A 72,089-nucleotide genomic window follows, 5' to 3' on the forward strand; every position below is an offset into this window, starting at 1 on the left:
TGTATATATGTGTACAACACATATGTATATTGTGTTTATGGCTTAACTTGGCTAAATATCATAGAAAATAATTTTGCTAGTTGTGTCAAAATCTACTTATTGAATATTGTGGGGCTTGTTTGTTTATTTCGTTCTTGGTTAAAAGATGTTCTTTCTTAAACTATGAAACTTTTGTTTTCTATTGTTTTTCTGGAATACATAATCTATTATCCAGGATTTATCTTTTGAACTCTCTCCATTAAAGATTATTAGGGCTTTCCAAGAGGATGTATAATTTCTCCATGAGTTCTTATAATGTCAATTTGTATCCCTTGATAAAATCCAACCAACCTTTTTTATCATGCTTTAAAAATGTAAGTTTATTTTGAGGTATTATTATTATTGGTAATTAAAACTGCAATTTTGTAAGGGTGCAGGCCACTGAATTCACATAGTTGAGCTGTAACGACTTTCTGGTAACCTTGTTTTTGTTCTTAGTCTTTGCAGATTGCTCACAGGTAAGCCACATACTTGGCTCACAGGAATGTCACTGTGGTCATGAGTTCATCCTCCTGGGTCTGTCTGATGACCCAGAACTGAATATTGTGCTCTCCACGGTTTTTCTCTTCATCTATGTCATTGCTGTGCTGGGCAACTTTTGGATTATTGCAATAATTTTGGTCAGCTCCCAGCTCCATTCTCCCAAGTACTTTTTCCTTTGCCAGTTGGCTTTCTCGGATGTCTGCTATTCCTCCATCTTGATCCCTAAAATGCTGAAGAACTACATGGCAGGACAGAGGGCCATCTTCTACCAGGTTGTCTCCTGCAGTATTCCTTTGTCAGCATGTTGCTGACCAAGGAATGCTTCCTCCTGGCCGCAGTGGTATTCGATCAATACCTGGCCATCTGCCACCCTCTTCACTATGAAGGTCTCATGACCCCCGCCTGCTGTGTCCACCTGGTAACTGCCTCTTACCTGCTGCATTTTGCCAACTTGCTCACCCATCTGAGCAGCTTGCTCAGCATGTCTTTCTGTGGGCCCGACATCATCAATCATTATTTCTGTGATATCCCATTGCTCTTTAAACTCTCCTATTCTTACACCCACCATGGTGAGGCTTTATTCATTGTCCTTTCTGGAGCGACATTAGGTGACTACATTTTTGATAGTGATCAGCTCCTATTTGGGAATTCTTATCACTGTCTTGAAAATGCAGTCTACCAGTGGCAGACATAAAGCCTTATCCGAGTGTGCTCCGCACCTAACCATACAAACTCTCTTCTACAGGACAATGATATTCACTTACCTGGGAAACAGCACTGGCTACCCACAGGATACAGCCAAAATAATTTCTGTGTTTTATACTCTTTTGCCCCCAACACTAAACTTTCTGATATACATTGTAAGAAACGGAGACACCAACAAAGCCATGAAATGAATAATTAGGAGGGAAATAGTTACTCAAGGAATATAAATTTTCAGGCAGAAACATTTAAAGCATATTTATTAATACCAGAAGACAGTACATTGCTAAATGCCTAAGGATCTGTGGAAGACAAAATTAATTGAAGGTAGATTATGTTTCAAGATGCCTGGTTGCTGGCTTTTGTAACACTCATTCCCACACACATATGCATGGAGGCACACATGTACATTTACATGGAAAAGCTTTCTTTTATCTTCTTGGGTTCATGATTTGGGGAACTGTGAACTATACTGGCAAAAGAAAAAATATCATTTACTCTTATGCACAAACTATCCACATGGCTCAGTAATTAGAGTTTTTTGTACCCAATTTTATAGGGAAAGGAAATACATGGGGAAAAGCTTTCATGGGATGAAAAACTGGGCTTTTCATGGAACACGTGGGAGACAGAAGGAGAATGTGGTGATTGCTTTATGCTAGGGCAAGTGGACATCTCAGTCTTCTTCCAGGCAGGAAATCTCCCCCAGAGGTGATTTATAGCAGCATTTCTCTTCTCTCCTCCCTGGAGTGAAGCCACTGCCATCCTGGAAAGAGGATTTGTGGCACCAGCTCTTAGAAATTCCTGTCTTTGTTCAGATAAGAAAGCTTCTAAAATTGCTCATTGTTGCATCTACTGAGTCTCAACTATCTTCAATTAAAAATAATTTTATGTCATTATGGTATAATTTGATTCCTTTAATGCTCAAAATATGACTTTGAAAATCTAACTTCCCATATAATAAGTTTTCATTTTCTATGGATTGGGTAACTATAAAATATGATCTAAAGTATTCATGCAGAAGGTAGAAGAACTAGTAAATGTGTAATCGCACAGATACACAATATGCATACACAGACACACACACACACACAGATTGATTGGTTACAGGGTGAGCAGAATCTGCCTTCTTTGCAACTCTCACCTGAGCCATTTTCATATAAGGAAACCAGGGGTCGGGGACTGGGAAGCTCACCAGGGATGAGACTACATCAGAGATGAGAGTCAGAATTAAAATACACAATTCTCATGCACTCAGGTGTAGGCCTCCTTGCCATCTCATGCCTCTCAGTTTGTGTGCCATCTTTCACTAAGAATATGAATAATGTTATTTTAGAATAAATAATTTCATAGGAACAGAAGTTCTTCTCTTTATATGTCAGCCTTATAGAATTGCTAAAATAACAATGCAAATGTACTCAACTATGTCTGAGTAGATTGGAATTTGCCAAAAATCAAGATTGAAGAAACTTCCATAAAACTTGAAAATACTGAAAGTACAGAAAGTTTTTAGACATAATTTAGAATCCTATATTTCAAATAGCATTCATGCATTATTTCAAACACCTTCTGTTGTTCAACTCAGTTGAAAATTAAAACTCGATCCAGCACCATTCTTATTCCCAGAATGATAAAAGAATAAAGCTTAACCTTTATCAAATGACAATTTGAAATTCTTTATTGAATTTTGTTTGTGAAGAATGGTTATACCTATAATATTATAATAGTTAAATGGTTAGAAATTATACTTTATGGTAATAAATCTTTACTTATAAAGTAAAATGTTTTATCATTTTTTCTTATTGAGTGATATAAAGTGATGTAAATATGCTATAAAATGTGTTGAATCTATTTTATATGCTTTAGCTTATTTTATAGCATTGTTTTGAAACTCCCATAGTTTCTTCTAGAATAAACCTATTGCAATTATTTTGACTACATATCACCATGACATCACATTGATTGGTTATGACCTAACTTTCAAAATAAAGACAATTTTATAATAAGGGGATGCTTAGATTGTCACAAGAAAATCTCTCAATGACATAACCACAAACTTAAATTAAAATCTTTAAGACCTATTTTTTGACAGGAGATATTTAGAATATTTACATTTGACAAAGTAATTATGATGTCACAGTGGTAGAATTTGTACAGTATTCTCCCTTTTATTGTCAATTCCCCGTCTGTGATTTCAGTTACAAGGGGTCATCAAGGAAATATAAACACAATGCAATAATACATATCACATGAGTGAAAGTGAGAAACTGTTTTTATTATTATTTATTGTTGTTAATCATGGTTCCTAGTTCACAAAATACATTTTGCCATATATATATATATAATATATATATTATATATATTATATATATATATATGAAGAAGACAGCGCAGTCATCCTTTTGTAAACTGGTTCTAAACCAATGGAGTGAATCAGATACAGGTTGAAAATATAAGAGAAAAAGAAAAAACAATTAAAAAGTAATATAATAATAAATGTAACACAAAAACTATAGGGTAAGAACAATTTACATAAGCTTTACATCCTATTAGGTATTATAAATAATTAGGAATGATATTTTAGGTAATGATTTAAAGTATTTGAGACGATATGTATAGATTGTATACAAATACTACACCACATCTATAAGAGACTGAACATCTGCAGATTTTGTATCTGCAGCAGGTCTTGGAATAAGTCCCCTGTGAAAAACACAGGAAGTTCTATTAAAAGAATGCATGTATTTATGTTAGATCTCATTACTTATCAAAATTTTTCAATTCTATTCCAGCTTATCTTTATAGAACACAGTGTGAAATATAAAATTTTCCTCAAGCTAACCAAGATAACTAAGAAAGCCTGAGTAGAAATATTCGTTCTGTCAAAGGACATTTGTGCCTTTTACATCTCTGTCCCTCGAATAGTTTTTTTTTTTTCACTCAGTTATCCTTCAAGTTTCTCAAACCCAGATTTCCACAACTCATATCACCACTATCTTTGCAGCTACTTCCCATCATGTTATTTTTTTCCTGGATACAAGTTCTCTATAAACTGTCATACAAGCCTGATACCTACCAAGTTGGCCTGGATTCACCGTTCTTCACTTCACCAAATATGGACTGGATGAGACCATGTTTTGGAGTCTGATGTTTTCACTTGCCTAGGCTGAAATGAGTGATGAGAAATACTCTTGGGCCACATATAAGATGTACAATAGATAATGTATACAAGCAACAAACCTTGCTCTACAAAATCGAATACCTTGCTCCATTGCTCTATCATTACACACTGCATGTAAAAATGAGTTGCAAAATTTTACTTTCATTTCTATCTCCTCTTCTGGACATCATCTTGTGAGGAAATCACTGCATCTTACTTACTTCATTGACAAGAAAGCCACTATCACATTGAATGTGCTCACTGTTTACTGGTTGAAGAAGTTGGTGAGTTTATTTTATATGATTGTCTCACATACTATGTTCTGATAGTTAAGAGGGAATGAATAAATAAAGATAATAAAAATTTCTCTATTTCTTTACATACTTTAAAAATAACCACTCTAGAATAAGGTTTTCAATTATTATTAGAGATTGGCATATCAATATTAAATAAAGGCATGAGGAAGTATTCCTCATGGATCATAACAAAATAAATATCAACTAAGATTATGTTTGGATTATTTAGCTCTATGAGATATTTCACTGTACAGATGTAAATGGTCAAAGTGGGGGGATATGATAAAACTGATATTTTGGCAAGAGGCCCATAAAAATTTACTCAACCACATTGGAATGTCTCATACTTTAAAAGGTGTAGTCAAAGTATATGGTAAAATTTTAAAGTAAAAATATTTATAAATATTTTGATTATAAATAAAAGATTCGTGAGTTTATAGTGAAGATGTATCACACCCATTAATTTAAATGTTTTAATTTAACGCAATGTCGTATGTCCTGATATAAGGTGAAAAAAAAATACATGCATCACCTCTCTGGGAACTCTTTCAAATAATAAATAACTTCAATTTAATTGTTACAAAATATCCAACAAGCTGCAATTGAAAGGCATTCTAAAAAGTATTTGACCAATACCTTAAACAGCTATCATATCTAGGAAAGGAAAGGAAAGCATATTTAAGAGTTAAGGTTGTAGGTGACTAAGGAGACAGGAAATTAATTGCAAAGTGGCATGTGGGATTGAATCCTGAAAAGGAATAAAAGAACTGTAATGGAAAATGGGCAGTTTGTACTTTATTTAATAATATTATTATATCAATGTAAATTTCTTTATGTTAATAATTCTAGTATGATTATCTAAGATGCTAGAATTAGAGAAGTTGATTCAAGCAAATCAAGAAATTGGATAAGGCTAAAAATATATATATTAAAAGTCAAAATGCTTGATGGAAATTTAATTGTATTTTGGGGAATCTACACATGCAACTGAGCTAGCAGTTATATAATGCACATTTATCCTATGGGGAGGCCAACCAGAGTCCTTTGACAATTAAACATCAGTGTTCACACATTTCACCAAATGCAGAGTATTAGGTAGCTCAGGAAAATTTTGAAGTTTGAAACAGTTTTAGGGAGTTTGACAGTAGAAATTGTCTCATTGTCATCTTTGTAGTCTCTCACAAGACAGTGTTGCCTTTCAGTGGCTGTTTAATTAATGTGTGTTGAATGTATAAAAAAAGAATGAATAAAAAAATTTGAGATTTTGAGACTCCAACCCAATCCTTCCAAAGTTTTATTTTGTCAAGATGCACAATTATACAACACAGAAGAAAAAATATAATATACTTTATATTTGTCTTAATAAGTGATATATGACACATCTGTAACAGAATTTACTCATTTTTAAAATTCTCTAACTTGACAAGTAGAATTAGAGATAATAGTCCCCTGGGAATAAAAAATCTGCCTTGTTCCAGTATTGCAATTTTAATTTTTTTTAAAGAAACTCAGCTACTTGGAAATAGGGAGATTGATACTTTGCAAAAGGGAAGGGGACCAAGAGATGGAGAAAATGTTTTTAATTAAGATTTATTTTGTACATGGACCAACTCCCCATGGGGAATATGATTGTCATGCACAGCAAACATGTACCAAAATTTAAAAAAAAAAGGCAAGCATTACAAAGAATATAAAAACCTCAGGAGAAGAAACAAGTAGACACATCTTATGAAATCTTGTAACTTAGTAGTATTGAAAGCATAGTCCCTACTCTGGGGTATTTTGAAAATTTCACTCTTATGAGCCAATCTTAAGTCCTAACAAACTTAAATCAGAATAGTAGTTTGACTCAGGGAGCTGTTTTAAAATAAATAAGCCAACAAACAAAATAGAACAATTTGAGGAGTATTGAGTATACCATGAGCATTATCCAAGCCCGTCACTTTGATTATTATTTTGCATTTCTAAATGCTTTTTCTAGGTCACATTCATATTTTCAGCAAAAGATTTTGTGTATATGCTATTGGGTGCAATCAGAAATTAATTAGGCCTAATTTGTCAGCCTAGGTATGAAGGTAATCTTGAAATATGCTGAGAATATTAAATCAGTGCATAGAAAGCTCATTTCTTTCTGTGAGTGTGCTTGGGAAGACCTGGATGAGGTAGAATCTATCTATAGATTCTCTATAATGTTGCAGTGTTTTAGGAAACATCGTGTGTATATCTACAAATAAACACAAGACAAACATGTTTTTAAAACTCTATTCATTAAATTTTTTCCATATGTCTCTGGCCATGTAAAATGAAATAAAATCAAGGACCACACACCTGAAAGTTTACTTTGGAGATATTTTGAATGCAATATACAAATAGACCTTGGGGTGCAATTAAAATACAAACCTCAAGAGATGGAAGATGCTAATTGATTACTCTCATTATGAAGACAGTAAAAGTGTTTGAGGAAGAGATGAGTATAAGAGGTCTGCATAATACACTAGATTGCAGAGAAAATTGTTTATCTTGAGGTAGCTTTAGAGATATAAAGAACTAAACCAATCCGGACTATGATGCCAGGTTCCAGCTAATAAAAAAGATTTTAATCACTGAGGAGGTATAACAATAATCTGATTTAATTTAGCCCTAATTTCCATCCCATCAAGGAAGGTAATTTATACAATACCCACAACTGTCTTCAAAACCACAAGTAATTTTATTAGCATCATAATACAGCTGGGTGTTCATGATAGCTGTAACAGCCCTATGCCAAGTAATAGCAGATGCAGCACTAGCAATAACAGATCAAAGCCACTGTATTGGAAATTTGTGAGATCCAAAATTACAGATGAGGAGAGAATAGTAGACCAAAAATAGATGGAAGAGAACTGCAAGAGAAGTGGATTTGCTTTGAAAATCTGAATCCCAGGTAAACCTAATTAGGCATCCTTTTATTTTCATAAATTATGTGTGGGTTTGTGTGTCTTTATGCTGCTCCATTGAATTTTTTTCTTTTTTTACCTGGCTACATCTTTCAGCAGGTCTTAAAAATATAGTGTCATGCAAGACAATGTGCTTACATTGAATAAATCCTTGTTAAATGAATGAATAGGACCACTTGGGAGCATGGGACACTTTAAATAATTAATTGCAGTTAATATAACTCAAGTCCCTTTTGGTTACTATAATAAATGCCTAAAATAAATATGATTTAACTACATATACCCTTTCAGGTTTCTATATTTATCACATATTTTTATCTCTTCTTTTCTTGTATTAGTACATTTTTGCAGTACATGATGTTTACATTTATTTTGGGAGTCAATTACAAAATTATTTTCTCTAATAGCAATGAAATCCATACAACTGAATTTTGTTTTAATTTTTTAGCAAATTTTTAGTAATTATTGACTTGGAAACTAATGTTCCACAACAAAGCAATTATCATATGATTCTATATGTAATTTATATTGGAAAAAAATCAAGTTTCAAAAAAACACTCAGGAATCAGTTTGAACTATGTTATCAGCTAAGGTCTTCAACAGATAACCAAGAGAGAGAAAGAAAGGGTAAGTGAATGAAAAAAGTTAAGTATAAGTATGCTTGCATTAATATATAATACGAGGTTTACCTTTCTACTTTTCTTTTTAGAAATTTTTTAAGCTTTATTGATTGTGCCCATCTAAATTTCTAATGAGCTGCTAAAATACATCTGTAGACTACGTTACATATTTAGAAAATAGGTCTGTGAAACAAAAAACAATATTAAATTCACAAATCCTAGTTTTTGCTTCTAGACAATCCTTACAATTTTGTAGAATATGATATAAAAAATTATACTAAATAATTTACTAATTCTATGACTTGGGGCCAATGATAGACTAAAATATCCTGTGATTACAAATCCCTGTAGGAATCTCTTCATATCCTCCAGACAGCAATATTTGTAGTGTACCACTTCTATGCAAATGTGGATCTCAATTATTATTAGTGCCTACCAGGCCTGTAAAAACTAAAAATAAGTATAAATTCTCAACTAACTTATTTGCTCTCCATCAATTATACTGTTGTCCCACGAGTCTAAGATAGCTGTGATAATTCCATCTTGGGACTTGAATCTTTCTCTAACTTTCTTTGGTCCTTCAGCATTTTAGCACAAAGCATGAGTTGTCAGAAGGCTGGGGGCAATTTCACTGAGATGACCCCTTTCAACCCCTCTGGATTTGCAAGTCACCCTGAAGGAGGTGCTTTGAGCACAATCTGTTATTCAGACATGGCAGACACAGGGTAGTAAAAGATGCATCTGCACTTCCGTGTCTGAGCATGGACATCACCACCTTTAAAAATTGTTAAGGGCCCCTTGATCTGGCCTGACACTGTGTTTTCTCAGCTATCAGAAGATTGAGTAAAGAAATAAATGACTAAGGAAAAAGCACACTTGACTTTTATTAACAATACAAAATGGTAGCTGAGGGTAAAAAAGTACTTAACTATAAACATACATGTGATTTCAGTACAAGCAGAGATAACAGACAAGAGATATAAATCTGTATACTGTGGAATCATTTGGTCAGAGCTTAAATATTTTACCACGTGATTATTGATGGCAGCTTTATACTTGCTGTAGTTTGGCACATAGGTTTTTCTTTTACTGTCTCACTGCATAAAAACAAAGCACATTCATTAGAAATCCTACAGCAGAGTTTGAATTTTGACCTCTCCTCATGCTGGGCATGCAACCCTGCAACTCTCATGTGGGGAGAAGGGAAGAGTGGCTTCCAGCCAGCTATGTACAAATCATGAGGGGGAATAAATGGCAAACCCAGTGCCCTGTGCTGCCCAAACTTTGGGATGTAGATGCTCAATACAATACAAAATATATTTGTGTTAGGTGAATCCCCATGCTCATTTGGGTGTCCTGAACAAATTTGAGGAAGGTAAAGCTAAGCAATGATGATTGGTAAGTCCAGGGTATTAAGTACACTTTCCATTTACAATGTATTTATTTTACACTGAGTTTAGTGGACATAACCCATTATAAGTCAAGGAATATATGTACACAGAAATGTAATCTGTTTATCAAGAAGGCTCTCTACCAAAACAGTAGGCCACAATTTACACACAAGTAGAATATGTCTCTCTAAATCCAAATAATTGATAAAATTTAGGAATATGTGTGAATGTGTGCACCAATGTATTTGTGTGTTTGAAATGTTATAGGTAGAGAAATCAAAAGTAAGGTGTAAGGAATTTTTATATGTGTAGATGATCTATACAGATTCTCTCATTTTCTAATCAGAAAGTCACTGGAAAATGCTTAGTATGAAAGGAAGGAATTCAGTGTGTGTGAATTATTTTCCTGTAAAGAGTGTCTGATACTTAATAAAATTTCCTGAGTATTTTTGAAAAATGACCATTGAAAAAAATATATCACTGAATACTGCATTAACTGTTAAATTAAATCACTGAGTAGTAACTAGAGTCTGGCTATGATATGTAGAATATATATTGAAAGAAACCACAAAGATTATGTTGATGTGACATAATCTTCTACAAAGAAAAATAACTTTTACAATGAAAATGACTATTTATAAAATTTCTCTCCAAAAATATTGCAAGTTCTTTTGCTTTTTAATATTTGTAGTCTTAAAAATATCTACAAATACGTCAATATGATTTGAAGCTAAGTCCTTTCTCTGTGTTATCATTGGCTTTTCAAAGTACAATAATGTATTCTTTAGGGTAATGGATTCTGTCTTTGTATATTTCTTCAATGTTCACACATTTGTGCATAGATAGTGTTTTATAAAACCATTTTGCTAAAATTTGTGTTTCTAAAATGATTTCTCAAAATACATATATAGTAATATGGCATAGTAATTTACAGAGGGATTCTTCTGAATGGTTATAGTATTAAATATATGGAAGTTATATGCTGTATATACACGTATGATTTTAATGTCTGGAGTCACTGGTTAGGAGATCTCATCCTCTCATGTCACCATGTTCCTCTCGTAAAGAGAATATGTGGATCAAGGTAGTTCATGCTGGTTCACATGGTATTTTTTTTTATTCTTATTACATCTTACAGTCTAACATGCTGTAGCAATTATTTTTGGACCTTTTTTCTATGTGCTTAGCATTTATTATCTCTACATACTGTATAGTTGATTTAAGACTAGATACCCATATCAGCATTTGAGTATTTCTTTGTCAGAATATTTGAGTTATTTATACTATTTGATCAAATAATTCATAAATTTTCAAAGCTTAACTTGAGTCTTATTTCCTGATCAAAATACAGTATAATTTAGGATGATTATTTAAAAATAACAAAATATTCCACCTCCAATTTTTAAAGTTAAAATGGTAGTGTTACATTATTCTTAGTGAAATAATTGAATCTCTAACTTCAGGCTATATACACAAGGTAGTAGAATAGGTTAATCAAAAATCAAGACTATCAAAAGCTCTAAACCTGATCCAAATAGGTTTCAGTGTTCAGAATCCCTTGCACAACAAAACCTTGCTTGTGAGATTTTAATATAATTTTTGTACTTTATGAAAAACTAGAAAATTACATAACACATGTTGTCTATTGACATGGCATTGACAGAAAATGTCATCTAAGCCTTTTGTTTAGCTCAAACCTCAAGGTTAACCAGTTGTCTTATAGTTTGGTGATGGCTTTCAAACCTCCAAATGAGCCTGTCTCAGTGTAAACTAATATACTGTTGAACAAAAGTGCCCTTCTACAAGTTAATCAAAGAAAATACAGAAGTAGATTCTTTGTCTACTGCAAGAAATTACCTGCTAAAATTCTCGGGGATGTGGACATTTTCCTGAAATACCTACTTTAATATTACATACACATAATATGGGTCAAAAATTTCAGTTCTAAAAAGAAGATACTAATTATATAATAATTTGAAAATATATAATTACATATCGATATAATTATTATGGAATATAAAGAAATGATTAGGAGAAATTATAATTATGTCAAAAAATTTAAAAGTTTTAAATTACTTTCAATGATTTCTTTGAATTTTTTTGTATTTTTTAAATATTCATGTTTTATTTCTATGGTAGAATCATGCTCTTAAGCATAAAGTGTTTCATAACAATAAATTTGCCATTTTAATCTTAGTAATGTTATTGACAATGTAACTAGGGATTTCTCTGGAAATTTCTGATTTTCCTACTTGGTCAAAGTTGTCCCGAGATGGTGACTATAAAATGGAAACATTTATAATTTACAATTTATGTATTATTGATCAGTTCAAAACATAAATATTTTTTATTAAAAATCAAAGCATCACAAGGAATACCAAGTAATTATATTCTTCATTGTGGAACCTGTGTGCAGTAATAAACAATCCCTTCTTTCATTTATTCTTGAACTTTAAACTTTGGAAGCATACCAAATAAACTTCCTTAGCATCTGCTCCCTGAGGGTGATCAAAGGTTGTCTTATGGTTCAATGCCCATTACATGAGGTTCCCCGGAATTAGCAGGTGAGAAGCAAGGCATATACCACTCTGTTTATATTCAGAGTTCCTCCCTCAGATTCTTTGGAGATTACCTGGGAAGTAACAATTGGACCAAGTCAGGCACGACCTTTCAGGATTAATTTATCTAATGAATGCATAAAAATGTAGTCAACTATCATAAGGAAAACAAATGCTATATTACAGAAATTTTCAGATTTTTAAATGCATTTCATATATTATTTCTGAAAAGAATTTGAGAGCTGATTAATTTCCAGAAAGACACTATTGGAAGTCATATTTATCAGCTTTGGGTCACAGTAAGTATTATTCTTAAAACTAGATGATTTTGGAGCTGATAAACCAAAATTACAGCTTTTGCAGAGGAATATGTATACTCATAGCATGTGGACCTTATATTAAAAAATGCCAGGATGTGTAGAAACAGAAATATGGAGTGGATGCAATCAGGATATTACAAGTAATGAGCAAATTTTGAAATTAAAATTTTTGGGAAAATGGTTTGATATGGTCAAGTTAGGTAAATATCACATGTTGTGAAAGTTAATAATTTAATTTGGTCTATAATACTAATGCACCTCCTTAACTCTGCAAAAGAAACCTTATCATTTTAATGGGCACAAAATGGTATTGGGTTCAAAGGACAGTAAATTATATATTAAAATTGCTTCCTATCATTTCTCACTACATGACATTTCTCAGGTTTGCTGAAACAATTATACACAGGAATGGAGTCAGAGAGTGTCATATTGTAATTGCTCTGACTTCAGATTCCCAACTAGAGAATGTGGGTAATAGTAGCAATGAATAATATTTATCTGGGGATTAAATGTGTTAATAAAGGAAAGCCTGAGAAATAGTATCAGGCTCATCCTAATGCTATAGAACGTTATCTTGCACCATTTGTTTGTGTTAGTTTATAAGCATTTCTATACGTGGCAAGTGAATATTTTCACTCCCATTTGAGAAATTGTTAGAAATACTAAGCTAATTATAAAAATACTTGGTTATGGGGCCGGGGATTTAGCTCAGTGGTTCCGGCGCCTGCCTCACAAGTGCAAGGTCCCCAGTTGGATCCCCGGTACAAAAAAAACTTGGTTATTCATACCATGACTGTGAATTCATTCGGCTAAGTATCAACTTTGATTCCTCACTAGTTTAAAACATGAGTAGCTGGAACTCCACCAGTGTGCCTGGCTTCATCCTCATTGGGCTGATGGACTCTGCAGAGACACAGCTGGTCCTCTCCATGCCCTTCCTTCTGATTTACCTGATCACAGTGTTGGGGAACATGGGGATGATACTAATCATTTGGCTGGATCGCCAGCTTCACACCCCCATGTACTTTTTTCTCACTCACCTGTCATTTCTTGACCTCAGCTATTCAAGTGTCATCACCCCTAAAACCTTACAGAACTTATTGACTTCCACCAAGAGCATCTCCTTCCTGGGCTGCTTCACTCAGCTTTACCTTTATGTTCTCTTTGCTGCTGCTGAATGTTTCCTTCTCTCCTCGATGGCCTATGATCGCTATGTAGCTATCTGCAGCCCCCTGCACTATCCAGTCATTATGTCCACAAGACTGTGCCGTGCCCTGCTCACTGGCTCCTATGTAATTGGATTTATGGATTCCTCTATCAATATACTTTGCCTGAGAAGACTGAATTTCTGCAACTCTAATGTCATCCAGCACTTTTACTGTGACACTGCAGCACTTTTTGTGCTGTCCTGCAGTGACACTCAGGACTTTGAGATCATGTTATTCATTGTTGCTGGCTCCACCCTGGTGCTGTCCCTCAGCATCATATCAGGATCCTATGTGTCCATCCTCTCCACTATCCTGAAAATTAATTCCACTGCTGGAAAAAAGAAAGCCTTCTCCACTTGTGCCTCCCATCTCCTGGGAGTCACCATCTTCTACAGCACTATGATCTTTACTTATCTAAAACCGAAGACTTCTTACTCCTTGGGAAGGGATCAGGTGGCTTCTGTGTTTTACACGATTGTGATCCCCATGCTGAACCCTCTCATTTACAGTCTCAGAAACAAAGAGGTGAAGAATGCTGCCCTGAGAGTCCTGCAAAAGAGAGAGGGCTGCAGGCAGTTAATATCACAGTGATGTTAAGTACTGAACTCCTCTCCTTTCCTAGTGAATCTCAGTTCTGCCTGTAAAACAACTGCTTCCTTTGTTTGTATTTCTGTGGTGCTGCTGTTTACTTAATGAAAACTGATCCCAGAAATATTGAAGAATTTTTTAGGAATTCATACTGTATTTTACAACCATGAAACATGTTAAATCTATGATCCAAATACATGTGTCTTTAAGGACAACAGTTATTCAAAATAAGAAAATACTTTATCATAAATAATTCCATTCATGCTCCAATTGTATGGTGTTTTACTATGAAAAAGATATATTTTGGACAGTGGTTACAGTTTCAAAAATCATTCCATTTACAGTATAATGAGCCCATATAGCAACATAGTTCAGGGCACTCATTTTGGAATCAGATATTCTAGAATTTAGAGTTTAGATCTGCTATGCTTTTAAATGTACAGCTCTTGGTAAGTCACTAAAATTTTAAGATTCTGTTTCCCTAACTGAACAAGGTAAATAATTATTCCTGGTCAATTCCAACAGAAGATAGCTGTCATGCATGAGTGGTGGCCATTTTCATTAGAAATATAATTGTTTTCATGTGAACTACAGGTGTTTTATTAATTCCTATGATGAATTAAATTGAGGATCTTCCCAGGGATAAAAAGGAATAAAATACTTGAGTTTTCAATTTTAGATTGAGAATAAAATAACATTTTGAAGTAGATTTAAGTTATAAGAAAAACTGTACATTAATATTTCAGAAAAATTGGAAAATATTGCCAACTATTATGGAAAAGAGAAAAATTCTACCAATGACAGTTTTGTGCATGTTCTTCTAGATGAACAGTTGTAAATACACATGTGTATATTACATATTTAGCCTAATATCTGTTTTTCCCTCTGTATTCTTTCACAGGTTTCTATATTCAATAAAAGTTTAACATGGGATAACTGTCACTGAAACCTGTATAACAAATGTGTTCTCTGAATGTGAACGGAAACTAAAATATTGTGAATGGTTAAAAACCTGCATGCAGCAACATTTCTTAGATGTGTACTTCCTAGACAGTTTGCAATTATGTCATTCTGTAGCATGCCACAACTCTTCAGTAAACTAATTAGGGCCTTTCTTCTAATTTCCTTAGGTTGAAGATACTTGTTAAAAACAAGTTCATTTGAATGTAATAATGTTTCGTTACCTTTACATTTTCATACAGTCATAAAGAAAAAATTACTACAGATATTTGTGTCATCCAATAAATTTAGGTCAGGTTGAGAATGATATTTTCCTTATTTTTAAAATTTTCCCTACATATTCTATAATTACCATTTTAATTTTCTGTCTGCAATTTATTTAATTTATAATCAGTAGTTCTAATTATTTTCTAATTGTTTAATGTTGTTTAAAATTGTACAACAATCAGTAAATCAATTAGTAAATCAATTTGTATCAATGTGATTATATAAATTAATTTTTGAAATTTAGGTTTTTAAATAAAATTGTATTTAATTATTTCTCTTAAATGCTATTTTAATAAAGTCAAGTCAATTTTTAGGAATTAATTTTATAATTTATAATTAATTCAAATGTTCAATTACTTTATTGAAATCTTAAAGTGTTTTATTTTCCTCTATTTTCTTAATAACATCAAAATTTTGCCTCATATCAATGCCATATATAATTAATTTAATTTCACATTTCTATATGTATCTGGAATCTATATTTGCATAGATAACTATTTGTTTTTTAAATTATAAATTAGTAATAAATAAACCTTTATTATTTGATAATTGCTTTTTTCTCTCATTTCTCACTTTGTTAATGTCTTATTCTATTTCTTATATTTATGGATTGTTTTTACTTTTCTAGTCATTTTCATTAGATATGATTTTGCCTTGCTTTAATTTATACGTGTTTCTACATTTTAGAGAATTTGTATATAGTGGAAATGTATATGTAGTTTGTATTGGAAAGGTGGTCAAGAGAATGTAAAACTTGTAAAAAATATTTAAATTGAATAAACTTTAAATTTTTAATTAAATTAAAACTACCCTATCTTTCTTGTCATATGGTTCAAGAAGAATTTATATTGTAATTATACATACATTGTACTTGTGCTGAGGGAAGGAGGGAGAGAGTATAATTATATTGTATAAGCAATGTGACTGATTTAGATAATTGCATTTGTCTTTTAGTTTCCATGCTATATTAGTGCATATCATATTTTATAACAGATTCAGGAAGTAATTTAAAATATAGTTCTCTCATCCATGATGTCATGCCAAAAAACATGTAATACAATTAAGAATTTTTTAAAAATCTAATGTGTGATGGAAAAATAGCAACAGTTATCTTTGATACTAAATAATTGATGGATAGATAATAACAGTAGCATTATAATGAGGCCTTACAGTGTTCTAGACAGGATTTGAGGTGTTTCATATGCAATTATTTAAATTTAGTTTTACAAGATAAATCTTTTTTAGGTACTAGTAACATAAATTTTAGTTTCACATAGTTACTTGTCATGCTTTGACGTTCAAGGAAAGTCTAAATAATTTTTTATTTTCTTACAATTTGTATAGTATATATTCACAGTACATATGATAACATTTATCACGAGGACTTGGTACATGTACACAGCACATCGTTATTCTTTTAATGTCTCCTTCCCTTTTGCTCCCTCCCATCTGGCTCCATCTCTTGATTCCCTTTCCATTTGCAAAAGATCTGTCTCGCCATTTCCTATTAGCATTTATTGTTCTCTTTAAATGATTTATACTTTGGTTTCGCATATAAAAGAAACTACTTAAGCTTGTATGTGATTACTCAACATTACTATTTCAAAGTGCATCTGACATTTTATACCCATTCCACAAGCATAAGATGCTTTTAAATGTGGAATAGATTGAGTGAAATTCAAACATTTTGCTACCATTCTGGCTTAAGGAAATATCACTTCAATCGTACAATTATTGATGTACCTTCCTGGAGTCAAGGAAATATAGATGAATCATAGATTTAATAGTAGGCACTAATGTGCAGTGTTTAGCAGAGCAAAACCATTAACCAACAGACTGCATATTTTTTTCATGAGTTCTACTCATCACTCAAACAACAGAAACCAAAATTTTGCTGAGGTTATGCTGATTGACAATAATGCCTCCTTTCATCTGCGCATGCATCTCTTCTTATTCTACCTTCCATGATGACTTTGTCTTCTAATTTGTATTTTTATCCATACCCAGTTGAAGTACATAATGATTACATTCACTATGGAGTGTTGTTACATGTACATAACACATATTTTTTTCATTTTGCATCCCCTACACACCTCCCCTCCATCTCTGAGTCACCTTCCCAGTTACAAAATATTTTTCTCCCAGGACCATTTGCAGAATTTCAGCAGAACTCAAAATCAACTTTGAATGTATTATTTTATATTATATACTTTAGCCATTTAACATATGGTATAAAACCCTTTAGTCCTTGCATACTATATAAGTGAATTTACAAAAGATTTAACTCTTTACTTTTATCCATCTTTTACTTTGCTTTTTAATTGATTTATACTTTGGTTACGCATAAAAGAAAAACTATGTAATATTTAAACTTTGTATCTTGTTTATTGTACTTAATGTCATTGTCAGTGAAGGACCCTTGTTAGCAAGACAGACTCCATATTGCTACTTGATCCACCTGCCTGCCCTTTAGATGAACTCTAAAGGAGGAAGCTTAGAAACCTCCTCCCCTTAGAGAGTCTCTTAGAAACAACAATTAATCAACTATTGTTTTACAAATGTTCTAACAGAAGGATGTTCCACTTCTGTACCTTATGCTTGCTTTGCTAGTTCTATCCCATAGGCGGGCCTAGAAACTGTTGGCCTCAAAGGTGTATAAAACGTGTTTGTCAACCCCCAGTCCAGGCTCCAGTCCGATGCTCAGCTCGGGTCCCGGCCAGTAATAAACTCCTGTGTGGATTTAATATTGGTCTCTGGTTGGTTCTCTCTAGCTGGGTACAACAGTCAGAGGTGAATTCTTTTTCCTACAAATGACCCAAATCTATCCTTCTTTATGGAAAAGAAATATCATTGTGTATAAATGCTAGGTTTGCTTTTTCAACTCATCCAATGATGAACACGTATGCCACTTCCAAGGTGTATCTGGTCTTCAGAGAAATGCAAATTAAAGCCACAGTCAGCTCTGTGATAAAAGCAGTGTGGAATTGGCAAAGAAACAGACCAGAGGATCAGTGGAAAACAACTGCAGGCTTACTCAGTCACCTCATCTTTGACAAAGGAGCCAACCACCCTCACTGGAGGAAAGATAGCCTATTTAATAAATGGTGTTGGAAAAACTGGATTTCAATCTGCCAAAGATTAAAACCAGACCTATATCACCATGTACTAAACTAAAATTGAGGTGGATTAAAGATCTAAATATTAAAACAGAAACACTAAACTTGCTGGAAGGTAAGTTAGGTAGAACTCTTGAAGACACCGACATAGGAAAAGACTTTATGAACAAAACCTCAGAAGCATGGGAATTAGCACAAAGAATCAACAACTGGAATCTCATCTTATCAAAAAGCTTCTGCACTGCAAGAGAAACCACCAACAGAGCTAAGAGACAACCTACAATATGGAAAAAAAAATTTTATCAGCTGTTGCTCAGACAAAGGACTACTATCTAGAATATATAAAGAGCTTAAAAAAATCAGACCCCCAAATTTAACAACCCAATTGAAAAATGGGCATCTGAAATGAACAGACATTTCTCAGACAAAGAAGTAAAAGCAGCAAATAAACATATGAAAAAATGTTCAACATCACTGGTCATTCTGGAGATGCAGAGGAAAACAACACTGAGATTCCACCTCACCCCAGAAAGAATGGCTGCTATCATGAAATCAACCAATAACAAATGTTGCCAGGGTTTCAGGAAGAAAGGAACCCTTCTTCACTGGAGTGATTGGAGTGCAAACTGGTGCAACCACTGTGGAAATAAATACAGAGATACCTCAAAAAACTAGAATTGGAGGTCCCATGTGACCCACCTAATCCTTTACTGGGTATCTTCCCCCCAAAATTAAAAGAATCATACTACAGCAATATATGTGCACCCATGTTTATAGTGGCACAGATTGTAATAACTAAGGCTTGGAAACAGCCCAAGTGCCAATCAACTGGAGACAGGATAAAGAAAATGTGTTTTTTTATATAAAATGGAGTATTACTCAGCCATAAAGAATGAGAAATTGGAGACATTTATAACTAAATGGATGCATATTGAGGGCATACTCAAGTGAAATAAATAGAATACACATGTGTAAATACCGAATAGTTTCTTTGGTGTGAGAAATTGAAAGTGTAAATAAGGATTAAAATGAATAATTGATAATGTGAAATAGGAAGAAAAGTTCCAAAGGGGTAGGGGAAGTGGGGAGAGTAGGGGAAAGGAATGAAGGGAAAGGAAAAAATATGAGAAAAAAATGGAAACAAAGCCTTTGTAAATATGGAGGTATGGAATGGTTGAAGGGAGGGCAGGGGGATGGGAAAAAAATAAGAACCAAAATACATCATGTAAAGGTACAAGTTCACAACGATGAGTGTAAATGTATTCTACACCTAAAATGTACCAATAAAAGAATTTAAGAGGAAAAAAATCCACAGTGAGCTTTCATTTTATTGCAGAAAGAGTGATGATCACCAAAAAAAAATTATAGAATTCAAATCATAATAAATTCTGGCATGGCTGTAATAAAAAGAAACCCTTCTACATTTTGGGTGGGAATGTAAACTAGTACAACTGCTGTGGGAATCAGTAGGGTGATTCCTCAAAAATTAAAAATTAAAATTTCATTTGATTCAGTCATTCCCTTTTAAGGTGTCTTCCCGAAAGATTATGGGATATTATGATGCATGCACACCCATCTTTATAACTGCAGAACTCATAATAGCTCACTTTGTCTTGACTGCAGGACCACCTAACACTCCCTATAAATATTAGCCTTGGCGCCTTCTGGAACATTTCCATCATTTCTTATTCCTGAAATGTCATTTTTCCCAAGTAAATATAACTATTTTTTTAAAGAAAACTTTCCCTTGCCACTGTTTGTAAAATTGCATCTGTCCACATTTTCTTCTATGCTGTATAGTTTTTCTCAACACTTATTCCCATCTGACCTTTCTATGTAATTCACCAGTTCCATTTGTTTTGAGCCTGCTTTCCCTGTTCCTGAAACATGAACCTCTGTTCCACTGGACACAGTAAACTCTATGTGACTCTGCAATCCTCGCACCCACAGTGCCACTTCAGCTCCTACAAGTCCCCCTGGCCACCGGCCTTGAGTGTGCTTAAGAGTGGGAGGTCTTTCCCCTGTGTGTGCAACAGGTGGAAACCAGGCCCTCCCTCTGCTGGACCCGCTGAGATTCCCAGTCAGGAAGCTGGCCGAGGCAGTGGGGCCATAAATTCGTGTGTTCCGCATAACCCAGGCACCAGTGATTTGTGACTCTTCCTTCTTCCCGTTAGTGCTATGTCTGGAGCAACGCTGCTGATCATCAGATTCTGTGGTTTTAGGTATTTCAGCGTTCAAATAAACTTCCTTTGGTGGCTCCTGGAAATTATTCATGTTAACATTGTGTCAAAGTATCATCTTTCCAGATTCTCATTTGCTAATTTCCATATGTGTACTTAGGCATCTTTATTGTTTAAATATTTTATCTTTTAGTATGTGTTTTACTGTTCATTCTGGGTTATTGAGATTTTTAACAGATTTTTCCCCTGCCACTTATGATTTAATTTTGCTCAATTCTCTTTTTATTATGTTTTTTTTTCTTTTGTGTTTTTGTAACAGTGTTGACTTTCAAATCCGGCAATCTTTGTCTGCTCCTCTGCAAAACTGACTCGTGAAAAGAATATTGAGTGTCCAAGATAATCACTTAATCATCTTTCTGTCTCAGATGTGACCACTCCACCAAGTGTGTGCTACACTCTCTGTTAGGTGTATCCAATCCACAGCACCTCCTATTCCATCCCCTTCACCTCTTGTCTTCTCTCCATGGTGTTTGTAGTTTCTAACATTATTTTCTATTTCTCTCCCACATAGTGAAACTTCAACTATATTTGTAATTATAAATACATAAAAAATTTTGTGCAAATACTTTCATTATTTAAACTTAAATTTGCTAATCTATATATTGATAAATTTTCATAATTATTTGCAACTTGGCTGTCAGGGGAGAAAAAATTGATGAAAAAAATTATTTGTATCAGTTATAGTTTTCTTATAGTTCTAGGAGAGCATGTATGTTTGGGGCGTACATACACACAAACACACACATATATACACATATGTACATATGTATATATTTTTAACTTGTATCATTTAAACAACTTAATGTGAATAAATTGTATATTGGCACTCATAGTTCACAAAATTACATGGTCTATGAAATCTTGCAAAATTTTACTTCCTTTTTATCCCTCAGCATTTATGTTATTTTTACACTTGTCTTTTTGAGTAATGATTCTCCAAGAAGCTTGGAATTTATACTTTAATTTTAATACAACACTTTATAAAAAGAATAGAATAAAAGTTTAATCATATAAAGATGAACTATAAGTCCATTTGCTATACATTGTAAGAAAAACTGTGATTGTAAATTTTTATAATTTTCCTCATTATTGACCTGTCAGAATGTAAAAGGGCTCACATTGACAGAATGGGGAAACCAGGCTCTAGGTAAATTAAATTATAACCCAGCCTCAAAGGTATTTTTGGTAAAAAGATGTTTAAAGGTAAAAAGATTTACCTCATCTCATATCAATAGCTAATATTAAAATATTTGAAATATTTTCTATTCTTCAAAACTTGAGGCTAAAATTATATTTGTTATATAAATGCTTGTGTGTAATGTCTTTTTTCCAGAGCTATTTACATTTTTATTATTTAGTAAATCATATTGCTTTATGAGGATAATTGCAGTACATTCCCTTTGGATCTTGTCCTGTGGGTTTCATCAACAGTAGAACAGGTGAATATAAACAATGCAAAGGAAGTGATACATGACATAATTAAGCCTGCATTTACTGTTCTACAGGTGAGACAAATTTTTAGACCATTTGCAGAATTTCAGAACTCAAAATCAACTTTGAATATATTATTTTATATTATGTATCGTAGCTGTTTAACATATGCATACTGCATAAGTGAATAGAATTTATTCATCATAATCAAATTTCTTCAATGTTCTACCCAAGAATTCAAAGTAAAGATTTTGTGGAAAGTAAAAAAGAACATAAAAAATGTTGAATTTTTCTTTGTAGAGATAAGTAGGAATGCTCCAAATAGAATTTATGCTTACATTTTGTCAGAAGAAGAAGAGAAACTAATTCAAAGAATGAATACGTAAAAGACGTTCACCCTACTCTGCTATGAAGGGGTATTTGTTTTAGTAGAATAATAACAACTATGAATGATTCCATTAAATTTCTTTTCATAGCTGTACAATTTAAAAGCTACACAGGATTAGTACTGATTTCTAAATATTTGTTATCACACATTTACAAAAACATAAACACATTAGAAAACATATTTTGTTTTATTTCACTGGGAATAGAAGTGGGTGGGGATTTCCTTGGAGACAATAGTAATTTTCTAACAGTAGTCAGTTCAAAATAATCGCAGGCCCAGTATGTGTATTATGAGTGATCCTGCAGACTGAACATTTTCCCGGCATTTAGTTGTGAGAATGTCTAGAAAAGTGAAATATTTACCCATTCAAGTCCATTCCTGGAACAAGTTTACAAAGATGATTATCATTTTTAGTCCTTTGTAAAATTATTGTATTAACATCAAACCCAAGACCTCTGGAGTTTTCTGTCTTCTATGTAAATTGTAATTATAAATGCAAATTTATTTTGTTTTTAAAAGTTGATCCTATGCTATTAAATTCTTCAAGAATCACATTCTTTTTTTTTTTCTTTATAACTTTGGGTAATTTAAATAGAGGCTAATATTCTGTAGCCAGACCTGGGGTAACTTTCCTTTTCTTGCTACCTAGTGTTGTATCAGTTAAGAAATGAAAGGAACAAAAAACAGAAAATGATCTGAATGAAGAGTAGGGACTACTAGAGTTTTGGGTGTGAAGGAGAGGTTGGGTAAAGGGAGGCTGGATGTGATGAGTGCTCACTATATGCACTATGTGTACTGATACATAGGCCTGCAGTGCCTTGAAAGATACAATTAATACACTTTCTAAATGAATTTAGTTGAAAAATATAACATAGTTGCCTTTTACTGTTTTATTAACAAAAGCACAGTTAGGCTTTCTGTTCTGTAGCAAATGTAATTGCAGTAATCCAAAGTGTTCTTTTGCTGTCAACGGACAATAATTTAAGGCTTCTATATTATTTAAAGAAAAATCAAGAGATGTAAAGATGAGGCAGAGGAAAAATCTGAATCAAAACGTTAAAGACAGAATTAATTGTATTAAATTCTGATAGAATAATGTTCACAAAATGAAAATACTATCTGTAGATAAAGAATAAAATATCTAACCAAAGTTCTTGTCACATATTTTTTAGTGAATTGGTTGTTCCATTACTTTAGTGATACATTATTTGCTACTTTCAAAAATGGTGAATAAGTTCCATTACATAATCATATTAAATTTTTAAGCAAAGCTGAGATTAAAAGAATTATTTGTGTGGTTATTTCTTTACATCTTTAATTAGCCTACAGCATTGTTTTGGACCACATCTTTCTGTTGTGGACACATTCTTTCTGTTTCTGGACACATTTTTAAAAGATACATGTCCTCCTATTGAACAAGGTTATATTTTTATTTTCGATTTTTGCCTGAAACTCGCTGGTATAAACTTAGCAATCAAAACTCTAAGGGTCATTACTGAATTCCAAAACTCACTCCCACAAAAATGAACATGCACGTAAGTAGAAAAATGACATTAGCGAAACTATGTTTCCTTCAACTACTTTAAGCTATAGATGTGTTCTAAATGTTTCAATATTTCAACTAGTATATTTTAATATAAACTAAATCCTATTGCTCCATTCTCTCTATTCTCATTGTCTATACACCATGTAGAGTTAACCACTATTGACAATGAAAAGGTTTTATGACTTTCCAAATTTTTTGACTTAAATGCTTTCCTGTCATGTTACTGGATATATATGTATTATATATCATTCCACTTACAAATATATAAACACACATACAACTGATCCTAATGTTTATTTACTATGTAAATCAGCAAATTTATGATGCTCACTAATTTAAATTAAATTTTTTGTTCTTATATAATAATAAACTTTGAGATTTCCTTATTTTTATTAGTATAAAATCTCCTTATATAATTCTAACAGAATGGCGTTTTAGCTTCTGAATCTTTTCTGATACAAACAGTAATGCAGTTCACATACTTTGTTTCTCATTTTGTGTGTAATGTAGCTAGTATACATACCTAAACCAAAATCAGAAATTACTAGGCCATATACTTTAAGTATGTTCAAATCCTCCAAATGCAACACAAATTTCTTTTTGATATTGTATCTGTCAATAATATTAGAGGAAGATTTTAGGGCGTGTACTTAGTCATACCTGTAGCAGTTTTATAATACTGGCAGACAGCTCAAATATTAGTAAATCAAAAGAGGTGATGGCATATAATTGTGGTAATTTTGAATAGTGAATGAAATTAAATTTCAATTATAATGACTACTGTCTATCCGTTTGCAAAATAATGGACATAGAACTTACATGACAACATATCCATAAATTTCAAAATTTATTGAAAACTTAAATATAAAAGTTAACTATTAAGTTGCTAAACTTAACAAATATTTTTAAAAAGCTTAAGGAAAACATATGGATAAACTTTCTGGACCTTGGATTTGAAAATGGGTTCCTAACATCACACAAGGAACAAAAGAAAAGCATAAGCAATGAAAGAAAAATAAATGAATTGGACAAACAACAGCAACAACAACAAAAAATTGCATTATTATGGTTTGAATGTTTCTTTTATAAATGCATCTATTGAAAAGTAAATTGTCAAATGTACAGTATATGTTGATAATCTTGGCAGTTGACGCCTTTGGGAACTAATTAGCTTTCGATGAGTTCAGTATGGTGCCCTATGATGGAATCAATGGGTTTGTTGGAAGAAGAAGGATGTCCTGAGCTTCCATGTGTTTCCTCTCTCACCATGAGATGACTCTGCCTCATTATGACACCAGAAGGAGGTGCTAACCAGATTGGCAGCATGACATTCAACTTCCTGGCTCCAGAACCAGGAGCCAAATCCAGCTCTATGATTCTTGAATTATTCAGTCTCAGGCATTCAGGTATACAGTCACAATGGATTAAGATTTGTACCACTTATGGAAGTAGAAAGACAACCTAGAGAATTAAAAATTTAAAAATTTATCAAATATATTATTTGAAAATATACTTGATAAATTTTTAATATCAAATGACCCACTAAAAAGTGAACATAAGTTTGAAAGCAAGTCTTTCTAAAAGACATACAAATGGCCAAGGAGGCCATGAAAAGTTCTTTACTATCAGTAATTAGTTAGGAAATATGAATAAAACAATGAGACTTACTAACATGAAAAAAAAGAATCCAGAAAACATCAATGTTGGCAAAGATATGGAGATGTTTATACTCTTATGTGTTTGTGGTCATAATATAAAGTGGTAAATGGATCACTAACTGTGGGAAACAGTTTTGTGATTCTTCCAAAAGTTAAAAATAGAACCCACAATTCTATTCCTACATATGTAATCAAAAGGTTTTGCAACAAACAATGCAACAAGTACATGCACTTGCAGTACTATTCACAATAGTTAAAAGATGGAATAAGCATAAATATCTATAAACATAAGAAGGGATGTGAATAGTCAAAAGGTGGAATAAGCATCAATATCTATAAACATAAGAAAGGATGAACCCATAGTAGAATATTGACATTTATCATATAGATATGAATTTTTAATATGTTAAGTACTAGATAGGCACATCATTTTTCTTGTAATTTGACATACAGAAATTACCAGAAACTGGTAAGTCAATAAAGACAGAAACACCTATTGGTAATAACTGGGGCTTAGGAATGGGTAGATGGTAAATTCATTTACAGGTTAAGTGGTGGTAGTACTGGCAATATTTAGTAACCAGACCAGAATAGTGGCTTTACATTATCAATATAGTAATTGCCACTTATTTGTTCACTTTAAATGGTTTAATTTTATGGCATGTGAATTGTAACTCAAATTATTTGAATAGAAATGATTCTAAACAGGATTTCACTCATAAAAATTGTCATTCCTTTGAGTGAAGCACCTGACTTTGTATGCTATCTCCACAGTTAATAGGTATGCTATTTAATAGTGTCTATTATATCTAATAAAATATCTTTTAATTTAAATATATTTGTAATTTTGTAAAAGTTTCAAATTTTGGTGTTATCATGTTAGTTGTATTTGCCAATTACACATATTATAAAAAATACAATTAACTAAGTAGATTCTATTAACCTTAAGGGAACTGATAAATATTAAAAATAAAACTGCATTTTATAAATGGAAATATATATTTTTGAGAATAATATAAAATAGGATTAAAATTGACTGTACATACTGACATCATTTAATCTTTGGTTTATTTTTTCCATAGAATTTCATAGTTTATGAAATAGAACCTGATTGTTTATCTCTTCCTCTTCATATCAAATATGGTCCTGACTCTATCTAGTTATCTTCTTTACTGGAGGTAAGAATAACTGCAATTTTGAATCCATATTCAAGTTGTTATTGAAGTATATATTTAATTCCTCATTAACAAAATCTACTGTAATTTTGCTGATATTTTAAATCATTATTACACAGTTCTGACTTGTTCAGCCACTTTGATTTTATTTCTCAATGAATTTTATGGTTTTGACTCATATTAATTCATCTGGTTTTATGTTGTACACTAATTTCATATATATAAACTTATTAGACATTTACAAATTGAATTTCAAAGAGGCTATAGTATTAATAGTCCCACCAACGAAGCACAGATGCTGGCTTTGCTTCAACACCTCAGTATCATTTAGTATTTACAGAATTTTAAAAATGTTTTAAGTTTTTTGTGGACTGTCTGAGAGTTGAATATAATTTTATATTTACATTATTCAAATTATTCTGAAAATATATCTATAAGCCATACGAGTTTTCCTGCACTGTCTATATCAATACTTTCCCCATTTTTATAAAAAGCTTTAGTTTATCATTTAAGGAATGCATATATAAATCCATTTTTGTATTTGTGTTTGTGATGATTTCATCTTGAAGACTTTTAAGATTATCTATCATGAAATTTGTTCATGATTTTGAGTTGTATTTAAGGATTTCTACCATCCTGACTCCTATACATAGTCTTCATTTGCATGGTTTGGATTCTCAGGATTAAAAATATCAGTGGTCAAGACAGTTTTGACATTTGGAGGAAGAAACTCTATGAGTAACAGAGGAGAGCTCTGTGGATGGGAGGAAATGGAGATACACGTGTGTGGGAATCAAGGGGGGGGTCTCTATTGTTAGTGTTGAGAGCTGTTAAGCTTTTTAATCTCATTTTACAATATCCTTTTTTTATACAATATGCTTCAAAATTATTGTTATGTTGCAAATAAAGGAGATTTATTTTTCAGAAAACCAAATTTAAAATAATAAACAATGAAAGTAAGGAAAAAACACAAGAAGAACAATGGAAATGAAGGAAGGGAGGAAAGAAAGAGAGAAAGAAAGAAAGAAAGAGAGAAAGAAAGAGAGAAGAAGGAAAGAATCTCAGTTGAGAACAGTGTTTTTGTAGGTTTGTTTTATTTTATTATTTTCAATAATTATGAAAATATTTTATCCTGATCTTGACAATTCTCCTACATAATCCCAAAGACCTATATCAGATGATGGTTGCTATGCATCTTTCTTCCCAGTGTATCACTATTTCTAACACAAACAACTCCTTTACTGATGGAAATTATGTCAGTCTGTTGAAAACGGAGCCTAACATATTGATGAATCTAAGTAGTTTTATTGATTATAATTTGTCTCTGATTAAGCACCTTTAAAACTAACCCAAATGTCTTATGGCTTAGGGTATGTAAAGAGTAGACATACATAACTTAAATACAATCTATTTCATAAATAGTTCTGTATTATGAACAAATAATAGAGACTATGAATTCAAATATAGTTGTAACAAACACATAGTGTGTTTAATTGGAAGAGTGCTGATGGGAGATTTCTACTTTTCCGTATTTCTTTTAGCCCTTTTTTGCTTTTAATTTTTGTTATGAATCTTGTTCTAAATAATATTGAGCATTATAACTTAATTATGATATTTGTGACATATTTAGTTGTAACTTCATGAATACTTACCTTGCTGCTATTTTACGGATTCCCTAAATATTAACTAAGTATAGCAACTTTTAAAAATAACCTGTTTTTTTTTTCAGAATAATTCTACTGAATTTCACTAGATATGAAAGTGCAAAAACAGAGAATGCCATGAATTTAAATTTTCAGAAAAAACTAAAATGAAAAACAAACTAGTTTAAAAAGGTAAAGGAATTCCATGTACTTAAGAAAGAAATTTGAATAAACATGCATTGTCATATAAATTTTATGGCCCACCTTGTCCCTGACATATTCATTAACCCAATTTAGACAAACCCAATAGGACCTGTTAGAGATAGAAAAATTTAGAAGAAAACTTATTCAATACTATAATACAGGAAGCAGTTGCTGTGTAGAATCAACTTAATGTGGCATATTGTATATATAAACTAGATTTTAGTGATATTTTTGTCCTTCAATATTTACACTGATGTTGTAAAATAATGGGCTCATTCTGTAGGACAGTATAACAAATTATTTTTACAAAATTGCTGAAAGATCTAGAATTCTAAGAATCTTTCCCTATGATTTGTGCCCTGACATTATCCGATGAGTTTTGTCAGAACTCTTTTCTAACTTGCTATGTATTTAATATGCTGTGATATAGTAACAGATAAAAAATATGAGGACAGCTTAGCCAGTTGTCCTGATGTATTAGAAATACTACCAAGTTAGACTGTGAGTGAACACTTACATCTCCCATTTGTACCTGCATTGGAGAAATCAAACATTGACCGACTTCATGACATTTTTTCCTAATCTACTGTTTAGACATTATATATTGATTCAAAATAAATACATAGAGTGCATGGTCCCTGGACATACAGCACTGTTCAGTATTTTCATAGGAATATGGACTGTAACCCTCTGAATGTCTTCAAGTCTTTCCTATGTGTTTCAGTATAAACAATATCACTGAAGTTACAGCATTTGTTCTCAAGGGCTTCATAGACAATTCTCACCTGCAGACCATTCTCTTTTTCCTGTTTCTACCTATTTACCTTTCTACTGTTATGGCAAACATAGGGCTGATTCTATTGATCATTGAGGATTACCAGCTGCACAACCCAATGTACTATTTTTTGACTGTTTTATCATTTGTGGATGCCTGTTTTTCTATTGTTATTACTCCAAAAATGTTAGGAGATTTTATGTCAAAAAGGAAAGTCATTTTATTTCTTGAATATGTAGTGCAGATGTTTCTTGCTGTTACTTTTGGGACTCCAGAATGCTTTCTCTTGGCAGCAATGACATATGACAGCTATGTAGCCATCTACAACCCGCTACTGTACTCCGTGAGCATGACACCCAGGGTCTATGTGTCACTCATCGCCACTTTCTGTGTTGGGAGACTTTTGCATTCCACAGTACATACAGTGGCAAATTTTGCTCTATCCTTCTGTGGGCCCAATGAAATTAGACATATCTTTTGTGATATCCCTCCTCTTCTTGCCATTTCCTGTTCTGGCACTCATACCAATGAGCTGCTACTCTTTCTCTTTGTGTGCTCCATTGAAGTGGTCACGATTCTGATTGTCCTTATCTCCTTTGGCTTCATCCTTTTGGCCATTCTGAGGATGTGTTCTGCTGAAGGGAGGAGGAAAGTGTTCTCTACATGTGGCTCTCACCTAACTGGAGTGTCCATTTATCAAGGTACCACCCTCTTCATGTATGTGAGACCGAGTTCCAGCTATGCTGTGGAGCATGACATGATAGTGTCCATGCGTTACTCCATTGTCATTCCCATACTGAATCCTGTCATCTACAGTTTGAGGAACAAAGATGTCAAAGAGGCAATAAAAAGACTGTTCAGAAAATGTGTGTGTAGGGATCAAGTGAATTTTTCTCAGCAAAATTTGAACTGAATAATCTTGTTTTAGATAAGCAGTGTTGCTATTCTTATTGAAACTTTACAAATAAAGATCTTAGTCTAACTATGCAGTTTTCCACACTTGTGTATATTTCTTTCTTTCTTTCTGAGTTCATACACACATACATAGATGAATGCATATGTTCATGTGTGATAATACTGGTTCCATTAGTTCTCTGGGATTGCAATAAGAAAATGTCATAGATGGAATTGTTTTAACAGCACAGATATATTTTCTTGGTTTTGGATACTAGAAATCAAAAACCAAGGTGTTGGCAGGGTGCTTTCTTCTGAGGCTTCTCCTTGTGGATTTTGGGTATTCAGCTTTACCCTCTGTCTTCATGTAGCCTTTCTGCCTGATGTGTCTGTGTTCTAATCTGTCTTCTCTGTAAGAACAAAGATCATATTGGATTAAGGTTTTAATTTTTATCTAATTACCATTTACATTAATATACTGACATTCTGAGGTATAGTAGGAGTAGACAACTGTTGTCCCTAATTGATTTTCAGTAATATTAAACTGATAAAATAATAAGATGAGCAGTTATTATTGCTAGATACTAGAGAGAAAAATGAATTCCTTCTAGTCAAGTTGGGGAAATAAAATAATAAAATATAGCACTTAAAGTGTTATAATTTTAAAAATTAAATAGTATTTGTGAAAAAATGAAAAGAGTAGCAATGTATTCAACATAAAGACATGATAAAGGTATAGGATGATAAATATATTAATATATCTAAATCAGTCACATACTGCTCATATTCATGCATCAAAATATCCAAATCTACTTCAAAATTTCCATAAATACATAATTAAAACTTAAAAATCCATTCAATTCTTGAATTAGCCGAATATGAACAAAAAATTACAGTAAGAATAATCCAGGAGGGCCAGGGATTTATCTCAGTGGTTTTGCTGCCTGCCACTCAAGTGCAAGGACCTGAGTTCAATCCTCAGTACCAAAAAAAAATAAAATAAAATAAAATTTAAAAAAATAAGAATAATCCAGGAGAGAGAAAGTACATATGGAAAAAAAGAGGGAAATAGGTAGAGGGAAAGGAAGAGTGGGAGGAGGTGAAAAACAGCCACAATTTAAATGTGATGCTCTAGTAATTAAACTACATCATGGTCTACACTGAAAGGGATTTTAAATTTTTTATTAGGCTTTGGTTGCTGCAGTGAAGGCATACTTACTTATAAGTATTGCTCTGCTGTCATGAACAGCACTGCACATGACCTGATTTGGATTCAATGTTAGAAAATCTTGGGTAAGAAAATATTTCTCACACTTTCTTGCAGTCACCTCCTACTGAGGTGATAGTGACATAGAAATTCAGCCTCACCCCCTCATTTGGCTGAAACCTCCGTGTAACCAGTTAGTTACACAGTTGGATACTGGCTTTTAATCTCCAAAGTAGCTTATTGATAAATAACACTGTCCTTCCACAAGTCCAACAATATAATAATTAACAGAAACAGTTCCTTTGTCCACAGTAGTCATTTCTGAAAATGTGGGGACATTTGCACATTTTCTTGAGTCATTTTTATATATACGTGCAAATTGATTTGTTCATGACTTCATGAAAGATTCACAATAGCATTTGCCTCTAATTCTCATTATATACATTGTTAAATTCGCCCTTTCATCATCTTGGATTTTCATACTCAATAACATATTTCAGCTTTACTATTATTACTTTAATTTTGTCATTGTTTTCAAGACAACATATGTCTTTTTTTTTTTTTTTTTTGGTACCGGGGCTTGAACTCAGGACCTTGTGCTTGCAAGGCAGGCACCAGAACCACTGAGCTAAATCCCCAGCCCAACATATGTTTTGATTATATAGAACAAGAATACGTTTTTGCCCACTGAATTCATTACAAAAGTTATATTAGTGCTAATCATTTCCACTCATTTGTTTTTAATAAAATAAAAATAAAATGAAGTACACTAAAAGAGTAAAACATTACACAAAGATAGGCTGTAGATGAAGCCCATCACCCTCCCAAACCAGAATGGAGGTACTGCCCCATGTGATTCTCATCTGTGACCACAGATGCATCTAGGGAAAACTGGGGTATCCTCCAATGCATAATACATGGGGGTTTTGGTTAATAATAGGCTAATGTATCAGGTCATGGTAGGTTGTACTGTAGCCATGAGATGAGGATAAGATCCTGAACACACAGTATTCTAATAATGATGCAAATCAATAAGTACATATTCAAAAAAATTGGAGCAAAAAGGATGCATCAATGGAAAAATTGCTCTTGTGTAAACAAGGCTTGAGTTGATTCATTTCCTTTGAATTTTTAAAATATTTTTTCTAATGAGTGTGTGTTATTTCTGTGGGCAAATTGGACTTGTAAGAAAAAATGTTCCTAGTGAAAATTTTATTGTTCCATCTTTGAGTGCATCAATCATAAAATGACCATGTCTCTGGAATTTTTTTTGTCCTGCACCCTAGTCAAAACTTCTTGATTCTTCCTTTGAATGTAAATATTATTCTCTGTAAGTTTATGTAACTATGTATCAATGTGAGAAGTTAGTAAATTGAGTTTGGCAACTTAGAGTATCACAGGAGAAGATAAGTATGCTCTTTAATGTGGAGCCTCTAGGAAAAAAAAAACCAAACATTCTGTCCATTTAATCATCAAACTTTTGTCCTTGGAATCACTCAAAGCAGTCTTCCTTGGAAATGGCTCCCTGAGGATGACCAAATGCTGCAGTATTCCACATGTCCATCATATAAGGATCCCTGCAATTAACAGCCTTGGAGAGAAGGAATGAACTGTTCTGATTATTTTCACAGTTGCTTCCTTGAATTCTCTGTAGACAAATCTTCTTGATAAATTTTGCAGTTCAATACCACATGAACAAAATTTCTACTGTGATATAATTAACCTCAGAATGAAAAAGGAATACACAGGAATATTAAGTTAAATTATGTCAGAAAAATAAATACTATACCAATGAAGGTTTCAACTCCTGAAATCTAAGTTTTACAAATTTCCAAGCAGATATTATTGGAAGAAGTTTCTTTTTTTCAGTCTTTGTCTCGCAGTAAGTATCATTCTTTTTTCTTTTTTTGTTTTCTTTTTTGGTCTTTCTTTTTTCTTTAATTCTTAAGTTCTTTTATTGGTACATTTTAGGTATACAATGCATTTACATTTATCATTGGGTGTTTGTACCTGTACATGATGTATCTTGGTTCTTATTTTTTCCCCCATTACCTGTGCACCCTTCTCCTCCTCAACACTTCCCTATTTACATAGACTTTATTTCCATGTTTTTTTCTTTTTTCATCATTTTTCCTTTCCCTTCTTTCCTTTCACCTTCCCCTCCCTTCACCCCTACCCCTTTGGACCTTTCTTCCTATTTCAAATTATCAATTATTTATTTTAATCATTTTTACCCAGTGTAAGTAAGTGTCATTCTTAAATTGGAGGAAATTACACTAGATGAAATAAAATGGGAATTTTATCAGATTAGCATGGATGGATACATATATCATTTAACCTTGCCATGAATAATGTTATGGTTTGCAAAGCAGCAATATAGAATGGGTGGAAACAAAGTATGCAAGCAATGTACATTTTCTGAAAATGTAATTTATGCAAGAAAATTGATTTTGAATAGATGTAAAGAAAATACATCATTATCAGAATTGAAGGTCCTTATTGCCTTTATTGCCCCCAAAATAGATAGAGAAAATTTAATTGGTGGGAAGAAAAGAATGTATTCCTCCCTAAGCCAAAGGAGACAGAGAGGTCCCTTTCGGCATCAGAGTTCTATCTGCGAGTTTTGAGGCGCAAGGGCTTTTATGCCAAGGTCACCCCAAGCTCCCTTCCTCCCATGTCCAAATTAAACCAGATATTGAACTCCTGGGGTTGTATCTGAATATTCTTTTAAGTAGGACACAATATTTTTCTGTCAGATCATTACTTTTCAGTCCAATTGCTGAGGGGAGGACAGGAAGAGGTGCCTTTTCCTGCTCTTGGCCAGAGAACATGGGAGAAGTAGCCAATCTTTAAAATCCTAATAGTTAAAGGATTATTTTACTTTCTCAGTCACATCTTCGGGAATTTGAAATTCTATACACACAATAATCTTACTTTGCCTCAGTGAAATCCCAAGACTAGAATTATTTCAACTAGTATGGGAAGGCATTGAGAATTAAAACACAGGAAATAATATATAAAAATTGATTTTAGCATAAATAATTATGCATTCACTAAAACTATTTATACCAGAAGCACAATATCATAAGCATGTTCTCTGGGGTGAAAGTATTTTGATAGAATCACAGTGTCAACCTGTAATTGCTCTGATTTTACATTAGAACATTTTATGCCCTTTTTCTGCACTAAAATATGTGGAAAACAGTCCCGGAGGTACAATATTTTCATGTGAATTAAATGTGTTAATGAAGGAAAGTGTTTACAATACTATCAGGTTCATTCTGAACACAAGATCCTTTGAATATAAAAGAATCAAATGCCAATATATCCTACAGCTATACATAACAACTAAATAGCTTTGCTCATATTCTGTATATTTATATCCATGAATGGAAACATCATACTAATTATAAAAATGCCACTCATGAAAATAAAAACATTTTTCAGGTCAATTAAGCTAAATATCAACTTTGATTATTCAACCATTAGTGCAGTAGGACACCACGGGTAGATGGAACTCCACCAGTGTGCCTGACTTCATGTTCATTTGGCTGACAGACTCTGGAGAGACACAGCAGGTCCTCTCCAGGCTCTTTCTGCTGATTTACCTGATCATGGTGCTGGGGAACCTGGGGATGATACTGATCATCCACCTGGATCCACAGCTTCACATTCCTATGTACTTTATTCTCACTCACCTGTCACTTGTCGACCTCAGTTACTCAAGTGTCATCACCCCTAAAACTTTACAGACCCTACTGATTTCCACCAAGAGCATCTCCTTCCTGGATGCTTCACACAGATGTACTTTTTTGTTATCTTTGTTGCTGCTGAATATTTGCTTCTCTCCTCCATGGCCTATGATTGCTATGTAGCTATCTGCAGCCCCCTGCACTATCCAATCATTATGTCCACAAGACTGTGCCATGCCCTGCTTGCTGGCTCCTATGTGATTGCCTTTGTGGATTCCACCATCAATGTGGTTTTCATGAGCAGACTGTATTTCTGCAAGTCTAATGTCATCCAGCACTTCTTCTGTGACATATCTCCGATTTTAACCCTGTTCTGCTGTGACACGTTTGAGGTTGAACTCATTATATATATTTGTGGTGGATCCAATGTAGTACTGTCCCTCATTATCAGATCTGGATCCTATGTGTCCATCCTCTCCACTATCCTGAAAATTAATTCCACTGTTGGAAAGAAGAAAGCCTTCTCCACCTGTGTCTCTCATCTCCTGGGAGTCACCATCTTCTACAGCATTATGATCTTACCTAAAACCCAAGACATCCTACTCCTTGGGAAAAGATCAGTTGGCTTCTGTATTTTACATGATTGTGATCCCCATGCTGAGCCCTCTCATTTACAGTCTCAGAAACAAAGAGGTGAAAAGAGCCATTGTTAGAGTCCTGCAGAAGAAAGAGGGCAGCTGGAAATTAAAATAACAGTGGCACTAAGCATTTATACACTTGTCCACTTGTAATTTTTTTTTTCCAGGAAATTATTTGGTCTCTCCTGTAAATAGCTGATATTTTTTCCTCTACTCTTACACTTGACTTAAGCATAGACATTTCAAAAGACATGTTTTTACAAATTCATCTTGTAATTTTCAGTCTGTACTGTTAAATCTATGATGTAATAAACCTGTGATTTAAAGGTGATTATTATGCAAAATAAGAAAATATTGTAATTTTAAAACTATATTATGTAGTATCTGTGAGTAGTCCAACGATAGAGAATTTTAGAATGAAAGAACACTACATTTTCCAGAAATCATTCTGTTTATAGAGATTATCAGCAGCAAGGTTTGGCACGCTGGCTTTCAAGTCAAGATTACAGCATTTAGATTCTAGATCTGGTACATTTCAACCTCCATGAATTCAGTGCACTGCAAAGGTCCAGTGTTCCCACCTGCACGGTAATTCCATGTCCTTCTAAGCAGAAGATGGTTGTAAAGCTTTTCAGACAATAGCAGTAAATACTGGCAAATATCATCAGAGGTTTTACCAGTCTCTATAATTCAATTTAATTTACAAACAAACACCAAAAAAAAAAACATAGGCAGTAATTCTTGATTTTTAATTATAAGTAAATAATATATCTAATTAAAGTTAAGTTATAGGAAAATGATATATGTTCAAGGAAATTTGGAAAATAAGTATTAAAGAAAAGAGAAATACTATATCCTTTGTTCACAGTTTTTTGCGTATTTTTCTAGACCATTGCTTATGAATGTATGTCTATATGTTTTAATGTAATTCCTGTCATTTCTTGTACAATCTTTGCTTGTTTTCTTCACTGATTTTAAAATTTAATATCTAATAATCTGTGCAATTAAGATCTTTAAAATTAACATATACTCAGTATATGAGCACAATTACCACTCTCATTGTGTAGTGCTGGAACCTGCAATAGTGCAAATTTAACCAGTAAGCAATAGTAGCTGTTAGGTGTGTTCCTGTGAGACATGTGGAGAACAAACCTTTCTGTGACATGACAGGGGTTTCAGCCACCAGCTTCTTTGCCTTTCTCCTGATGTCTTCAGGTGTGTAGTGCTCTTAAAAAATAAATTCATGATGTTCTTGTTTGCCTCACTTGTTATATGTTTTAAATAATGCTTTTGGAAAGATTTGACATTGAATTTAGAATATGTGAAACTCTATATGCTTAGATCAAGACAAAATAAAAAAAACTCCATATTCCTAAAAACATTTATCTCAATAACTAAAATTGTCATTTAAAATTTCTCTTTGCTATTTTAAAGTTATTGTATAAATAGCTCCATTTTTCAAGTAAGCTATTTTTAAATTTGAGTAACAATTATCATACTGATTATTCTACTCCAAACGTGATTATAAAAATTATTTATTGTTTGAAATTTATTTTTGTAAACATATTTCAACACTTTAGATGCTTAAAGTGCAACATCTCTGCTTTAATGATTAAGTTTCATCAGTGTTTTAGTAAATTAACACTATTAATGAATTTATCCAGATATTTAAAAATATAGTACATTACTAAAATTTTCAAATCAATGACAAAATTATGACTTTACTAATAACAATATTGGTTAAAATCAGTCTTTTCCTTTTATATGTATATTTTCTAAAATCTATATTTGTAGTTATTCCTCATTGTCTTTGTTATCATGGTAAAGAATTTAATAAATAGTTTTGTTCAATATATTGTTTAGTTTCTTCTCTCATTACATAAATATCTTGGCAAATTCATATATTCAAGGGTATTTCCCCTATCCAGTTATTTTTATAAGGTATAGTTTTACCTTATTTTCATTTATGTGTATTTTTATGATTTAGAAAATATATTGTGTCAGTTTTTGTTGATAGAATGTATGACTATGTAGACAACATTTAAGTTAAAGAAATTCTTTAATTTTAATTAAATTAAAGCTAAATCACTTCATGACATAGGGAAGAAACCACTTATATAGTTATTACATGAGAATAATATGACCTAGTGAGCTATTGATCTATTATTAGCAGCTTTCGGAGTAACCAGGGCAGCGCATAGACCTTGAGCATCTATGCATCCAGGAGCAAGCCCTGGGAATTGAGGCACTGGGGCCATGGTCAGGAACTGCACACAGATTATGCATACACCACATTTCCCCCTCACCCTGTCTCCCAAGAGCAGAGGGGCTGAGGGGAGCTGTGGTCCAGGCTCCCCAAGGGCAAACCAGGCAGGGGACAGAGGTCACCACAGAGGGCAGAGTTCAGCTCCAGATTGTAGGAAATGGCTTCTCCCACCTGGACAGAGGCTGAGAAGGAGATGCAGGGAAAGCCAATGTGATTTCCATTTTGCTCCTTCTATTAGGCTTTATCTCACAGTGGAATTCTAGAGGAAATACTGGTCTCCAGTCCAGCTGCCCCCACAAGGAGGCAGAAATACTGTGTTTGTGACAGTGTGTGTGTGTGTAATTGTGTAAGAATTAAAGCTAGTACTTTTGTTGTTATCTTGTTTTGTTAGGTTCTCTCTAGTCAACTTGGTGGAATAAAATAATAAAATATACCACTTAAAGAGTTATAAATTTAAAAATTTAATAGTATTTGTGAAAAAATGAAAAGAGTAGCAATGTATTCAACATAAACACATGATAAAGGTGTAGTTTGATTGTTATGTTAATACATCTGACTCATATTCTCATATTCATGCATCAAAATATCATAATCTACTTCATAATTTGGATAAATATGTAATTAAAAATTAAAATAAAATAAAAAGCCATTCAAAAGGGATGAAAAATTATTGTAAGAAGAATCCAAGAGAGAGAAGATGGTAGGGGCATAGAAAGAGGGAGAGAGAGAAAAAAAGAGGTAAATAAGAACCATGATTGAAATGTGATGCTCCAGTAATTAATCTACACTATTTTAGGGATAAAGACACATAGGCAGGAAGAGAGGGGAACCCCCCCACCCACCCCCCGCAGCTGAAGGAATTCAGATAGCTTGCAGAACAGGCTTAACCACCAGTGAAAAGCTAACAGTCTTTAATGCACCTCCTCTTCATGCTGTACCCTGCAAAGCTTGGTTTGCTAAGATTAAAAGGAAAAAGAACCTTGGCCCTAAGATGTAAAAGGCCCCTGAAAAGAACCTTCCCTGTTGTACCTAGCAATGAGCTAAGTTAATCATTAACCAACCAAGCAGGGGCACCCTCAGCCCAGAGGAAAGATAGGCCCCACCTACTATAAAACCAGCATCTTGAGTCCCCCTTCAATGGTAGCTCCATTTTGGGCACCCCTGGGGGAAGGCAGCTGTACTCTTCCATGCTTGGTGAATAAAAATACAACTTTGCTTCTATGCTTTCATTCTCTATCTTATTCTTCCACAATCTTCTGCATCATTGGGAGAGTCAGGCCCAGGACTGTGGGGACTCTCCACCTATCTTCGCTTGTGACATTTTTGTGGGCTGATCTGGGATCAAGGTAGAGACCAACAAATAGCTTGAAAACATCAGACTCAGTCAGTATACTTAGCCTAATTGACAGTGGACACAGAGGGACACTCTGTCCCTTTCTCGGCTCACTGCTTGGAGTAACCCCCCACCAAGATCTAGCATGATGGACTATTCAAGGGTGTTAGGGGACCCCAGGCCTGGAGGAGTTGTACCTTGTTCCTGACCATTCTGGAGGGAATCCAGGTGTATGCTCAATATAACTTAGTGGCCAGAGGGGAGCTTAAGTGCAGACCAGGCTATGTCAATGAGTATCTCTTCCAGCTCAGTAGATTAGAAAGACCACAGGGTGATTGGGAGGACAGTTGAGGACTCCCATGTTGAAGCAGTCACTCTACCCCTGAGTTTGGGGATCCACATTTTTCAGGGACATATCTAACCTCTATCTGTCTCCATCTGAGTGCTCTTTCCTGGAGGGCTGTGGGTTCTCCACTCAAGCCTGCTCCTTCGGCCAGAGAGAGATCTATGATCATCCCTTCCCAGGTATCTCTAGGGCAATGCAATCTAATTGGCATAGAGCAGGAGCCCTCAGATGTTGAGTCCAACCCTCTTTTGAGTCTCAATTCCAATGCCATCTCTTTGGCCATGAGCCAACTTTCCCTGTCCCGCTTGACTCAGACATTCCACCAGAGTGGTATGTCTGGGGGCCTCTAACCATACTCCACTGTTTTGACATCCTAGAATCTTCCTTTCCTTTGCCCATGGCCCTCTGTTCATATCCTTGCCACTTCTCTCTCCATGGACCAGGCACAGCTCCTAACCTCTTGTGCCAATTCCAGCACCAACTAGAGAGGCCACAAAGTCTAAGAGATTTTTCCCTTAAGCCCATACTTAACCCTTTAAAATTGAGGGCTTATTTGGAGCTCCATGCCTTTGAGGAATGGTGACATCAGAGATATCTGGAATACAGAGGGAGCTACTGTGGGCCTGGCATCAACCCCCAAAAGGGGGAGAGGAAATTTGTCTGTTGCTATAGCCTTCTACTAACATGGGACCCAGATTCCCAGCATCCAGAACTGGGATGTGGTCCTGGGACCTTTTCACCACGAGTCCTCATCCAGAACCCTGTCTGTCCCATCTAGGTCTATTGGAGGAGATAGAGTGGTGCTCTCCTGTCCAATAAGTTACAGGATATGATTACTGATAATCTAAGTTGCAACTTCTACTTGGGAGGGCCAGCAGATCCCACCCAATCAGTTTCTTTCTTCTTTTCTTTTGTTTCCCCTCTCTTCTTGAGTATAACTGTAAGTTCCCTCCATCTCTTTCCTCTCCTAGATGGGGGACAGATCCTCTCTTATGCCTCCAAGTTCTCCTTTGGACTGTCTTCTTAAGAATTGGAAAGACCTAGATCCAGAGAATTTAAAAAAGAGGAGACTGATCTTTCTCTATACTGAGGCATGGGGCTAAGATCCTTTGGGAGATGGAATCCAGTGACCCCCTGGGGGAAGCTTAGATTACAGTACTGTCATACATCTAGATCTCTTTTGCAAGTGAAAAGGAAAATGGAGTGAGACCTTATGTGTCCAGCTCTTTTTTCTCCCGCAGGATCACCCAGAATGGGTCTGGGAGTGTCACATGGAGCCCACTTTACTGCTAAAGTGGCCCCTTGTTTTGCCCCTACCAGAGAAGCACAAACTCTGGGAAGGGATGAATCAGGAACCCACACCTCCTTATAATGGAGAAGCTCCTGTGCTGCCCTTGGCACTTCCATAGGGTCTCTTTTGGGAAGGGACCAATTAACAGATCACCTTCACTTATTCGGAGTTGGGGAACATAAAGAAGGACTTCAGCAATTTGACTTAGGATCCTGATACTTACATAAGGTCCTTTAACTGGGTCACCACCCTCTTTAACTTAAACTGTGAGGAAGTCATGTTCATTCTCAGGGAAACTCTTAGTGATGGAGATGTTGAGAGAGTTCTGGCCACTGCAACTCAGGCAGCTAATTCCCATCACAAGACCCATAGAGGGATGACACTCAGAGAGGGGAGTTGTAAATATGCTCCTGTAGGAGATGAGGCTGCTCCTTGGGCCAATCCCCAGTAGAACAGACCTGATGAAGATGGCACCAAAAAGGATGTCTGATCGTATTTTTGTATTGCATCAAGGAGGGACTAAAAGGGGCTAAACTTAAGCCCATAAGTTACGGAAAATTGAGCCAGATATTTCAGGAAAAGGAAGAAACCCCAACATTTTTCTTCCAACTCCTCCGGGATGCTATGATCAAGTTCACTCAGATTGACCTTGAAAACCCAGAAGGAAAGACCCTATTGCAGTATAAGTAAATAACCTAGTCTGCTCCCAATATCTGCAGAAAACTTCAAAAGCTGATGGCTGACCCAGAAAAGTAGCCCCCCACAGTAGATGAGTTGGTCAGGGAAGCTACCAAGACTTTCTACAACAGGGACATTGAGGTTAAACAAGAGAAGAGGGACAGACATAAACAACTGCTGGCAGCACCCAAGGAAGGAATGCCTGATAAGGCAACTAGGGATCCTACAGGTCCCCACTCCAGAATCTGTAGGTTTTGCAGGTCTCAAGATCATGTAAAGTGAGACTGCCCTCTCTGGAAGGCTAAGAGGCCCCCTAAACCCTCCCAACCTTCTTTCAAGTGTGGAGAAACCCACTGGGCTAATGAATGCTCTCTGAGTCCAAGGCCTTAAAAGTCCCCAGTGAGAGTCCCCAGGGTCTCGAATTTTAGCCCCACTCATTCTAATACTCCCAACCAAACCCTGGGTTACTTTCAAAGTGGGGACACAGACTGTGAGCTTTCTCTTGGACACAGGCACCAGCTTCTCTGTTCTGCCTGAATCATCTGAGCCTCTCTCCTCATGTTCAACCTTGGTTCGAGGAGTTTCAGGACAAACTGTCAAGAGGTTCTTTTCCCAACCTGTCTCTTGTTCTTGGGTAGACTTATACTTCTCCCATTCCTTTTGACCATGCCAGAAACTCCCACTCCCTTGTGGGGAAGGGACATACTGGCCAAGGCCAGAGCTCAACTTCTCCTACCCTTGGGCCTCAATATTCCCTGAGTGTGTCCCCTGCAAGAGGTAGATATTGACCCCACTGTCTGGACTGATGGCCAGTCAGGGAGAAGAGCTGTAAAAGCTACCCCAGTCACCATTCACATTAAAGATCTCTCCACTTCCTTCACCAGAAACAGTATGCACTTAAACCTGAGGTGAGGGAGGGGCTAAAGCCAATCATCCAATCCCTCTTGCATCAGAGATTACTATGGGAAACTGTAAACCCATATAACAGTCCCATTCTTGGGGTCAAGAAGGGACCTAACAAATGGAGATTAGTTCAGGACCTGATTCTTATAAATGAGGCTGTGATCCCATTGCATCCTGTGGTTCCCAACCCTTACACCCTGTTATCTCAAGTACCAGAAAATGCTAAATGGTTTTCAGTTCTGTATTTAAAGGATGCCTTCTTTTACATTACATTAACTTGGAAAAGCAAAGACTACTTTGCATTTGAAAATCCTGGGTGGGACAATTAACATGGACTGTCCTTCCCCAAGGGGTTGAAGACAGTCCCCATCTCTTTCAACTGGCTTTAGCCCAGGATTTGTTAGAATGGAAAAAGAAAAGGGTTGCCTTGTTACAGTATGTGGATCATCTGACATTATGTGGAGAACTTCTAGAAGCAGTAAGAGGGTCCACCAATTCCCTTCTTAATTATCTGGCATCTAGGGGACACAAAGTGTCCCATGGAAAGGCACAGATGTGCCAGGAACAAGTTACCTACTTGGGCTTTTTGATTTCACATGGCAAACAGGCACTAAGCCCAGACAGAACTGAGCCAATTTTGGCTTTCCCCTAACCTGAACATATTAGGCAACTCTGAGGATTTTGGGCCATTATTGACTTTTGTCAGATTTGGATCCCAGGATATGCAGAAAAGGCCTGACCATTATACCAACTTCTCCAGGAGACACAAAAAGCCCAAACCAAATCCTCATTTGGAACCTGGAGGCCAAGAAGGCCTTTCAGACACTGAAAGAGGCCCTGAATGAGGCCCCAGCCCTTGGACTTCCAAATCAAGAAAAATATACATGCTACCTGACTGAGAGACAAGGGGTGGGCCTGGGAGTGTTAACATAAGCTCTGGACCCAGACCCCCCAAACCATAGCCTACTTGAGTAAAGAACTAGATCCTGTCACCAAGGGGTGGCCAGGATGCCTAAAGGCATTGGCCATCACAGGAATTCTGGTTCCAGAGGCACACAAGCTAACATAGGGAAGGGGACTCTTTGTCAAGACCCCTCATGATATCAGGTGGCTCTTAAGGGGTCACCTTCACCCTCAAGTTCCTGATACCTGGATCCCCAAATATGAGGTGTTGCTGTTAGAGGGCCCTGATGTGACCCTAGAGACTTGCCATGGCCTTAACCCTGCCACTTTCTTGCCAAATCCACATGACATAAATGCTCATGATTGTGTTCAAGTTTTGATCCAAACTCAACTACTGAGGACAGGGCTTTATGATCAGCCTGTCCAGGATCCTGAGATAGAACTATTTAGAGATGAGATTTCTTTCATATCCAATGGAGAGAGGAAAGCAGGGTATGTTGTGGTAACTGCCTCAGAGGTTCTTGAGGCAGGCTCCCTCCCCACTGGCACCAGTGCCCAGAAAGTAGATTTGAGAGCCCTGGCTAGGGCACTCCAAGTGGCCAAAGGTAAGAAAGTCAACATCTACACAGACTCTAAATATGCTTACTATATAGTTCATGCCCATGCAGCTATATGGAAAGAGAAGGGATTGCTTTCCTCACAAGGATCTCCCATTAAACATGCTTCAGAGATCCTCTACCTCATTGAGTCCATTCACCTGCCACAGGAGGTAGCTGTCATCCACTGCCCTGGACATCAAGACCCTGTTGCCAAGAGAAATAACGGGGCTAACAGGGAGGCCAAAGTAGCTGCTACCCAACATTTTAAAGGACCCCTTCTGTGGTCAGCTAACTTGCTCGCCCTTACTCCTCCTCAAAATACTGACCAGGAGATACAGTATGCTCAAGAGCAGGAATGGAATCTGAACTCAGATAGGTAGTGGGTCACCTCCACCAAATGGTTTTTCTTACCAGCCACTTTGGCATGGCAAGTTATCAAGAGCCTTCATGACACTTGCCACATAGGCAAAAAAATACTCTCATCCTAGTCAAAAATATTTTCTAAGGAAAGGATTTAGACCAGATAGTACAACAAGTTGTTAAGGGGTGTGAAATCTGTCTGAGGACTAATCCACAAAACCAATGTGTTCAACTCTCTGGACACCAATTTCATGGATCCTATCCAGGGAAGGACTGGCGGATTGACTTTACCCATATACCAGGAAAATCCAACCAATGCCTATAGGTATTTGTGGATGCTCACACTGGGGGGATTGAGGCCTTTCCAACTTGAACTGAAAGGGAAAAGGAGGTGGTCAAGGTCTTAGTCCAGGAAATCATCCCTCAGTTTGAGGTGCCATGGACACTCCAGAGGAACAACGGACTGGCATTCTGGTCCAAGGTCACTCAGGTGGTCTCCCAGGCCCTTGAGATTGACTATCACCTCCATTGTGCATGGAGGCCACAGTCCTCTGGACAGATAGAATGGGCTAATGGGATTCTCAAACAACATCTTTTAAAGCTATCACTGGAATGTAAGGCATCATGGATGTAACTCCTGCCTGTGGCCGTCATCTGGTCCAGAACAACTCTGAGGTTCCAAGGTTTATCTCCCTTTGAGCTCTTCTATGGGAGGCCTTTCCTTTGGAATAATCTCCTCATTAATGAACAGATACACAGAGCTTTACAACAGGTACAAGACCTAGCCCAGTTCCAACACATCCTGTCCATCCCGAGACAGACCAAGCCTGGACCCACTCCCATGGGAGAACCTCTCTTTCACCCAGTAACATTGGTTTTGGTAAAGGCTCTGGATACTCAGAGTCTAGCCCAGCCCCAGTGGGAAGGCCCCTGTGTGGTCCTCTTATCCATGCCCTCGGCTGTCAAGGTTATAAGTCACGACCCCTAGATCAACCATTCCTCAATCAAGCCATGGGCCACCCCCAGAGAGACTAAAGCTCATCCATCATCTAAGCCACTACGAACACAATCTCAGGCAGATATCTACCCATGTCCTATTCCTGTGAACCTGTGGAAGACCTCCATTTCCTCTTCCAAAGGCATAAAGACAAGTAATGCCACTTGACCCTCAGGGATATAAGCACCCTTTGTTCTGAGTTTGTGTGGCACTTGGGTTTGCCATCATTGTCCTCCATTGTTTACAATCTTTTTGTCTCTTTCCCAATGGGTGGAACCATTTTGCATGTAAGAAGGATTACCACTCTACTCCTCCTACTGGTATTGCTCCAGACTTACCATTACTGTTTAGAAAATCCCTGGAATAATAACTCTGTTGTAAGGATGGCACAATCCCTTGCATCTGGATTCCCTAATTTCTGGCTATGTTTCCCAGGGCCCAAAATGGCAGCCCACCTTCCAACTTTCCAGCTCCTTGGTATAGACAGCCCTGAGGAGGTAATCCTATCTGTGAGGTCACTTAATTATTCCAACGTATACATAGACCTCACCCATATACCCACTCTGCAAAACTCTTGGGAGCTAATGTCAAAGGATATTACTGAGACCTTATCCAATCAGCCCCAAATGAATCACCCTCTTCTAAGGACATGACTTGCCTGATAGAACCGGCACCAGAAGTTCCTCTCAGATTTTCTATCAGCACCTTCCTTACCAGTGGCAGACAGCTAAATGCCAGGGATTTTGGGGAGAGATTGGCTGAGTTAAATGCAAAGATGTTGATCTCATACTTCCACAGGTCCACTTTACCACTTGAGTCCAGACCATTACAAGAGGACACAGGACCTTCAGAAGCAGCCTGCCCATCCAGACATCACCCCTACCCCCTGACCACCCGATAGTCTCCATTGACCTTCCTTGGGATAAAATAGAAGCTAAGTACTGGAATTGAATACAGATATCACCACTAGGGGGTGGTCATGCACTTGGCACCCCTCCCTTTCCTTTTGAGATCCCTGTCATAAGTGGCCTTAACTCCCCTGAAGTGAGGCAAAACCTCATGCCTAAGAGCACCCAATAACAAAGTCCATCTCATATGTGCTCATATGGACTCCTATCCCAGCCCTATCGAGCCATAGGACTCCAGTACCTAGACCCTCACACCTGTGTTGGGGCTCAGGAACTTGTCCAACTGAGTCCCCATCCTGAAGGAATATTGAGACTCAATCAGATTTTATTCAATTCTCTGTGGGAAGGGCTTCCTCACCCCGGAACAGAGGCTCAGAATCTGTCTTCCCAATGAAAGAGGGAGCCCATAACCTTCATTGTTCTAGGAATAAAAGCACTCATGGCTGCCTTGGGAGGAATTATCTATGGTGTGGTTGCCAACACAATCCAAATCAAAAACCTCACAGCCATGATGGCCAAGATTGCTGAGTCCATGGGAAGCAACTTCTGAGACCTTCAAAAGTCTCTGGATTCCCTGGCTGAGGTGGATCTAGAATATAGACAGGTTCTTGGCTGGATACTTGCTAGCCAGGGAGGAGTATGTGCCATGCTAAATGGATATTGCTGTGTGTACATAAATAGCTCCTGGGAGGTAGAAACCAGGACATCCATCATTTTGGACAGATCAAATGGCTCCATGATGAGGAACAAGTATACCAACTCTCTTCCCAAGTTTTCACTCAGGTCAAGGGCCTAATTCCAACCCTCAGGTCCTGGGTCTTACCTTTCATAACACCCTTCCTCTCCATCCTACTCATATGTCTCTTTGGCCCATGTATAATTAATTGCCTAACTCACTTCATTGCAGACCACATCAATGCTGTCAAAATGCAGATGGTCCTCCAGATGAAACCTTAAATGGACCTGTCCTCCTACTGGGGACCCTTCAATCAACCTCCTGATGAGTACCCCACCCTGTTTCCTGCCAGGGGCCACTATCAGCAGGAAGTACCTTGAGCAGTTGTTGCCCAAGGTCCCAACAGCAGTTGGTAGGGTGACTCAGAGGGGTACTATAGGGTTAGAGACCCATAGGGAGGGAGAGATGAGGGACCACCCCCACCCTGCTGAAGGATTTCAGATAGCTGGCAGAACAGGCTTAACTACCCATGAAAAGCTAACAGTCTGCAGTTGCACCTCCTTTTCATTATGTACCCTGCAAAGCTTAGTTTGCTAAGATCAAAAGGAAAAAGAACATTGGCCCTAAGATGTAAAAGGCCCCTAAAAAGAGCCTTCCCTGTTGTCCCTAATAATGAGCTAAGTTAATCATTATCCAATCAAGTAGGGGCACCCTTACCCCAGAGGCAGGATAGGCCCTTGACTATAAAACCAACATCTTGAGTCCCCCTTCAATGGTTGCTCCATTTCGGGCACCCCTGCCTGTCTCTCTGAGAGAAGGCAGCTGTACTCTTGTGTGCTTGCTGAATAAAAGTACAACTTTGCTTCTACACTTTCAGTCTCTATCTGATTCTTCCACAACCTTCTGAATCATCAATAGAGTCGGGCCCAGGGACTCTCCACCTGTCTCGGCCTGCGACATTATCATTTACATTGAAAGGGATTTTAAATCCTTTATGAGACTTTGGTTGCTGGTGTGGTTTCATACTTACTTATAAAAATTGCTCTGCTGTCATGAACAGCACTACACATGACCTGATTTGGATTCAACACTAGATAATCTTGGATAAGAAAGCATTCCTCAGTGTCTTGCAATCACAACCTACTGAGGGGTTACTGACATAAAAATTCACTTCACCCCCTCATTTGGCTGAAACCTCAGTGTGCCCAGTTAGACACATGGTTGGATACTGGTGTTTAATCTCCAAAGTAGCCTGTCTCTGAATAAATTAAGTTACTGATGAATAACAGTGGCTTTTCACAAGTCCAACAATATAATAATTAACAGAAACAGTTCCTTTATGCACAGTAGTCATCTCTGAAAATGTAGGGACATTTGCACATTTTCCTGAGAGAGTCATTTTTATATATACATGAAAATTGATTTGTTCATAACTTCATGCAAGATTCACAATAGCATTTGCCACTAATTCTCATTGTGTACATTGTCAAATTCTCCCTTTGCTTCATCATCTTGGATTTTCATACTCAATAATATATTTCAGCTTTACTATTATATTTTAATTTCCTCTTATTGTTTTCAAGACAACATATGACTTGATTATGTAGAACAAGAGGTTTTGCCCACTGAATTCATTACAAAAGTTATGTTAGTCTCAGTGCCAATTAATCATTTCCACTCATTTGTTTTTAATAAAATAAAAATAAAATGAAGTACACTATATATTTGTTTGCTGCTTTTACTTCTTTGTCTGAGAAATATCTGTTCATTTCAGATGCCCATTTTTGAATTGGGTCTTTGAATTTGGGGGGGGTCTGATTTTTTCATTCTTTATATATTCTAGATAGTAGTCCTTTGTCTGAGGTACAGCTGCTAAAAATTTTTCCCATATTGCAGGTTGTCTGTTAGCTCTGTTGGTACTTTCTTTTGCAGTGCAGAAGCTTTTTAATAAGATGAGATTCCAATTGTTGATTCTTTCTGCTAGTTCCTGTGCTGCTGAGGTTTTTGTTCATGAAGACTTTTCCTATGCCAATGTATTCAAGAGTTCCACCTAACTTATCTTCCAGCAAGTTTAGTGTTTCTGTTTTAATATTTATATCTTTAATCCTCTTCAATCTTAGTTTAGTGCACGGTGATAGGTATGGGTCTAGTTTTAATCTTTGGCAGGTTGAAATCCATTTTTTCAAACACCATTTATTAAATAGGCTATCTTTCCTCCGATGATGGTGGTTGGCTCCTTTGTGAAAGATGAGGAGGCTGAATATGTCTGGAGTTGCCTCTGCATCTTCTAATCTGTTCCACGGATCCTCAGGTCTGTTCTGTGCCAGTACCATGCTGTTTTTATCACAGTAGTTTTGTAGTATAGTTTCATGTTGGGGATTGTGATATCCCCAGCAATGTCTCTGTTGCTTAAAATTGCTTTAGCTATTCTAGGTCTCTTATGATTCCAAATGAAGTTTTGGATTGTTTTCTCTAGTTCTGTGAAGTATATTGTTGGAATTTCAATTGGCATTGCATTGAATCTATATAGTAGTTTTGGAAGTATGGCCATTTTCACTATATTGGTTCTTCCTACCCAGGAGCAAGGGATGTTTTTGCATTTTCTGTATCCTCTTTGATCTCCCTTTTTCAGAGTGCATCATCACTGGTCATTCTAGAGATGTAGATGAAAACAACACTGAGATTTCACCTCACCCCAGAAAGAATGGCTACTATCAAGAAATCAACCAATAACAAATGTTGGCAATGGTGTGGGGAGAAAGGAACCATTCACCATTGCTGGTGGGAGTGTAGACTGGTGCAACCACTGTGGAAATCAGTATGCAGATACCTCAAAGAACTAGGACTGGAAGTCCCATTTGACCCCGCTATTCCACTGCTGGGGATCTTCCCCAAAGAATTCAAAGAATCATACCACAGTGATATATGTGCACCCATGTTCATAGTAGCACAGTTTGTAATAGCTGAAGCTTGGAAGCAGCCCAAGTGCCCATCAACTGGAAACTGGATAAAGATTTTTTTTTATATAAAATGGAATACTTCTCAGCCATAAAGAATGAAAAACTAGAGTCATTTATAGCCAAATGGATGCATATTGAGGCCATATTCTTAAGTAAAATAAATAGGACACATGTGTAAATACTGAATAGTTTCTCTAGTGTGAGAAACTGATAGTGTAAACAAGGGGTAAAATGATTAAGATGAATAATTGATAATTTGAAATAGGAAAAAAGGTCCAAAGAAGAAGGGGTGAAGGGAGGGGAAGGGGAAAGGAAAGGAGGGAAAGGAAAAACTGTGGGAAAAGAAAAACATGGAAATGATGTCTGTGTAAATAAGGAAGGGTGGAGGGGGTGAAGGGTGCACAGGTAATGGGGAAAAAGTAAGAACCAAGATACATCACGTACAGGTACAAACACCCAATGATATATGTAAATGAATTATGTACCTAAAATGTACCAATAAAAGAACTTAAGAGAAAAATTAAGTACACTAAAAGAGTAAAACATCACAAAAAGATGGCCTGTAGATGAAGCCCATCACACTCCCAAACCAGAATGGAGGTTGTGCCCTGCTTCTGAGAGGTCTCAAGATGCAATTCTCAGCTGAGACCACTGGTGCATCTAGGGAAGACTGGGGTATCTTTCAGTACATAATACATGGGGGTGTTGGTTAATAATAGACTAACATAGCAAGTCATGGTAGGTTGTACTTTAGCCATGACATGAGTATAAGATCCTGAACACAGAGTATTCTAATAATGATGCAGATCTATAAATACACATTCAAAAAATTGAGGCAAAAAGGATGCATCATTGGAAAAATTGCTCTTGTGTATACAAAATGTTAAAAAAGCTTGAGTTGGTTCATTTACTTCTTTGAATTATTTTATTTTGTATTATTTTTCTAATGAGTATGTGTTACTTCTATAGCCAAATTGTACATATAAGCATAAAATGTTCAAGTGAAAATTTTATTGTTCTATTTTTGAGTGTGTCAGTCATAAAATAAGGATACATCTGGATTTTTTTTCTCCTGTATCCTAGTCAAAACTTAATTCATCCTTTGAATGTAAATATTATTCTCTGTAAGTTTATGTAACTATGTGTCAATGTGAGAAGTTAGCAAATGGTGTTTGACAACTTAGAATATCACAGGAGAAGATGAGTATGCTCTTAAATGTGGAGCTTCTAGGAGAAAACCAAACAAAAATCTCATCTATTTAATCCTTGAATTATTGTCCTTTGAATTATGCCAAGCAGTCTTTGTTGGAAGTGGTTCCCTGAAGACTACCAAATGCTGCAATATTCTGAATGCCTATTATATAAGGATTCCTGCAATTACCAGCCTGGGAGGGAAGTCATGAACTGCTCTGTTTATTTTCACAGTTTCTCCCTTGAACTCTGCAGACAAAGCTTCCTAATAAATTTTCCATTTCACTACCATATGAACAAAATTTCTACTATGATATAATTAACCTCAGAATGAAAAATGAATATACAGGAACATAAAGTTAAATGGCGTCAGAAATATAAATATTATACCAAAGAAATTTCAACTCCTAAAATCTAAATTTGACAAATTCCCAAGCACATACCACTGGAAGAAGGTTTTCTTTCAGTCTTTACAAAACAGTAAGTGTTATTCTTAAAATTGGAGGGAATTATACTAGATAAAATAAAATGGGGATTTTATTAGACTAATATGCATGCATCCACATACTATTTAAACTTTACTATGAATAATGCTATGATTTGCAAAGCAGTAACATAGAATTCAAGGAAACAAAGTGTGCAAGCAATGTACACTTTCTGAAAATGTAATTTATGCAAGAAAATTGATTTTGAATAGATGTTAAGAAAATATATCATTATCAGAATTGAAGGTCCTTATTGCCTTTATTCCCTCTAAAATAGATGGAGAAAATTTATTTGGTGGAAAGAAAAGAATGTATTCCTCCCTAAGCCAAAGGAGACTGAGAGGTCCTTTTTGGCATCAGAGTTCTATCTCTGAGTTTTTAGGTGCAAGGATTTTTATGCAAGGTCACCTCAAGCTCCCTTCTTTGTCCAAATTGAACCAGATGTTGAACTCCTGGTGTCATATGTGAATATTCTTTTCAGTGGAACATAATATTTTTCTGTCAGATCATTACTTTTCAGTCCAGTTGCTGATGGGAGGACAGGAAGGGGTGCCTTTTTCTGGTTTTGGCCAGAGGATGTGGAAAAAGTTGCCAATCTTTAAAATCCTAATGAGTAAAGAAGTATTTCACTCTCTCAGTTACCACATCCTCAGGAATTTGGCATTCTACACACCCAGTAATCTTACTGCGCCTCAGTGAAATCCCAAGACTAGAATTATTTCAATTAGTATGGGAAGGGATTGGGAATTAAAACACAGGAAATAATACATAAAATTGATTTTAGCATACAAAATTACACATTCTTACTCAGATTTGCTAAAACTACTTATACCAGAATCACAATATTATAAGCATGTTTGTGGGGTTGAAAATATCTTGGTAGAATCACAGTGTCAACCTGTAATTGCTCTGATTTTACATTAGTAACATTTTGTGCCCTTTTTCTCCACTAAAATATGTGGGAAAGAGTTCCTGTGGCACAATATTTTCAAGTGCATTAAATGTGTTAATGAAGGAAAGGGTTTGCAATAGTATCAGGTTCATTCTGAACAAAAGATGTAACCTTTCAATCAAAAAGAATCAAACATCAATATATTCCCATACTTATACATAACAATCAAGTATTTTTGCTCATGTTATGTGTAGTTTTTATGCATGAATGGAAACATTACACTAATTATAAAAAATTCTACTCATGAAAATAAAAACACTTTTTTGCAGTCAAGTAAGCTAAGTATCAACTTTGATTATTCAACCACTAGTGCAGTAGGACACCATGGGTAGATGGAACTCCACCAGTGTGCCTGACTTCATGCTCATGGGATTGACTGATTCTGCAGAGACACAGCTGGTCCTCTCCATGCTCTTTCTCCTGATTTACCTGATCATGATGCTGGGGAACACGGGGATGATACTGATCATTTACCTGGATCCACAGCTTCACACCCCCATGTACTTTTTTCTCACTCATCTGTCATTTCTCAACCTCAGCTACTCAAGTCACCCCTAAAACCTTACAGAACTTACTGACTTCAACCAAGAGCATCTCCTTCCTGGGCTGCTTCACAAAGATGTTCTTTTGTGTTACCTTTGTTGCTGCTGAATGTTTCCTTCTCTCCTCCATGGCCTATGATTGCTATGTAGCTATCTCCAGCCCCCTGCACTATCCAGTCATTATGTCCTCAGTACTGTGCCATGCCCTGCTTGCTGGATCCTATGTGATTGGCTTTGTGGGTTCCACTCTCAATGTTGTTTTCATGAGCAGAATGTATTTCTGCAAGTTTAGTGTCATCCAGCACTTCTTCTTTGACACATCCCCTATTTTAACCCTGTCATGCCGTGACACATTTGAGGTTGAACTCATCATATTCATGTGTGCTGGCTCCACCATAGTGCTGTCCCTCTTTATCATATCTGAATCCTATGTGTCATTCCTCTCCACCATCCTGAAAATTAATTCCACTGCTGGAAAAAAGAAAGCCTCTCCACCTGTGCCTCCCATCTCCTGGGAGTCACCATCTTCTACAGCACTATGATCCTTACTTACCTCAAACCCAAGACTTCCTACTCCTTGGGAAGGGATCAGGTGACTTCTGTGTTTTACACAATTGTGATCCCCATGCTGAGCCCTCTCATTTACAGTCTCAGAAACAAAGAGGTGAAAAGTGCTGTTGTTAGAGTCCTGCAGGAGAGATAGGTGCAAGAAATTACAGTAAGAGGGACACTAAGCATTTACCCTTGTCCACTTGTCTTTCTTTTTTCTTTATTCTTTTCCAGGAAATTCTTTGGTCTCTTTCTGTAAATAGCTGCTATTTTTTCCTCTCTGCTTGCCCTTGACTTAGGCATAGACATTTCAAAGGACATATTTTTACAAATTAATCTTGTAATTTTCAGTCTGTATTAAATGTTACATCTATGATGTAATAAACCTGTGATTTAAATGCAATTACTGTGCAAAACAAGAAAATGTTGTAATTTTAAAATATTATATAGTATCTGTGCATACTCCAATGATAGAGAATTTAGAATGAAAAAGCACTACATTTTCCAAAATAATTCTGTTTATAGAGATTATCAGCAGCAAGGTTTGGAGCGCTGGCTTTCAAGTCAAGATAACAGCATTTAGATTCTAGATCTGGTACATTTCAACCTCCATGAATTCAGTGCACTGCAAAGGTCCAGTGTTCCCACCTGCACGGTAATTCCATGTCCTTCTAAGCAGAAGGTGGATGTAAAACTTTTCAGACAATAACAATAAATGCTGACAAATATCATCAGAGGAACTGCAGTTCTGTAATACTTCCATATTTCTGAACAGTAGTCCTTCATGTTTTACCAATCTGTATAATTCAATTTAATTTACAAACAGCAAAAAGAAAAAATAAGGCAGGAATTCTTCATTTTGAATTATAAATAAAGTAATACATCAAATTAGAGTAAAATTTTAGGAAAGTGATATATCTTAATGTTCAAGGCAATTTGGAAAATAATTATTAAAGAAAAGAGAAACACTATTTCCATTGTTCACAGTTTTGTGCACATTTTTCTACATCGTTGCTTATGAATGTATGTTTATATGCTTCAATTTAATTCCTGTCATTTCTTGTACAACATTTGCTGGTTTTCTTTACTCATTTTAAATTTTAATATCTAATAGCCTCTGTGTAATTAAAACCTGTCAGATTTCATATACTCAGTTTATGAGCAAAATTACCACTCTCATTGTGTAGTGCTGGATCCTGAAATGGTGTGAATTTACTCAGTGAGCAGTAGTAGCTGTTAGGAGTCTTCCTGTGAGCCATGTGGAGACCAAACCTCTCTGTGACATAAGGAGTTTCAGCACCAACTTCTTTGCCTTTCTCTTCATGTGTCCTAGTGTGTAGTTTTCCCAAAAAATAAATTCATGATTGTCTTGTTTGCCTCACTTCTTATCCTTTTTAAATAGAGCTGATTTAAATTAAAGATTTGACAATGAATTTAGAATATGTGAAACTCTATATGCTTAGATCAAGACAAAATATAAAAATCTCCATATTGCTAAAAATATTTATCTCAACAATTATAATTGTCATTTAAACTTTCTCTTTGCTATTTTAAAGTTATTGTATAATAAATAGCTCCACTTCACAGGTAAGTTATTTCATTTAAATTTGTGTAACAATTATTATATTGATCATTTTACTCCAAACTGATGATTATAAAAATTACTTATTGCTTGAAATTTAAGTTATTTTTTTGTAAACATATAATTCAATACTTTATGTGCCTACATCACTCTTTTAGGGATTCAGTTTCTTCAGTGTTTTCATAATTTGAAAGTGATAATGAGTTTACCCAAGTATTTTTTAAAATACATTATATTACTCAAAATTTCAAATCAATGAAGAAATTATCTTTTCTTATATCAATATTACTTCAAATCATTATTTTCCTTTCATATTTATATTTTCTAAAATCTATATTTTGTAGTTATTCTTCATTGTCTTTCTTCATTATCATGATTAAGAATTTAATAAATATTATTTTCTGGATATTGTGTAGGCTCTTCTCACATTACATAAACATCAGTAATTTCACATACTCATGGGTGCTTTTCACTTTCCAGTTGTTTTTAAAAGGTATAGTTTTACTTTATTTTCATTTATGTGTATTTTTATGATTTAGAAAATGTATTCTGTCAGTTTTTATTGTTTCAGTTTTTATTGACAGAATGTACAACTTTGTAGACAACATTTAAGTTGAAGACATTCTTTACTTTTAATTAAATTAAAGCTAAATCACTTTATTACTTAGGGAAGAAAGCATTTATATTGTTATTATGTGAGCATAATATGACCTAGTGGGCTATTGATCTATTGGAGGCTTTCGGAGTAAGCAGGGCAGCACATAGACCCTGGGCATCCAAGCATCTGGGAACTGAGGCACTGGGGCCATGGTCAGGACCTGCACACAGATTATGAAGACCCATGTTTCCCCTCACCCTGGCTGCCAAGAGCAGAGGGGATGAGGGCAGCTGTGGTCCAGGCTTCCCAAGGGCAAACCTAGCAGTGGACAGAGGTCACCATGAAGGGTGGAGTTCAGATCCAGATTGCAGGAAATGGCCTCTCCCACCTGGACAGGGGATGAGAAGGAAACACAGGGAAAGACAATAAGATTTCCATGTTGCTCCTTCTATTAGGCCTTATCCCTCAGTGGAATTCTAGAGGAAATACTGGTCTCCAGTGCAGATGCCCCCACAAGGAGGCAGAATCACTTGCGTGTATGTGTATGTGTATGTCTGTGTGTAATTGTGTAAGAATTAAGGCTATTGTTTTTGTCTCTTTAGAGTGTTACCTTGTTTTGTTAGTTTCTCTCATAGCTGGGTTTGTTTCATGTGGTTTTCTATCATTCTCTCAGATACACATAGCTGGTAGTTTAGTAATTGGGTTCAAACTCCCTATAATTTTTCTCACTTTCAATTTATATTCCTTTCCCTTCTCTTGTTTATTTCTTCTCTTCTTATTCTCTCTTGTAGGGATACAGGACTGTATGAATGGAAAGAATAGAAGGACTGCATTAGACTTTATTAGAGAAATTAGTAGGAAATCTTACTCAAGGTGGCTTTGCCCTCTGTAGTCAGATTCACTGGCTAATCCTGAGCTAAAATGTCACAACTTTACTAGAGGAATTTCTCAGGAGGGATTGAAAGAACACAGGTAGATAAGCAGAGAGAAAGCAGACCTACCAAGGCACCAGATAGCCCAATGGGAATAAGAATTTACAGCTAAGGATGGAAGGCTCTCTAAGGAAGGTACTGATCAGAGAAGGTGATGACAGGCAAAGGAGGAAGCCAGAGCAGGAAAGCCCCCATTTTCAGTAAAATTCAGAGGGTACATGGAAGGGGCAGCTACCTAAAGTAAGAGAAAACATTTGTTCATTTACAAAATACAAACGCATATATGTTCCCTGTAGCATCTGTGTTTCCACACCAGGTACACACACATCACCTCACTAACTCTAGAAGCTCCCTTGCAAGCCCACACTTTCTCATACATCACACAGGGCAGGAAGGAGTCCAACAAAACCTCCCACAAGGAGCCTGCAGATAGGCAAGTGTATCTGGCTCAGGATCCTGGGGCCTGAGATCCAGCCAAAGACAGGCTAGGGGACACACTGTGACCTGTCCAGGTGCTGTGGCCTGGGAGGGAGGGTCCCTAACCCTAACTAAAGAGGCCTAGAGACAGAGTCCTGCACCTGTCCATCTTTTTCCATGCCCTGTGTCCTCCCCAGCTTATTTCTGTCTGCTTTTTTTTCTTCCTTCCCAGAAATAAAGCATTTTCTTTTCTTTAACCTCTTCCCTCTAATTCCTTATTGGTCTTGAGTTCTTGATCAGGGTTGATGTGATACTCCTGTAATAGAATTGTGCTTTTATTTAAAATATATTTCCTGATGAAATTTTTTATCATTCCATCCATGATAATGTCAGTCATAAAATAAATATGTGTCTGGAAATTTCATCTACTCAGTCAACAACAACAACAACAACAAAAGCACAACACAACACAACACAACAAAACACAATGCTGGCAGACCACTATTGAGTGTAAACATTATTGTATGCTAATTTAAATAATTATGTGACAAATTAAAAGTAAATGAATAAAGTTTAGCTACAACTCAGAGAATCATGAGGGAATGTGTTTCTGCTCTCCTGTGTGGTAATCCTTTGCTCATTTTCTCTTAGAACATTGGTCCTTGGCCTCATGCCCAGTGTTTGTCCTTGGACTGGGGCCAAGAGGGTGGCCATGTGCTGTAGGGCCCTGTGTGCTCCGTGATGGGCTCTGGAATCATCAAGAGGGGAAGTGAACAATTCTCTGGTTAAAGGCACACTTGCTCGCTGTGACTCTTTTCAGATGAGACTTCCTGGCTAAGTGTCCATTTGATCAAGACCTGAAGAAATCTGCTGGGGTGATTTAATTTACCTCAGAAATAAAAAAGAGGAATGCACAAAAATATAACAGTTACTTATATTAAAAAATGTAAAAGTAATTTTTATCAAGATAAAGAAATATCATGTAATGTCTCAGGTTCTTATATTGGTATCATATTTTCTGTCAGAAAAAAATTTGTAATTTTCAAATTTCTAGACAGACAGTATGGGAAAAATGTTTTTCACCAAGCTTGACTCTCAGTAAGTATATTTATAATTGGAGTGTTTTAGAAAAGGTAAAATTATATAGGGATTTTATCATAAGAACACGCATATACATACATTTAAAACTTATGAAAGTGATATTAATATATCCAAAGCAGGAATATAGAGATGATTGAATTGTAATCAGCACTGCAAAATGTAACCTGAAAGCTTAGTTTCTTTTCTTTTTTAGATTGAAGTGGATTCCAAAAGTCAAAAGCATAAAGAGTCTGCCTCAGGATTGTGGAGCAGTAGCCTATGTTTAAAAATATCTTAATGTTTGAAAAGTTTTTTTTAACCCCTCAGTCTTGATAGCTATATTCAGCAATTCATTAATACATGCAGTTTATACTATGAGTGGGCCTCACCTAAGTTTCCTAAAATGTGAAATTGATTTGTAATTAATGCCCAGGAGCACTAGGAACTAAATGAGAGTAAACGGTAAGCTGAAGTTATTTTTCTTATAGTTCATTACATACCCTTGCTCAAGTTTGCAAAAGAAGTTATAAACAGGAATGGAGAAATTTTAGCATTCTCTCAGGAGGTGAAATATCTTGGTAGAATTCCACTGATAAGAAGTACCTGCTCTGATTTCATGAAAGTTCTTTTCTGCGCCCTTCTTGTGATCCAAAACTCTGGATTGCAGTGACTATGGCGTAAAACTAATATGTGGATGAAATGAGTTAATGAAGAAAACATTTAGGGTGTATCATATTAAAGCTAATTCTAGAGGACATAACTTTTCATTATGTCAGAAGCAAATGTCAATTCTTATGATGTCCTTCTATATCTGACATATTAATTTTTTTGCTCATATTCAGTAAGTTTTTGACAATTCCAAAGAAAAGTAAAGTAATTAAAATAATGGCTGGGCCACTCATACAAACAAAACATGTTTTCAATCACTCAAGATAAGTATTTAATTTGATATCTCCATAGTTTAAAACATTACACCATGAGTAGAAGGAACTCCAGCAGTGTGTCTGACTTCATCCTCATGGGGCTGACGGACTCTGCAGAGACACAGCTGGTCCTCTCTGTGCTCTTTCTCCTGATTTACCTGATCACGGTGCTGGGGAATGTGGGGATGATACTGATCATTCACCTGGATCACCAGCTTCACACTCCCATGTACTTTTTTCTCACTCACCTGTCACTTGTTGACCTCAGCTACTCAAGTGTCTTCATCCCTAAAACCTTACAGACCTTACTGACTTCCACCAAGAGCATCTCCTTCCTGGGATGCTTCACCCAGATGTTCTTTTTTATCCTCTTGGCTGGCACTGAATGCTTCCTTCTCTCCTCGATGGGCTATGATCGCTATGTAGCTATCTGTCAGCCCCTGCTCTATCCAGTCATTATGTCCCCAGGACTGTCCCGTGCCCTGCTCACTGGCTCCTATGTGATTGGCTTTGTGGATTCCACTGTGAGTGTGGTTTTCATGAGCAGACTGCATTTCTGCAACTCTAATGTCATCCAGCACTTTTTCTGTGACTCATCCCCAATTTTAGCCCTGTCCTGCAGTGACACATTTGAAGTTGAACTCATTATATTCATTTGTGCTGGATCCACAATAGTGCTGTCCCTCATTATCATATCTGGATCCTATGTGTCCATCCTCTCCACTATCCTGAAAATTAATTCCACTGCAGGTAGGGAAAAAGCCTTCTCCACCTGTGCCTCCCATCTCCTTGGAGTCACCATGTTCTACAGCACTACAATTTTTGCTTACCTAAAACCTAAGTCATCCTACTCCTTGGGAAAGGATCAGGTGGCTTCTGTGTTTTACACAATTGTGATCCCCATGCTAAATCCTCTCATTTATAGCCTTAGAAACAAAGAAGTGAAAAATGCTGCTATTAGAGTCCTGCAGAAGAGAGAGGGATGCAGGCAGTTAATATCACAGTGCTAATCATTTACACTTGTCTTTTTCCTTTTTAATGGGAAATTATTTATATTTGTGAGCCAAAAATTCTAGTTTCATTTACTGTTTTTTTTTGCTCTCCAACTTTCCTTTCCTTAACAAACATGATAGTGGCCATTTCCAGGCAAAGATTACTAGACTTTTATATTTCATTGGCGATCGTGAAAGATAAGGTAAATCTGTGAGTAAATACAGATGGCTTCAAGGGCTACTAATATGCAAAAGAAGAAAATATGTTTGTCATATTGAAAACAACATCATATCATATTCAAGCATGCTCTAATTTTAGAGACTGTTATATTAGTCATTCTGCTTATAATAGAGATTAATAGAAACAAAGTTTTTAGGAAATGGCTTTAAAATCATGAATTGGCCATTTAGATTCTAGCTCTGCCACCTTTCTGGTACACCACCCACATTAATTCACTGAAATTCTAACAACCCGTATCATCAACTGCTCAAGATATATAATAATTCCAAGTCCATCTGCTCAGAAGGAGGTTGTAAAAGGTTGAGGGCAATAACACTGAATACTGTTTTGCCTTACATTACTATGATATTTAATACTTAATACATTTTTAATAACATTTGTTCATGTTTTTTGAATTTTTTGTTAATTTACTATTATAAACACAACACCTGAAAAGGAAAAAACAGAAGCCAGGAGTTAGAAATTTTGGATTCAGCATATAGTTAATATTGAATTAGAATGAAGTTATTGGTAAGTAGTACATCCTAACATTGAAGACAATTTGGAAAATGACAATTACTAGAGAAAAGAAAAACTTTATATTAATTATTGACATTCCTATTCATGTTCTTGTAGATCAGTGGTTATGAATATGTCTATACATTTAATATAATTTTTATGCATCTTCTTGTATAATATTTGCTACTTTAAAGTTGTAATTGTATTGTGCAATATTGACGTTTTAAGTATATGAGCTATATTCAAACTCTTATCTAAAGCACTTTGATACATTTGTGAGATGTGTTTTTTTCTTACCATCATTTTAATGTATTTTTGTTAGTTAGAAAATTTATACTATAGATTTTTGTTGGCAAACCTGTCAGAATCTCTGAATTGGAAGACAATATTTAAATTAAAGAAATTACTAAATTTTAAGTTAAATTAGTGCTATTCCATTTTCTTTATTACATAGGTTATAAAGCATTTATATCATGGTATTAAATAAATATGATAATCTCTTGGCCATAAGAAACATTTGAACTATTTGCATTTGCCCAATCTTTTACTTCTCATATTACTACATAGCACAAGTAATAGAAGTTATTTCTTTGAAATAATGTGAAATATCATGCCCTCATTCAACATGCCAGGTCAGTGTGCTATGTAATATATATATATATATATATATATATATATATATATATACATACACATACACACACATACATACATACATATATATGATACTTCAAAAGACCATAATGCATCAGAACAAAATACAAACACCTGGTTTTGCTTCCTAATAATTAATGGCTAGATGGCAACACTGCAATTATACTTTACTAAAACAGTGGTCACTGAAATGTGTGCTTTATTTAATGTTTTGTACAGCTGCTACTAGAAGGCACTGTGCTTGACATTGGGGCTAAAACTTCAAAGTCACAAGTATAAACTTAGATACAGAAAATGAATTTGGTAAAGGAAAGAATAACATCAGGGGGTGGATGATGACAAGCCGGGTAATTGTATTAGGAAACAGTTACCTAGTGTGATGAAACATTCATGAATAGACTCACTTAACACATAACAATATTCATGGCTATCATCTGAATTTATTGGTGTTTCATATTCAGCCTATTGCTTAGATTAGTTTTCGTTCAGCTGATTTTGGCAGGTAACTCAGTGCTCGAGTTCTCCTATCTTTTAGCTCTGTTATCTTCTTCCACATAATCAAGAGGGAGTTCATCCATTATTCAGTGTGAAGAACAGGTGAGAATTTGTTTTACAGAGGAAAAATGATTTCGCAGATTTTATTCGTATGAATGCGTATCATAAAATAATTTATTAAGTAATTAGTCATATTACTTATGTCTTCTAATGTACCTTTAAGAAACTTTACTTTTTCATCATCAAATTCATCAGCAGAATATTTTCATAATATATTTTACTTTCAATTTTAATTTTTGTGAGGACTTGGTGATATCTTTATTTTATTCTTGATATTATATTTTGTTGTTCTCCATGGAGTAACGACCTTTGTTTTGAACCCCATATGATAATAAAGGCTACCTCATGATTATTTCTTAATCTGCAGTGACTCCACTGTTGACTGTTGTAGGATTCCATGTATCTGATTTTGTGTGATAATGTGTGTATGCATGTTTGCATATGTATTTCCAGTACAATACTGAATATGTTTCATAACTACCATCTACCGAATGCAACTCTGACAAGTTCATGCATATTGTTAAGGCTCTTGATGAGACTCTAGATGACTCTGGACGTCTTTAGACAAATACTACCAAAAATGCATGTATTTGAACAAGTTGATCATACTAGTTTTTCTTTTTTTTCATTAAGTTTATCAGTACATTTTAGGTACACAATAGAGTTACAGTCATTATTGGGAACAAGCACCTGCACATGATGTTTCTTGGTTCTTATTTTTTCCCTATTCCCCTGCCCTCCCTTCAAACCCTCTACCCATCCCATCTTACAAAGACTCTGATTCCATTTTTTTCCTTTTCTCATATTTTTTCTTTTCCCGTCTTTCCTTTCCCCTACCCCTCCCACTTCTTCTACCCCTTTACAACATTTGTCCCAATTTCATATTATCTATTATACATTTTGATCCTTAGTCTTATACATGTTTGATAGTGATGAACAGAGAAGACTTGGAGAGTTAACATAAGCTCTTTCAATTACAAGTTCACTGATTTTCATATCTGTACATGGTTGGCTTTAACTAAGGTTTAGTATGTGGCTGAGATTCCTCCACGCTTTCAGTGGTTATATCTTGTTGCCACTCATTGCACAAAGTGAGCAATTTCATGGGTTCCACCTCTTCTGGGAATAGATTTATCTTTGGAGTTTAGATTATGTAAATAAATGTAAATTCAAATGGGAAAATCTCACTGAAAATTATGATTTTGTAGATTAACTGGATTTTAAAACAAGGGTTGAGGAGGTTTTATTGTACATTTTTACAACTTATGTTCAATTTGAACCTCTCTTATCCATTGCTGTTATGTGGAGAATCTTTTCTATATATAAAACACCACATTTACCAGTGCATCACCCACTTCTGAATCTTGAAAATGGAATGATACCTGAGCTCAGCCCTTTTTTAAACTAACCCTATCCACTCTGTTCTTTTGCTGCTACATTGTTTCTTTGCTCATTCCTTCTTTTATTCATTCTTTCATGTTTCCTCCATCCTTCCTTCTTTATCTCCCTGTTGTCCCTGTTCCCTACTATCTGCTTTCTTTCCCTCTGTGCTTCCCTCCCTCTCTTCCCCTCTCCTTCCTTCCTTAATTCCTTCCTTCCTTCCTTCCCTCCTTCCTCCTTTCCTTCCTTCTTTTTCTTATATTTTTGGGGCTGTATCCTATCAACTCAAGCCAAAATGTGTAATACCCTAATCACTGCAATTACTTAACAAATCCAGTGGAAATCATTTCCACAAAGTATTTTGTATATATTGATATAATATCACTGTTATTTCTGTCACTGAGTTGATGATGATCTTCAATACTAAAGTGAAAATACCAAGAAATTCCTTCATTTCTTTAGGCAAAGTAAACATAAAAACCTGAGCTCTGTTGCTAGGCAACTTACCTTATACTTTGGACATCATTCTATAGAGATATGTGGCCTTGAGTCAAGTATTTAAAATTTTTGTATAAGTTTTTCTCTTCTGAGATACAATGAAATAGTACGACAATTTCATGGAGATAAAACCACAAAAAGTAGAGGCACAAATAAAACTGTCTAGTAGCTAATAAGCAGCATATATATGCACATTATTACTGTTGCAAGGGAGGAAATTTTCCTCATTGTCTTAGGTTTTCTGGTTAGCTGTGAATACGTTAGGAGAAAGATAATTTAACTCTGATGAGTATGCAAATTTATTCCATAAAATTTTACATGACACTAGGCTAGAAAATGGCAAGGCTAAGGCCAGCACCCCTCAAAATTCATTTTAAAGTATGTTTAATTGAGAGTATTTTTACATTTGAGTATTTTTAATTTTTAATAAGTATAAATATTGATCTTTTTAATCACCTTGGCTCTCCTGACCTCTCCTTTCTTACCTTTCCCTGATCCCCTGTCCCATCACCAAAGAAATTCTTTTTTATTATTTTGTATACTCCCCCATCTCTATCTCTCTCTGAGACAGGGTCTCACTAGTTTAGTTTTTAGTTTAGGTGGTGTACTCACAATGTAGGCCACTGTGGACGATCCTCCCATGCCAGATTCCTAAGTGCTTAGATTACAGATTGATGTCACCATGCCTATGATATGGATAAGCAAGTTAGAACAATGGAGATGGACCACATTCTGTGCCAGATTTGAAACTGTTTATTAAAGCCATTGGCTAAGGGGGGTTAATCCCTGGACTGTTTTCTCCACAATGGGAAGCAATTTGATTTCACATTTTAAATCAAGCTTTCAGTTGGGGAAGGCTTGGGGGAGAGCAAGCAGAATCTTACAGAGGCAAAACCATGCCAGGTTATTGGCGGGGGGGGGGCACAAGGAAGTCTCATATACACAAGGTGAGCTCCACAACATCCTGCAAATGCAGCAACTTTACTGCCAAACAGGATGTAGGTTTTGGGTGGTTTGTCCAAGCACAAGAACTTACTCCAAGCACAGTAATAAAATGATGTTGAGTCTCAAGATGGAGTCGGGATGGCTGTCACATTCCCAACTCCTATAAGCATGATGTCAAAGCATTGACTCAATTAGAGCCTCTTGATTGGGCAAGGGATTATATAAGGGATTGTAGTAGGATTTCATATACATCAGTTTAACAGAGGTTATGCAGTGTTTTGTTGCCCAGTTTAGCAACCTGGTCTGAAAGGTAATGATTTCCCCTGGGTTAGGAATTAGTCCTCCAGGAGCCAGAAAGAGAAACCAATTCTATCCTGTGGCCCATTTAGAGTCCAGGGGCCTTTGTATCAGAATTGTGACTCAGCACCCGTGTTTCCAATCTATGATATCATTAGTGACATTTGGTCCCCCAATATAGGAGGCAATCTTTACACAGCCCTAGTTAGAGCATTAGAAATCAGCTTGGGACTCACAACCCTCCAAATGGATTGAATCCTGGACACACATAAAAATCATGGTTTCCCAGGTTGATGAACTGATAGTAGTAGCTTCCCCAATCTCTCTTAACTAATTTACACAGATCAACTTCAGGGAACCTGAAAGGTTCCAGGGGTCAAACGGTAAGAAAAGTAAGAAAAGTGACATTACCTAGAATTTCTCCTGAGCTAAAGGAGGCGAGGAGAAAGGAGTGCAAATCTCCTCCTTGCATTGCCCCCAAAGTTCAGCCTCTTCAGCCCAAAGACAATAAAGACAAGCATCACAATCATGATCAGAGTAGCCTTACATTAAAGGACCAGGTCTCACCTCAGAAGTCCACTCTTTTGCTGGCTTGACATGTAAATGGTGAACTCATGTGGAGGTTCCATCAAACTTGAGAACAGAGGGCTTCATGAGGAAGACCTTGTAGGGTCCTTTCCAGCCTGGAGTCAGTCCTGAACTCTGAAAGGACTTCATGAAGACATTATCCCCAGGCTGAAACAGGTGGCATGATATAGAGCTGGGCAGGGGCTGAATATTTGGGAGCTGGGAGTGAACAGTTTTTTGTACCCGTTGGAGAGACTGGAGATAGTTTAATAGCAAAAGGTTAGAAAATTCTTCTAGTATCTCACTTTTAACTTTGGGGAGCAGGGGATGGGGAATTCCAACATAATTTTATAAGAAATAAAAACATGCTTTATAAGGGGTACACCTTACTCTAAGAACAGACAAGGGCAGCAGGCTGACCCACCCTTCACCAGTTTCCAAAGTCTATTTGGTTAGAGTAGATTTTAGGGTCCCATTCAACCATTGCACTTGCCCCAAGCTTTGGCATTAATAGGCACAGTGGGGTTTCCAATTTATGCCCAGTGCCCTACTGACTAACTGACATAGAGGCAACAAATGCAGGGCCATCATCAGATTCAATGGATACCTGTAGTCCTAATTTGGGAATTAATTCCTTCAGACGCTTCTTTGCCACCACAGTGGCAGTCTCCCACCAAGTAACATAGACCTCTGAAGAACCTGTGAAAGTATATAGAAAAACCAGGAGATATTAATAGCCACCCACTGGTATTTTGATCTCTGAGAAATCCACTTCCCAGTGTTCTCCAGGATTCCAGCCTCAGAATCTGACCCTGAGGGGTGAAGATGGGCCTCGGTGGGAATTTACTTGTACAGAGGTTGGGCACCGGAGAGAGGCCTGGTGGGCCAGTGGTGGTAGCTTTGGAAAGCAGTATCTTGGAGCTAGAAACTCATCCATCTTGAAACACCAAGGGTCCATGATTGAATGTAGTGGCTAGATGAGTTGTAGTCCTAATGCCTGAGGGAGAAAGATGTGACCATGTGGACATTTCCACCAGCCTTGGGGAGCTTTCTTTGCTTGAAGTTGGGATGCTTCTTTATCTTCTTTTGTATTTTAAATGGGACTAGTCAGGATCAAAGGAGGAAGAGGACTCATGGTAGGCAGAATGACTAAGAGTTCAGCTGGCTTAGTGCTGCCTCTCTGGCTGTGTGATCTGCAAGTTGATTTCCCTTAGTCTTGGGTGTATTGTCACATTGGTGACCATGAACATGAATGATGACCACCTCCTTGGGAAGCCATACCAACTCTAGGAAAAACAATATCTCCTCTTTTTTCTTGACAGTTTTTCATGTTGCTGTCAAAAGCCCTGTCCTTATAAATGCTCATGTGGGCATGTAAAGTAGCAAAGGCATACCTACTGTCAGGGTATACATTTATCTTCTCTTCCTTTCCCCATCTCAAGGCCTGGGCCAAAGTGCTCAGTTCTGTTTTTTGGGCCAAGGTCCCCTTGGGCAGAGGCTGAGCCCAAATAACTTGATCAATTGTAGTCACTACAGTCCCCACCATCTGCACCCTGCTTATCACCATGTTTCTTCCATCTGTGAAGAGGGTGTCATCTGACTCAACCAAGGGGGTGTCTATTAAGTCCCAACCACTCATACCACTGTGTCTGCTCCAGTACCACTTCACAGTCAAGAACTGGGCTGCTGGGTTCATCACCTGGCATGAGTATAGCCAGATTGAGAACCTGTCCTGCTGAGAAGACTATGTTGAGCAAGAGGCTGAGATACTGAGTGAGGCAGCCATTTGAAATCCATTTGTTAGTCCCTACTGAATGAGGGGCAGTTAGGGCTAGGTCCTGTCTGAGGGTCAACTTATCAGCCTCCTTGATGAATAAAGCTATGGATGCTACAGCCCAAAGACATGGAGGCTATCCTGGGGCCACAGGATCTAATCTTTTAGAGAGATATACCACAGGGCACTTCCAGGGTCCCAAGGACTGCATTAGGACTTAGCCATTCTTCTTGCTTCATGGATGAATAGATGAAAGAGCTTAGTAACTTCAGGTAAAGCCAGAGCCAGGGCTGATACCAGAGCTCTTTTCAGATTATGGAAGATTTTTCTTTATCTTTTCTCCACTCTAGTGGTTGATTTATTTCTGTTGCAGAATGGAGGTTGCAAGCTATCTCAGCAAACCCAGGTATCCATAGGTGACAGTATCCAGCTGGAAGTAGGAATTCTCATACCTGATTCTTGGTAGTTGGTGTGGGTGTCTAGAGGATGGCCTTTTTTCCTAGCCTGGGACAAAACTCTTCCTCCTTCTGAGAATTCATACCCCAGGTACAATACTTTAGGGGCAGAGAGTTGTGCCTTCTTGGCCATGATGAAGTAGCCAAACTCCTCTAGTAACTGAAGAAGCTCATGTGTCCCCTACAGACACTCTGAATAGCTAGTAGCAGCTAATAACAAATCATCCACATATGGAACCAGGGTGAGCTTAGGGTGGTGGGAAGAAAAACTCACCAAGTTATTCTGAAGGGTCTTACTGAACAGGGTGGGTGTATTCTTGAATCCTTGAGAAAGTCTGGTCAAGATGAGCTGGCATGAGTCCCTGGAAAAAGGGTCAGTCCACTAGAAGGTGACAATAGGCTGGGTAGCTGGGGCAAAGGGCACAGTGAAAAAAGCATCCTTTAAATCTAACACAGTATACAATTGGTGCTCAGGAGACAGCAAAATCAAGAGGGTATAGGGGTTAGGGACAATAGGATGCAAAATTACCACTCGCTGGTTAACTTTTCTCAAGTCCTGAACCTGATTGTAATCTGTAGTCCCCAATTTTTGTACTGGGAAGAACAGGAGTCTCTTCCATGGAGACCAACAGGTTCTTGTTATCCCAAAGTCCACCAACCTCTTAATGTGATGTGATGGGCTGCTGAGGATTTAGCTCAGTGGTTTTGCTGTCTGCTGCACAAGTGCAAGGACCCGAGTTCAATCCCTGGTACCAAAAATAAAAAAGAAACAATGTGAGGGGCTATCTCATGTCTCGCCTTCTGAGAGATGGGGTATTGCATAGGTCTCATCCCACCCAGGGAAATGCTCAGTCCAGTATTGCAGTTTTTGACTGCTCCCATGCCTCCCAACATGGGGATGGTTTTTGATGAAAGCTCTTCCAGGAGATTTTTTAACACTTTCGGCACCAGTGTCCACCAGGAAATGGACCAGTTGGCCCTCTACTTCAACATTTACCATGGGCTCCCAGAGACTAAGAGAGAAGGAGTACTTGCCCCCTCAGTCTGAATCTTTCTTACTCTTGGATGTGGGGAAGGATATTGGCAGAGGGCCTGTGGGGGCATTCATTTATCAGGTGCCCTTCTTCCTTTCAATAGGCACATTGATTTGTGCCCAATGGCAGATGTCCTCCTGGCTTTCTAGGCACCTGCCCTGAGGGCTTCCTGGGGTTATGTCCCTCGGGGTCCTCTCAGATAGCAGCTGCCTAGATCTTTGCTCATTTCCTGGCTGATATTTCTGTCACAACTATGGTCTATTTTTGTTTTTCTGAGGGCCTATTGTCAAACACCTCATGAGCTACTTCTAACAGCTGAAGTGTGTTCATTCCTTGGGATCCCTCCAATTTTTGTAATTTTCTCCTTATATTTGGTGCAGACTGAGTAACATAAGCCTAACTTATAGCTCTATTGTTCTCTGGAGCAGAGGGGTCAAACAGGGTATAAACCTGGAATGCCTATTTGAGGATCTCCAGGAATGCAGTGAAGGGACTCCTCTGATCCCTGTGTTAGATCAGTGGTTTTGAGCAGATTTATGGATTTCCAAACTGCTGCTTGTATCCTATTCAAAAAGTTCTGGTAAAAAGTGATGAAAGCCTGTTTTCCCCCTGAAGAATTTGGATCCCATTCAGGCTCCTCCAAGGAGAAACTTTGTTTCAGCAATTTGTGGGCCTCTTCCTCTGAATGTCCCACCAATAAGAGCTTTCTAGCCTCTATCCTCATCCTGTTCCATTCCTCAGCCATGAACAGTGTCAATAACAACTGCTGCCAGTCATCCCAGTTTTGTAGAAAAGTCCTAGAGATGGTCTGTATATGAGAAATCAAAACCTTGGGTTTCTCAGAGAATGGTGGACTCTGCATTTTCTGGTGGTAGAGGTTAGAAGTGGACAAGAGAACATATACCAAAATGGGCCAGTTCCCAGACCTGCCACATTGGGTGGAGGGGCCTCCCTCAAAGGCAAGAAAGTCTCTGGATTGTGTCTTCCTGAGGTGGTGACCTTCTGCCAGGATGGGAGATGCTCTCCTGGGGGGGGGGTGTGGCAGAAGAAGTATAGAAAAACATGAGTGAGTTGGTGGCAGGAGGGTCTGGAAGGACTGGAGAGGGGGCTGAACTAGGGTTATCTGGAGGTGGATGGGGGAGGACTTCCTTAGCTTATGACTGCCGAAGAAATGACTACATGAAGACCATGGGTATAACAGATTGTGAAGATGATGAGCCCATGTTAGAGAATCTTAGGGCCAGCATGAGATAGACAAGAATAGGAATTGCAACAAATAAAAAGAGAAGATCCCTAGACATAGAGAAAGAAGTCTTAGTGTTCATGTGGTGCACCCTTGAATGATGTCATGACACACAAAGGAAGGATGTGTTATTCTTTGTGAGGAACCACTCGGTTGACTGTCCGAGCCCTCTAAGTCACTTTAAGGACTGTCCAGGGTTTAGGGTACATTTACCTCATCATGTGAGCTCCCATTTGGACTTTCTTAGATGTGCCAACAAACCACAGCATGAACTTATTCAGACTCGACTCTGCAACTCTGAGTGGGAATCCCCCTCTTTGTCATTGAGAACAGAGGGAAGATTCTATTATTTACACTGTGTGTTACCATTTATTCATGCATTCAAACAGCCATCATTTAGAGGCCAAAACCTTTCCACACCCATCACCTGGGATTTACCAAATTGGCTGACTTGCAGACAGAGCAGACCTGACCTGAGCACACAACAGACAGCCACCTGTCAGTGTGCTGACCATAGGTGGGGTCCAGGTTATGCCTTCATCAAGGACTATTTTTCCCACCAGAGCAAGAAAGATCCTTACCTGTACACCAGACCAGATATACTGCAGAAAATTTGGAATTTGTCTCAGGCATCTTTGAAGTCCCTTGGTGTCAGAAATTAGATTATGTAACCCTGAGAGTTTCAGGGGTTACCTCCCTTATAGTTAGCTGCTGAAGACAGGAGGAACCATACCAAGGCCAGTCCACCCATTGGGACCATCTTGCTGGGGGCTCCAGCTGTTATGGATGAGTTAGTTAGAACAATGGAGATGTGCCACCCTCTGTTCCAGGTTTCAGTTCTTTTATTAAACCAGTGGCTAAGGCAGGTTAGTGCTCAGAAAGTTTCCTTGGCAATGGGAAGCAGTTTGATTTCTCCTTTTAAATCATGCTGTCATTTGGGAGGGCTCAGAGGAGAATAAGCAGAATCTTACAGAGGCAGAACCATGCCAGGTTATTGGGGGGGCTCTTGGAAATTTCACACACTAAGTGAGCTACACAACATCCTGTAACTGCTGCAAGTTTACTGACAAACACCATATGGGGGTTTTGTGTGTTTTTTCCAAGCTCAAGGATTTTGTCCATTCACAGGTATAAGCTGATGTTGAGGCTCAAGATGGAATCTGGTTGGCTGTCGCAACTACCTTTAGGTTTTCTTCTTTTATTTTTTCACAGGGAGAGCATGTTAAAAAAGGTCTTGCTATGTAGTTCAGAGGGACCTTAAATTCCACTTTTCCCCCTGCCTCAGTTTCCCTTGTGTTGTGATTGCAGAAATGCATCAGTATACCTTGCTTTTCTTTTTTTTTCCTTTGC

At 36.5% G+C, this 72,089-nt stretch overlaps 3 protein-coding genes and 2 pseudogenes across 3 annotated transcripts; all 5 read left to right on the forward strand.

Annotated features, from left to right (window-relative positions):
• LOC147828893 (olfactory receptor 5J3-like) overlaps window positions 1–1,454 on the forward strand; it is a 4,649-nt pseudogene extending 3,195 nt beyond the window's left edge.
• Window positions 1,455–13,235: 11,781 nt separating this feature from the next.
• Window positions 13,236–14,416, forward strand: LOC106008073 (olfactory receptor 8H1-like). The gene has a single exon (XM_013067184.2). The coding sequence runs from the start codon at window positions 13,351–13,353 to the stop codon at window positions 14,302–14,304; it is 954 nt and encodes a 317-aa protein (XP_012922638.1). The 5' UTR covers window positions 13,236–13,350; the 3' UTR covers window positions 14,305–14,416.
• A 15,406-nt stretch (window positions 14,417–29,822) lies between these two features.
• LOC101710840 (olfactory receptor 5T7-like) lies at window positions 29,823–44,834 on the forward strand. The gene is made up of 2 exons (XM_087207876.1): window positions 29,823–30,570; window positions 44,092–44,834. Exons 1-2 carry the CDS (start codon window positions 29,823–29,825, stop codon window positions 44,832–44,834), a joined length of 1,491 nt encoding a protein of 496 aa, XP_087064002.1.
• Window positions 44,835–53,307: 8,473 nt separating this feature from the next.
• Window positions 53,308–54,228, forward strand: LOC147828894 (olfactory receptor 8H1-like; annotated as a pseudogene).
• A 5,431-nt stretch (window positions 54,229–59,659) lies between these two features.
• LOC106008154 (olfactory receptor 8H1) lies at window positions 59,660–60,616 on the forward strand. The gene has a single exon (XM_087207877.1). The coding sequence runs from the start codon at window positions 59,660–59,662 to the stop codon at window positions 60,614–60,616; it is 957 nt and encodes a 318-aa protein (XP_087064003.1).
• Window positions 60,617–72,089: the final 11,473 nt, after the last annotated feature.

This window comes from Heterocephalus glaber, unplaced genomic scaffold (assembly GCF_053883595.1).
Source record: "Heterocephalus glaber isolate CG9 unplaced genomic scaffold, H.glaber_assembly_v1.0 deba00000896, whole genome shotgun sequence".
NCBI classification, from domain to species: Eukaryota; Metazoa; Chordata; class Mammalia; order Rodentia; family Bathyergidae; genus Heterocephalus; species Heterocephalus glaber.

Coding starts and splice junctions, on each gene's coding strand:
- LOC101710840 (XM_087207876.1), top strand. CDS start 29,823: ATGTACTATTTTTTGACTGTTTTATCATTTGTGGATGCCTGTTTTTCT. Junction 30,571..44,091: donor AAAAAGACTGTTCAGAAAAT/GTGTGTGTAGGG, acceptor TTCACCCTCAAG/TTCCTGATACCTGGATCCCC.
- LOC106008154 (XM_087207877.1), top strand. CDS start 59,660: ATGAGTAGAAGGAACTCCAGCAGTGTGTCTGACTTCATCCTCATGGGG.
- LOC106008073 (XM_013067184.2), top strand. CDS start 13,351: ATGAGTAGCTGGAACTCCACCAGTGTGCCTGGCTTCATCCTCATTGGG.